We start from the raw sequence: 58,486 nt of genomic DNA on the forward strand, positions 1-58,486 counted from the left end.
ATGGGCTATTTTAAGAATATGTTAAAATTTAGGACTGTTTTTTAATTTCTCTCTCCTAAAAGGACTATTTTGAAAATTTTCTAAATAATTAATCATCACATAACATTCATTAACTAAAGTAAGCTAAAGCAAAAAGAAAAAAAAAAGAAAAAACCTAAAGTCTTCATCTCCACTCACATACATACATAAATACACACCCGCACTAACCTATCACCCCTTCTATCAAACTCCTCTTTGATCGTTGCGTGACATCGATCGGTTCGGTTGTTTTGGAAGAAATGTACGGCTTCCATTCGACATCCGGTTACGCGAATATCCCACCTGAAGAAAACTACAACCTGATTCCGGAGAATAATAATAATCTCGGTTTCCAATCGTCCGTTGATCACTACTGGCCGTTATGCGGATCAGATGATTTGTTATCATCGGTAGCTGCGTCAGTTGTAACTGATTCAGTTACGGACGTTGAAACGGCTCATAAACAGATTATTAATTATATTCTTCCTAAATTCAATCGACAACGTGATGATAAAGCTAATGATGATGATGATGATACGATTCGTGTCTCATCCTTCGTTCTCGAAGCTAATCGACGCTTACATCGATTGCCAAAAGGTTTTCTACATAAACTATTTCGATCGTTTTCTCTAAAGCTAGCTTTTTCTTCGTCACTTTTACTCTTTGGACATATTGATAATTTATTTATTAGTAACGATACTAATAATAAATATTATTTATTGTACAAATTTTCCAAGTCGGTTTTGTTAAAAACGTTTACTTTGTGACGATCAACGCACGCACTCAAATTATCAGTTAATTTTCCTGTGTTTTCGTCTAGTCTCAAGTCGACTTTGACCTAGATGGTTTTAGATCAGTATATATACTATTATGCTTGTAAGTATATATATTTCAGTTTAGTAATTGTAAAATAGCGTTCAATGTTTTATGTCTTAATCAAATTTCCGCTGCTTTGTGTGACAGACTATCTACTAGTATAATACGTACTATCATAATTTGTTGTCTTGATGAATAAGTGAATAACATTTATACAGGTAGGTGCTCCACCAGAGATCGCGTGTTTGCTAGACGATATCCGTCAGGATAACGACATTCGTAGACGAAACGCAACCACCTCTACTTACTTAGGGCTGGATCCCGAGCTCGACGAGTTCATGGTTCGTTTCGATTGATTGATTTCCTTACCAAAAATGCGTTATCAATTAATTGACTACATATGATAAATTATTTGAATTTGTATTTGCGCCAATCGATCTCCTTAACACTTAAGAATGAAATCTTGTTGGAACTGTCCATATCTGGTTCATCCTTTGGAATCATATCACATCCTGAATCTAATGAAATAGGATGAATTGAGATGGTTTTTTGTAAATACGTAATTATCTTGAATAGATTAACTATTTCTTTGTTTTCCGATCGCCTGAAAAAAGAATCAATAGGATTCGGACCTACATGAAGTTGTTACATAAAATAAATTATTTGAACTGGTTGATTTAATATTTGATTGATTTTCATGTAGGAAACCTTTTGCATATTATTATCTAAGTACAAATCTGATCTCTCAAGGCCTTTTGATGAAGCTGCAACGTTCCTCGGCAACGTCGAATCGCAACTCCGTAATCTCAGCATAGGTGCGTACAATATCATCTCCTTTTTTCTGCACTTGTTAGTTTGGCGCACGATTGCATAAGCACCTACACTTTTTGCTCATGAGTTTGACTCGTACGCAGAAGCCAGATATGAGATAACTTTATCTGACTAGGTATATAGTGTTATCTAGAACAGTAGATAATAATATCACATGAAAATTAAAGGCTAGTTTGTAGTAGTTCAATAATATATATGTTATTTCTTAGATATGTTGCTGTGTTTATTCAAGATGGTCATATCGATCGTATAACTAATATTGGAGTAGTTTATTATTATATATGCATAAACATATTTATTTAATTTGTACATAACAAATACAAGTATGATCATAAGATATATGCTAATTAGGGTTTAACTTGAAAGTGTTTTGTGCTTAACTTAATTTGGATTATGTATATAAAGATGTTTCTAACTAATTTATAAACTCAAACTCATGTACTATCTACTTATTGTTTAAAATCTTTGTATGGTTATACAGATTTACAGTTATATATATAGATAATTTTGTTATTTATATTAGTAATATTTACTATGTAATATTATTATTATTATTATTATTATTATTATTATTGTATAAGTAGTACGTTTGTGAGCCTAATCAAACTCGGTGTATGAAGTTGGCTCGATTTTGTTTTTTAAATAACATCTCCGTTTGGATTTAGCTGGATTCAATCTTTTCACGAGCCGATCACATGTTGCTCAAGTGCATCTCGACAAATTTTCACCCATGTTTCTGCCTAACTTTGTGATTATAAATAATGCTAGCAATGTGTTGAACAAGTGTTATATAATTGTTTGTGTTTGGTAGGTTATTATTATTATTATCTGCCGTTTACATCACATCACTACAAGAAATATAGCACATTAGGTTGGAATTACGGACCATTTAGTAGTTAACAGTAACAAAGTATTCTTGATGCTACTGTCTATATTTTGCCTATAATTAACAAGTAATTTTAATGACTTAGCTGGTTTTGTCGATATTTTATTGGATCTCTATTAGAACATGTGTTATACTAGATGTTTGAATATTTTGAATGAGTAATTTATTTTTAAGTTTTACATGTGTTATTTCTTATAACCACGAAAACTTGTTAAGGGAAAATTTACATGAAAGGGTAAAATGAAAAAAATGGAAAGCATTGGTAAAAAAAATGCTTATTTAATAGAAGTTGATTTATCTTAACCAAATCCGAGAAGTACAGGAATCAACTTTCCTAAAGAAGCTTACTTTAAGGTTTAATATGCTGTACTTGTTGTTTCAGGTTTTTGGCCTCTATTCTTTTTCTCAGGAGATCTGATCCGTATATTATTACTTAATTGAACAAAGTACAATTTGCTTTGAGTTCTATCAGCTTTCAGTTTGTTTTTTAAACTTCTCGATTGGTGATTAATTATTTAACTACTAATTAGTTGTTCATAGTAGACAACTTTAAATACTTTTCTACTGTACTATACCAAAATGTAATAATTAATAAAAAACTGATTTAGTAAGCATCTTGGTCAGAAAGAATTCTGGTGTTTGTCAACAAGCTAATTTGGCAGCTTTTGATGTTCTCACAAAATATTTTAGTGCATGCGTTGTTAAAGACACCTGACTTTTATAACAAGACATATGTTAATTTGTATGATTTGTATAGGCCTATTCTAATCATATAGATGATAAAGTGTGTTAGGATACGTCAATCCGTAAATTATACGACTCGTATAGAGTTATACATGTCATATAGACACATATAAAAGTCATATAGCGTTATATGTGTCGTATATTTATTATTTTTATGTTTTATAATTGAAAAATGCATAACTATTAATATAGTTTCATAATAAATTCTAAAAAAGCATACCCTAATTTTTGTTTTTTTATACGATCAGCGGTTACGTCCTCCAGAGTATAGCGAGGCAAGAATCTCATAGAACACACATAGAGTAGGCATGACACCTTTGTATATATATGCGTCTATACAATTTATATAGGCTTCATATAGGCCTATATGCTTCATATAAGCGTTAGGCATTAGAGTAAGTCTGACATCTTTGTATCTATACGTCTCGTATAGGCTCTGATAGGTTGGTGTCTGGATATAACATCTCTATTTTGAAAATATATTTCTGATTTACGTTAAGACACTTTTTTAGTAGATCATAAATGAAAGATTTTTGATGGTTGCTTGGCAACTATAATTATATATATGTTTGCAAGTACATGTTAACTTGTGCTTTACAATTTGTAGAAGCTAATATTCGTTCACTTTTTAAGATTCTTTTATTTCATTTATTCCGTGCAGTTAAGGAATATAATCATATGCGTAGATTGTTTTTGGTCATGTAGCCATGTTGTTAAAAAAGTAATGGTATATATGTTTATTCATATGTCTAATATATGTGTGATGTTTGACACATGAGTAAGATATTTTATTTTTTTTATGCGTTTGAATCTTCTTATTGAGTTGATTTTTAGACGTTCTAATTAAACATAGCACTATATTTAGGTATGTTACACATTTATAGTAGTCTTTTGAGTGTTTTATTTTATTTTTTTCTATAAAATCCTTGAAAATAAAGCTTTAAACTTTAGAAAATTTGTTTGTAATTTATTGTTATTAAATGTCATTTAGGTAAACTCAATTTACCTAGGATATTCAAAGGGACATAAGAATGAATATTGATACAAGTTAAAAGATATGTAATGCACACTTGCTCAAGGAGCTGCAAAATACATTTTATGGTTATTGATTCACTATATTTACTTACCATGTATACAACTTTTGGAAACTGTTTTTGGTCTAACCAGGTCGCTTGGTTTATATGAGAACTATTATTAGGAGTACTTGTGTTATGATTTTACTATAGATAAGCGGTAATTGTGATCCTACTATGAACAAGTAGTAACTGTGATCTATTGATACAGTTACTGTTCATGGCCAGCACAAAACTGGATACCATTTTAAATGCTAACTAGCAATATTTTGACGAAGGGTTGTGTCTTTTCTATTAAACGTTGCAATAGTTCTCCAACTATAAAAAGTCAAACTTTAGCTTATTATGGCACATGTTTTCTTAGACAAATAAAAATAACTATATAAGATAAGATTCTAGAAAAATTATCTACGTTGTTCCAAACCATAAAATCTAATAAATAAGTCTTCGTGTGTGTGTGTATATTGAATATTAATAAGTTTGAAAACAAGATGAACTTTTTAGTAATTAAATCTTTTTTACGCCCTATGTGAAACATGATATTGGGTTAAAGTGAAGGCAAATTATTGAGTTGCATATTATTTAATCGTAGAAAAATAAAAAGATAAATCATCCCCATCCTCACTCCCACGAGCCCTTTCACATCGACCCCTTAATGCCCACCCGCTGCGCTATTGTTGTAGCCCGCCCTTTCACGACGTCTACATCAGATAGCCTAATGCTACACAATTTTCAAATAATATGATGTGACCGATAACCATCATCATCATCATCATCATCGTACTCAGTATATCCCACCAATAGCAAAGCTATGGTAGGGTCTGAGGAGGGTAAGATGTAGACAGCCTTACCTCTACCCCATGGGGATAGAGAGGCTGCTTCCGGTGAGACCCCCGGCTCTATACTAGTTTTGCATCAAGCCTTGGACATAAGGCACATAGCACTCAATCATCGGGACGCTGGCTGATTGGTGCATGTACCCTTATCTTTCGACTATCAACGCCACCACATGATGCCTGATTAACCTTCCATCACTTTTAACGTTATTTTCACAAGATTAGTAAAATAACGTCAAAATTAGTGCAATTTTACTTTTGCCCACCCGAGGGTTCACACATATATACATTATATGCGCGCACCACAAGCAGGGCACAATGTGACCGATAACCATTAAAGGTATTTCACAACTATGTTCATCAAACATGTTCTTCGTTTCATATGCTACAATAGGAAACACTTGATTTCTGGTTTTCAATAAGTCAAGAGTAATGATAGTAGTCACGTAGATAGCCATTGAATGTGTTGTCACTCGTCGTAAGGATATCTCTTATAGACCCTCCCTCTCACCTCGTCACTTTCGCAACATCTCCTCTCTTTTCCACATCTACCGTCCCTTCCGTGGCTTCGAAAACTACCCGTTGCCATTATCCAATTTTGCCAGCTTTTAATTTTATTAAACCCTAGTTTTCTTGAACTTAATTTACTTGATATTTTTATGAGAGTCTCACGGAAATAGTCTCTCTCTATCCTCTAATATTGATATATGGTTTGCTTACATCCTATCTTTTTTATACCTACGAATAACTTTGTTACAGATGAGATTTATCAGGTATTATAGTTGTATTTATAATATCCGATTTTTGGTGGAAAAAAAACAAGCTTTGACTGTTTGACCTTAACTGCAAAACATTTAGAAAAATAAATGAGATGAATAATAATTGTAGTATGGGGTGGTCTGGTAAACTGGAAAGAGAATGTATGGATAGGGATTGGGAAGAGAGGGTGGCAAGTGGACTAGTCTGAGACAATAGATTAGATACGACTGGATTCTCAATTATTTATGATGCATGTAGGGCTCACCTACATAACCTATGAAAGTATACATCACTAGCTACCTACCTAGCCCGTTTACTTGTGGGCGATATAAACTAGTCTAAACCTTATTTAACGTTTGCAAATTGGCTCACGTCTACTTAATTACTGATTTATCATTTACGTCTATGAGAAGAACTCTTGTTCTTAAGGATATATTATTATTAATAATATTCAAAGTGTCTATTTGTTAAGTCTCCATCTTTTACTGACTTTTTTCACATTAGACACATACGATTTTATAAAAAAAAACGTGTAAAAATAATGTTACGTCGATGTCATGCAAGTAGAATTTATTCTACTAGCCATATTAAGAAAGTATTATTATGATTGGTCAATGAAATTAACTAAACGTCTAAACATGCAAACACCATCACCAATTCCACCTACCCATGCCTCCAACACGCCCTCATTAGATTCATTGCGGTGTTTAACACCCAAATGGTCGGGCTGAGGCGGCGAAGGACATCTGTCCATCACACATTATATAGCCTTATCTGGATTAGTTTTTCACTTGACCTATTTCATCCCTAGATCAATTTACAACCATTAAAAAGCAAATATTTCTTACACCCTCCCACAATTTTATTTTAATTAGCTTATATCAACTTTTTTATGTACAGTGTTTGGTGGCCACGTCATAATAATAATTTAGTTGGAGTGAATCTTGACTAACATAGTTCTAGAAGATAATATATGGGCAAAGCAGTCCCCGGATACAACGGGTGGTCTAAAACAACTTTCTCACATGGTCTTCCGTGGTTTCCGCTGCATGTTATTTTCTCTTTTGTTTGCTTTTTGTGTGTTGAGCAATCAATCAATGCACCCCAACCACTACCCCCTATTGTCTGTCACACATACTCCCCCACTCGCACGCTTATGGTTTGGTTTAAAACCGTAAAACTGGTATTCGGTTTGGTTTTATAGTCGGTTTTTGTACTAACTTCCAGTCAGTTTTTGGTTTTAAAAATTTCAAACCCTAACGAATTGTTTTTATACTAACGAATGGCTTCACCACTACTTGTATATATACTACACATTAGGGTGTGCACTTTTTGTCGAATATAGGTAACGTATCAAACTGATATCAAATGAACACCAATGGCACTTATATTCGTTTTTTCATGTTTCCAGTTTTAATACCTTTTAGTTTCGATATTTTTCACTTATTTTGGTATCAACTGGTACCAAACCAACATAATCTGTCAATATTTGGTTTATACCTCCACTCGTTTTGGTTTCGTTATTTTTTGGTATGATGGTGGTCTCATCACTAGTATTAATTCAGGTAAGACCAATTCTTCTCACATACAGACTTATCAATCAACATAACACATCAACCTTTTTAGTTAAGCACATTTTTACCCCAACGCTACCGTACACATCTTTCTCAATATTTGTGTAAGAGGAAATAAAATGGTTTGTGCCGCACTTAGCCTGCACCTAGCTAAGGGCGGCACCCGCAAATTGTTGATGCCTCAATGCCTCACGACATAGGGTGTAAGGATATGATGGCTGCGATGCGGGTGGTCTTAGGGTTTAGTCCCGCTAGTGTTAATTTGTATTAGGGTTTAGTTCTTATTTCTATTTATACTGTTGTACATTCATGACATAAGAGATAAAAAAGACTTGATATCCCTTTTTCCTTTCCTTAATTTTTTTATACATACGCATCTCTAGCGACGTTTTCTGGCAGCAAAACCTTCTAAGTTCGGTTTCACATCTACATGTCTACGGAACCACAACCATTGTATTATCACTTTTCTGAGCCACACATATATCAAAAACTCGCCGTTACACGCGTGCTCTTGTGGGCTACACGTTTCATTGTTCAGTATTTTGGATTTTATAGTTGTGGTGGGAGAATGAGAGTGTGTTGGAATTGAATAGGACATGTGAATAGGACAGGCCTGGTCAGGTGCACTGTTTTGATGTTATTCTACTGGTTTAATTAGTTTACTACAACATACATGAGACTACGACACTTTATGATTACTTTACATAGAACATGCAAAATTTAATGTTAGGACAAACGGTTGGCATTGCATTCAACTTTTCCTTTTCCACTTCCATTAAGCTTTTGCAAAATGCACTACTAGAGTGAGAGTTGTCTTGTGACACGGGGTTTTTAGTGATCATATAATAGGATACTATAGTAACCAGTATTAAATTTTTATTTATAGATTGTAGACTAGGTTTTAATTAGTGATTTTTATTTTATTTTATTTTAGTTGTATTTTGTAAAGAACGTTTTAGAAAAGTTAAAAAAGTTCAAACATTTTTCCTTTATTATGGAGCTTTACATATTGAATTTATACACTTTTTATGTTTAGTAAGGATGTAGATGAAATCGAGCCATGTTTCATATATTGAGTTTGACTACTTTCACGAGTCTAATTCGTATTAATATAATAATTTTTTTTATATAAAGGAAATTACATAGTAAGTATTATTATATATAAACTTATAATAAAATAACTAAATAGTATGTTACCTATGTATAATATGAAGTTCAAATTGTGTGTGTGTATATATATATATTTGTGTATATATATAAAATGTAGTTATACTAATAAATGATAAACTAGATGGGTCTGAAACAAGATCATGCTTGAAAAATATCACAGCTATCGAGTTTTAGACATAAATCTCGGAACATGAATACAAAGAATTAAAGTAACACTTACACTACTAGCGGATAACCACTTTTATATCTTATGATGTGTCATTGTCTCACAAAACACCATTTTTATCGTAGCGAGGCGATATGTTTTTCAGGTATATAAGTAATTATTTGATGATTTTATGTTAAAGCTTTTGAAGTTAATTGCTAATCATCAAGGTAAGTTAAAAGATAATTGAAGAAACACTAATCAACCCCGGCAGACTACGGATAATCTGGGGGTTAAATAGATGTTTCCCACGAGGGTTAGGTCCGGCAAGAAGGTTATTCTTCTGGTGACCTGCAAAACAGACACCGTGAGCTCGTCACTGAGAAGGGGGGGGGGGGTACCTCCTTGTGACCACCCTCCGGCGTGAGAATCAGACTAGATTCCTCTTGAATATAAGTGTATATTAAGAGAAATAGCTAGAGAGAAGATGATGATACCGTTCCAAGGTGTTGGAGTATTTATAGCCGAAGGTAGGTGTCCAAGAAGGTACAGCCGGCTGTATAATATTCATTTTCTACCAACCGTGGGCTACGCACGTGCCGTGCTGGTGGTTGGTGGGTAGGCAGCGGCTGATAGTGACATGGCCGGCTGTGTACTATTCCTTTTCCACCAACTGCAGGCTATGTACTTGCAACGACAAGGGTTGGTGAGTAGGCAGCGGCTGATAGTGACATTAAGTACTAGAGCGTGCTGCTCGTCGTACTGTTGTCAGTGAGCTGTCGCAGCTTTGGTCAGATCTTTTGTCCATACCTTGGCAGGTATAGTACAAAAGATCCTCCAGTAGCGTACGGACTGGCTCATTTGGGCGGGAGTTTTCCCGGCTTTGGGCGGGAGTATTCCCGGCTTGCTCATTCCCTCTTCAGGTGACTACTGAATTATTTGAGAGTTAGTGCCTTGTGCGTGTAGCCTTGCTGTGCGGGTAGCCTTCCCTGATGGCTAGTATCCGTAGCTGCGGGAACAGGCGGAGTACGTCACCATTGGGAGGCTTTTCCTGCGGGAACAGCTTACGTACTGCGCGTAAGGACGTCGCGTCTCTGAGCATGGTTGGTCCAGCGGATCCAGTTGGTCTTTGCGCAGACGTCCCTCTAGGTGAGTCTTGCGAGTTCAACTGCGCAGACGTCCCTCTTCGAGATGAGTCTTGCGGGTCCAACTGCGCAGACGTCCCTGTTTAAGGAGTCTTGCGGGTCCAACCGCGCAGACGTCCCTGTTCAAGGTGAGTCTTGCGGGTCCAACTGGGCTCTGCTGGGACCTACCTCTTCAAGTCCCCCCAGTCCAATGTTCTTCTCATGAATTGTTAATAATTGAGGTGAACTTTTAGACTTAAGCAAGGGGTTTTGAAAAGGGGTTAGTTTTAAGGTTTTCCATGGGGATTCTTCCCGCGGAAGTCCTAATGTCACGTGCAGAAATTCCCGACTTTTCTGCTTGATCTTTGGGTATGATGCGGGTAGGTCTGTAACCTCCTCGCAAGTCAGGAGCGTTGAGTTCCACTTGTGTAGATTCTCCATGAGGTTTTGGTAGTTTTAAACATAGTGATCAATTATGTTAAACAACCAATTCCATCTTGGAGCTTCAAACAATCTAGTTTTCAACGTTCCCGCTATGCGGGGATGTTATTTCCGTTTCCGCAAGCATGGCCTAGAAGATCCTTCTTGGTTTCAATTCCCTGCGAGTGCTAAGTATTGAAGGGTTTTGCCTTAACACTGTACCCGCACTCGTCTTATAGTTACTTTACTTCCAAGGTATTGTTGGCTTCAATTCCCTGCAGGTGCTAAGTATGTGAAGGGTTTTGCCTTGACACTGTACCCGCACCTGTCTTATAGTTACTTGGTTGCCAAGGTAAGGGGGTATAGTCCCGCTTACTTTTGAATCTTTTTGAATTTTTTTTGAAATTCGAAGAGTTGGTGAAAGGATAAGAACAGTCTAACCGTTGAAGGGACGTCAGCGTGGTCTGACGGTTTCTTCTGACAGTTTCAGGACGTGCATGAAGTTATGGTGACGTGACAGTATATGGTCATTCCAGACGCTTTTTCAGGCGCGTGGGCGCGTGGGCGCGAAGTTTACGGCGCGCGTCCTGTCAACAGCTGTTGCCAGCTTGCTTTTTCCACGTGTCATAGTTTCATTGCACCTGCGCTTTTCCGTCTCTCCCGCATTAAATTCATCGCATTCATTGCGATGAGTATATAACGGGAGGAGAGGATGCATCTCAATTCACAGTTTCACTTCATCTTCTAAGCGATTTCCGGCGAATACTCAACTTTTGTCGAGCATTCTCCTGAAATCGTTCTTCTTTCCATCATCCGAAACATGTCTTCCATTCGTGATCCTGAGGCTATTGCCGAGGAGTCCGACGTGTACATCGAGAACCCGACGTCTGACAAGGAAGATAAGAGTACTGCTGGGGAGTGCCAGTGTGCTCTTTCCGTCGACGTTTATCAGTACATCGTCAGGAAGTTCATGCTCGAGCCCTTCGAGCCTGAGTTTCCTGAGCCTCACCAGACGGTGTACAATGCCCCCAAGGGCAAGATAGGGGTGTATGCTGCATTCTTCATCTATGGGAATCTCAGGTTCCCATTGACGAAGTTTGTGTACCGTGTTTTGGAGAGACACGGTGTACACTTAACGGAGGTGCACCCGATGGCGATCGCAAAGGTTCGCCATTTTGAATGGGTGTGCCATATTCTGGGCGTTGAGCCCCGCGTCGACCGCCTGATGACCTTCTACTCCTGGAGGTGCATCCAGGGCTGGTATACCTTGGTCAATCGGATCAAGGGTTTGAAGATCTGCGCTACCGAGCGCATTCTTCGTTCTTGGAAGCGGGAGTTTTTCTATGTCTCCGCTCGCGTCGTCCCCATTGCGATGACGTTCAAGAACGGGAAGGCGCTCCCTAGCCTTCACGCCTCCAATTACCAAGAGGCGGAATGGATCGCCAAGATCTCCCAGATCCAGACTCCGGTTTACCGCTTTGCGGAGTCTGGGATGGTGATGCTTGGGATGAGCCGGGTATGGAAGGATGCTGGGGCAGAGGCGCCACAGATTCCTATCGTCCTCGAATACGGTTTGAACTCTATCCCTTACGGTATGCTTCGTATCTTTTTGCTGATTTAGGGTTTTTCTTCTAACTGCTTTTCTGTTTATTTTCAGAGGGGAACAATTTGCAGTCGCTTCTGCAACCGCGTGAGAGCGGTGCTCCCACTCGGCTGGGTACTCGTGCTCTCGACGAGAACGAGTTGCCCATCTTGGAGCAAACGGCGGATAGGTTCGTGGAGGTCTACCCGCCGGGCCACGAGATTCTGAGCGCCACGCGGCCAGGTAAGGGTTTCATTAACCCTCGCCCTCTTCATGCTCAAACCTCTGCTGGAGTTTCTCTAATTTTGTCTTCGGATGAGGAATCCGCAGACGGTCCTTTCTTCGTGAGGAAGAAAGCTGCCGGCGTGAAGGGCAAGGTGAAGGTTGCCTCCACTGCCGATCAGGGGAACCGGTCTGAGTCGGAGACCGAAAGTGAGGAGGCGGCGAGGAACCCTGGTGGTGGTGAGACAACTGTGTCGGAGGTTGAGACAGCTGCCACCTCCGCGCGACCAAGTTCTACGACGGTGACTGGCGTGAAGAGGCCAGTTCCATCGGGTTCGTCCCCGCCCGTCAGAACCTTCAAGATTAAGAAAACTCGTAAGTACTTTTTATTTATCTTACCCGCAATTGTTTTCGCCATTGTTTTTAATATCTTGTCTTCATGCAGGCGTGGATGTAACCGCATTCCAAAGTGATGCGGGAAGGAGCAGTTCTGGACCCACGACGGTAGGTTTGGTCAACCTACCCGAGGCGATGACCCAGGCAGCTGCGCCTGTTTGCAGCATTGGTTCAGTTGCTCATCCCGTTGAGGCAACTGTTCCAACTGTAACGTCCTCTCCGCCGGCTGTCAGTGCCATATTCACTGCATCCTTCACTGAGCCGGTAGTGATTGTTTCTGCGGGTTCCTCCGCAGCGGAGGCCACGGTTGTGAGTTCACCTCCAGTGAGTTCATCTCCGATGGTCTCTACCACGGCGGCTTCAACCGTGCCTCCGGCACCGGCGACTACCTCGTCCCCGGCCGGTTCAGCAGGTATGTTCAGGGTTGGGGCTTCTAGCCAATCTCTGCCTCCTTCCCATCTGCCTGACCTCTTGGATGGATATCCCTTAGGTTCGGGTGATGGGTTCGGCGGCTACCGGCCTGTTGTTGACCCTACAGGTGCGTAGGGTTATTTTGGCCTTTTTATTATATATATATATATATATATATATATTTATCATCTTTTCCTAACTGCTTTTTGTTTTTGCAGTTTCGGATTCCAATGAGGTGTATGTTCCACGGTGGAACATCCACCGGGGAACAACCCTTCAGACGGCTGTAGACTGCGTCGAGTGGGCGCGTCACGCGGCCCCAAGTGGCGCGTTGGGGGAAGCAATGTCTAGCTACCAGGTGGGTAGGCTGACAAATGAGCTTCGGATTCTCCTTGCCCGGATGCAGCCGCGCGTCGAGTTGCTTTGTTGTGAAAACGACAAGTTAAAGGCGACGCGTAACCAAGAAGTGGCTCAGGCGCGGGCCATCCGGGAGGAGAACAGGAGACTTTCCGCCGTTGCTGCGGAGAAGGAAAAGGCCTTCAAGGCCCTCGAGGTTGAAGTTCAGGCCCATCTCGAGGCTCGTTCCAAGGCTACTCAAGCTGTTAACGAACAGCTTAGGTTGGCTAAGGAAACTGCGCGGAACGCGACTGAGAGGGCCACCAAAGCTGAAGCTGTTGCTGAGCCTCTGCGCGCTGAAAATGAGGAGCTTAAAGCCAAACTAGAGAGGCTCCAGCAGGCTCATAATGCCTTGGCCATGGAAGACGCCAAGAAGCTCCAAGAGATCTTGGATCAGAGGGGTATGCTTGACCACATTGAGCGTAAGCTAAAGGGCGTTGAAGAGGCTGCTGCTAAGGAAGTGTTGCTTGCCAACCTTAACAAAAATGAACGCGCCCGTAACCAAGCTCAAGCTGCCCTCCAGGAGGCTCTGATCACCAAGGAATGGCTTCTACGAGAAGCGTTGTCGCAGGTGCGTAGCTTCATAATATCTTTACGCTTTTCTTTGTACTTAGAAAAGGTTTTGATACTTTGTATTTTTCCTTGTAGGTTGTGCATCGGATCTTCACGAACACATCTTATGACGATGCCATGAGAGCAGCCCTCAACGCTTCCTATGAGGATGGGGAAAAGGCTGGTTTCTTGCTTGGTCTGGGGTTCGAGAAGGGCATCCCGCCTTCCAACTTCCCTCTTTATGACGTAGACACTGAAGCTGCCTATGACCAAGCAGTGAACCAGTATGCTGCCTTCCCGCATCCGGTGGTGGAGAAGGTGAACGAAATTGCTGCTGCTGATGATGGGCTAACCATTCTCAAGACTTTCCTTGAACCGCCACAGCCAACTGATGGTGCGGGTACAAGTGGGTTTGGAGGGAGTGGTCCTGAAGTTTGAACCTTGAGATCCCTTCCCACCGTTAGGACAGATTTATGTTTCTGTAGGCGGGTAGATACCAGGCCATTTTTTTAATGTTTGAATTTTATATGAAATATAAATGTTTGTGTGGGTAGGACCACCAATTTCACTGGATAACTTGCTTTATAAACGTTATATGACTTGCTCATGCATATTATAGCTTAATTTGGCACTTGTTTTGCCGCATAAACAATATATGATTCGCTCGTGCATACTTTAGTTTAACTTAGCAATTTTCCAAGTGTTTTGAATAAGTTAACCGTTCGACGCGCGGTTGTCAATAGGTTAGTGTTCAGTTTCCTCTCATGATTGTGCGGGTAGGACCGTCACTTTCATTTAGTGGGATGACCAATCTTCACCTATAACTGACCTGCGTGAAGGTTTGCCGTTTTTTGTGTTTATGCGGGTTTTGCCGCCGTCCACACGCAACGACTTACTTCCCCACTTATTTAAGCGGTGAATACCGGCATATCAGTCTGGAAAGTTCATAAGTATAAATGTAAGACCATCAGCGTCAATGTGGTAAGGAGAATCATTTCCATTAGAAGTGGCTCTGGGCCTTTTCTTTACAAGTTTGGAATTGATCTACATGCAACCTGTGTAATTGAACTCCCTTCCATGTTCTTGGGATGGGGGTGTCATCGAGCCTTTCGAGCCGATATTCACCTGGTTCGGAATCTCGTTGTTTACGCAGTATGTAGTCTCCAACATTGAAGCTGCAGTTTCATTCGTGTTTTCCCCAACTGGGGTTATACACGCATTAGCCTGCTCAGCATTCATTACGCCACGAGGTGCGTGAGTTTCCCATCTCTGACAAATGCTTCGACGATGTCCTTCAAGTCTAAGCATTCCTCGGTGGTGTGGCCTCTTGTCCTGTGGAAGTCACAGAATTTGCTTTGATCAGCGTTTGGACGCTGTCGGATAATTGGAGCCTCTGGCCATGGGAGCCTCTCGGTGGCGAATATCTCGGTGACGCTTTTGGTGAGTGGCGTCCATCTGGAGTTCCGGTTCGACGACTGCATGTTATCCTTTCCGCCTAACTGAGGGCGAGAGCCGGATGAGGTGTCAAAGTTTACCCTTGACTGCCAAATGCCTAGCTTCCTCTTTTTGTTTAGTCGGGCGGTGAGGACGTTGTTTTCTCTTGTTTTCTGGGTGTAGAGGTTTGTGCTCTGGGGAAGATCTCTACCCAGTTGCTTTTCCGTTTCCGGGAAGCGTTTAGCTGCTGTCATGATGGCATCCCACATGGATGGCATGCCGTCTTTACCCGTTAAGGTGCGGATGAGCTCTGGGTCCTTCGCGCCCTGGATGAAAGCAGCGCGAACAAGATCTTCGCTAATAGTGCCCAGACTTAGCTTCTTTGAATTGAAGCGCGTGATGAAGTCTAGTAAAGACTCATCTTCCTCTCGGATGCAGTTGAGGATCGTCCATTGCTCTTCGGTATACTTTCTTTGTTGACTGAAGTGTTGGCTGAACTTCTGCTGGAAGTCCGCCCAATCGTAGATGTGGTGGACCGGTAGACGGTCAAACCACGCTCTGGCTGCTCCAACCAGCGTCATCTGGAACATATAACACCACGTGGGTTCCGTCCAGTTGCTGACGGTTGCCCCCGCTATGAATCTGTTCAAATGATCGTCTGGGTCGGATATACCATCATAAGTGCCGATGTTGGACATCTGTTTGGCACTTCTCGGGGCGATTGTTTCCGCAATGTCCCTTGCAAACTTGGACGTTCCCGCATTTGCAGCAGTTGGTCTAAAGGTTTTGGAGAAGTCACGTGGGTTTCCCCCCGCGTTCCTTGGTTTGAAGGTTTCTTCGAAATTCCTTCTCGGTTGGAAGTTCGTTTCTTTACGCTTCCCTTTCGCCCTATGGCGAGGGTTTGCGTCGGTGTCGGATTCATCCCGATCATCGTCCGAATACTCGCACTCACTGCTCATGTTGAGCTGTTGTCGAGTGCTTCCAAATTCGTCAGCCTGTTGGATGGAACGTAAGTGTTCGTCCAACTCAGCTTGGAATTCCTTCTGACGTGCTTCCGCCCACGCTTTAACTTGTTCAAGTGTTTGGCGGGGGGCCTCGTCTGTTGTCTTTCTACCTGGGTATCAATGAATCCCAGGGGATGATTGTTTACTGCACTTGCCCCGGCTTGGGTAACCGGGGTATTGTTCGTAAAATTTACTGCACTTGCCCTGGTTTGGGTAACCGGGGTAGTGTTCGTAAAATTTGTGTAGTCGCCGGTGTTCCCCCCAGTAGCTGGGGTCGTGGTTACCGGAGTTTCTTGGTCGCTCGTTGGCCTTGGCAACGGAGTAACCTTAACCATCTTTCCAGAAGTTTTGAAAAAACTGAAAAAAAATTAGTTCTAGCTTTTATGCACGGATGGCGCCAATGAAGAAACACTAATCGACCCCGGCAGACTACGGATAATCTGGGGATTAAATAGATGTTTCCCACGAGGGTTAGGTCCGGCAAGATTAGGTCCGGCAAGATGGTTATTCTTCTGGTGACCTGCAAAACAGACACCGTGAGCTCGTCACTGAGAAGGGGGGGGTACCTCCTTGTGACCACCCTCCGGCGTGAGAATCAGACTAGATTGCTCTTGAATATAAGTGTATATTAAGAGAAATAGCTAGAGAGAAGATGATGATACCGTTCCAAGGTGTTGGAGTATTTATAGCCGAAGGTAGGTGTCCAAGAAGGTACAGCCGGCTGTATAATATTCCTTTTCTACCAACTGTGGGCTACGCACGTGCCGTGCTGGTGGTTGGTGGGTAGGCAGCGGCTGATAGTGACATGGCCGGCTGTGTACTATTCCTTTTCCACCAACTGCAGGCTATGTACATGCCACGACAAGGGTTGGTGAGTAGGCAGCGGCTGATAGTGACATTAAGTACTAGAGCGTGCTGCTCGTCGTACTGTTGTCAGTGAGCTGTCGCAGCTTTGGTCAGATCTTTTGTCCATACCTTGGCAGGTATAGTACAAAAGATCCTCCAGTAGCGTACGGACTGGCTCATTTGGGCGGGAGTTTTCCCGGCTTTGGGCGGGAGTATTCCCGGCTTGCTCATTCCCTCTTCATGTGACTACTGAATTATTTGAGAGTTAGTGCCTTGTGCGTGTAGCCTTGCTGTGCGGGTAGCCTTCCCTGATGGCTAGTATCCGTAGCTGCGGGAACAGGCGGAGTACGTCACCATTGAGAGGCTTTTCCTGCGGGAACAGCTTACGTACTGCGCGTAAGGACGTCGCGTCTCTGAGCATGGTTGGTCCAGCGGATCCAGTTGGTCTTTGCGCAGACGTCCCTCTAGGTGAGTCTTGCGAGTTCAACTGCGCAGACGTCCCTCTTCGAGATGAGTCTTGCGGGTCCAACTGCGCAGACGTCCCTGTTTAAGGAGTCTTGCGGGTCCAACCGCGCAGACGTCCCTGTTCAAGGTGAGTCTTGCGGGTCCAACTGGGCTCTGCTGGGACCTACCTCTTCAATAATGGTCTAGTCTCTCTTTTATGGGCATTATACAATACACGCCCCTTCTCTCCGATCACATCACTCTATCAAACAAATCAACATATACGCTAACATTCGCTGCTATAATGTATGTCATATTGCCATCACATTTAATGTTCCATGTATATGAGCATATACCGTCGTGCATTCGATGTCCCATGTGCTCGCTAAATACATCAAATCAACGTCATAGGGAATTGAATAGTAAAATACGAGTTGTAACTTTATGATTATGATACTCGTAATATATGTACAAAAGTAACATGTAGAAAGTGATGGAGATGGATGGATGGAATTATATAGTTTGTACTTTAGGAGAAAGGGAAATTAATCAACATATACGATAACATTCGTTGCCTTATTAAAATGTATGCAATCATATTTAATGCTCTATGTATATGAGCATATACCGCCGTACATTCACTGTCACATGTGCTCGTTAAATATATCAAAAAAATCAACGTACAGAGGGAATAGAATAGTAAAATACGAGTTGTTACTCAATGATTATGATACTCTTAATATATGTACAAAAGTAACATGTAGAAAGTGATGGATTTGTATGGTTTGTACTTTAGGAGAAAGGTGAAATTAGTGTTGTTCGTGTGTCAACGTTAGAATAAAGATAGGGGTTCATGAATGTTATATATTGGTGGTGACTGACACTTTTATCTGTTGATATTGGTGGGGTATCTATGTATCACCATCACCATCACCATCACCATCACCATCACCATCACCATCACCATCACTTTAGCCTTTCGTACATACTGACATTGAAACGACCAAACCAAGACTTGTCCTTACCCCAACACAAACATTATCATATCATCGTCTTAATTTCCCACCATATTCACCATCACAATCCTAAAAACATTTCAATTTAGGTGCTTAGTTTAGCAAATATTCGAAACAAAAAATCTTTGTTGAGATTTTATGAGTACAAACATACCATATATATGCAAAGTTACATAACCAGCTTTAAATAAGTAACTATCATAATCGTATGAACACTTGTATCATTTTATTTTTTTCAATGTAATACATGATATGGTTATGTAACCGTTACCGCTCCTCTTTTTAACTCACATCGGTTTATTTACGTATAATGTCTTGATCAAAGATACATGGCTTTAGCATGTGCGAGTGAGATAAAGTGTACAATAAACGTTACATAATAATTAAGTTAGGGTGTTATCTATATACTATTACAAAACAGATTATCGTGACCATCATTTTGTGTCGAAAATTAATCGTGAATGGTCATTTGCGACTGAAAATGAGTAACAGACCCACGTAGCATAGGTTTATAAATATATATTTGTGACTATTTCGTCGAAATACTCATTTGTCATTATTGTTAAAAATATCGAACTAATTATTGATGCGCCATTAAATTGGCATTTTTGTTCAGATGAAGGTGGCATATCATCAGATGAAGAAGTTAGTAGAGGTGAGACGGATATGAACCAGGAACTGAAGGATATGTTGTTGCGTAAATTTGGAGGTCGTATAAGTTCCTTAAAGAACGAATTTACTAAGAAGAAGAAGAAAGGAAAGCTCCCAAAGGAGGCAAGGCAAACATTACTTGATTGGTGGAGTTCACATTATAAATGGCCTTATCCTGCTGTAAGTATTTACATATAGTCTCTACTTGTATTTATCGCATTGTCTCTACATGGTCTTACATGACAATATACATTTGTCACTTATAGATTCTTCCTATTTCAATACATTGAATGGACTGAAACTTTGAGCAATTTGCAAAATTTATAACCATTTATTAAATATTTTATATAAATTTATAGCTTAATTTGTTACCCTAATTTTATTTTATAGTGCTAAATCTTTATTATTTATTAATGATGCTTTTTCCCATAATCCCACTAAATAATAATTAGCAGTTACCTGTTAAACAATACTTATGAAGTTAAGATACACTGAATTAGCAAAACCTAAAGTTAATTAGTAGCTCAAACTAAAATAGGCATGTTCATATGACACATCTTAGATTATAATAATTGAAATGATAGGGATAATTAGGAACAAACCCCAACCTGAATCTCAAAACATTCACGGGTATGGGAGTTTATGGTGTTAAGTGATATCTGTCCTGATTACTAGAAACATACATCTCCGTTTAACTGAACCCTATATGTAAATATACTTTTTTCTACTTTATTTGTCTTTGGGTAATGGAATCACCAGTTCGCTAAATTTTAATTTTTATTGTTCTGGTTTTCTTAGATAATAAAAATAAGTTTTTTTTTTAAATTGTCAAGTCATAAAGACAAGTACGAATATAGAATTCCCCAATGGCCAACTTTTAACAAACTAACGGGCATATATATACTTGACATGTAATAACTCGCATGGAATGGATCACTGTTTTGCAATCGGGATGAGACTAGAATTACCAATTCCAGTCCTATTGACTTCTACTTAAATCTAACCAGCTTAATTGCATTAGATAGACTATGATCTATGATGAAATAATCGATAAATGAATATGCAGGAAGGTGATAAGATATCGCTAGCGGAAATAACTGGATTAGATCCAAAGCAAATCAACAACTGGTTTATAAATCAACGGAAGCGGCACTGGAAACCATCAGAAAGCATGCAGTTAGCCATGATGGGTGGTCTATCTGTTCCTCACCAGTATATTTATGATGATTAAACAACACATATATGTATACATATATATACATATACATATACATATACATTACATGCATTCATGCATGCATGTATATTCTCAACTAAACAACTTATATTCATAAACTACAATAATTTAATCATTATATGCCAAACTACTGCCTTTAACCTATACTTAATTAACTGTGCTAGAATGACTTGTTATCTTGTTAAAATCTAATGAACTCATTTTCAAATTGTGTGAACTTGTTAATGTGGATAATCTTTATACATATAACATCTGAAGTCACCCCGTTTTACTTTTACGTAAATGAACTTCTTGTATTGTACATATGTATGGATATATAAGTATATAAATTTACAAGGATCATTAGTGTTACCTAGGGGAGAATTGATAATGGGAAACTGTAGCAACCGAAAGTGAATCATCATCGTCATGATACGGTCGTATCTTTTCTTCTAACTCCTTTATGTCATCATCACCGATAAACGGAGGATTAGAGGGTGTAGGTAAGGATTCATCATCTTTTGCTAGCATTTTTAGTACCATTGATATTGATGGTCTTAATGATGGAGCTTGTTGGGTGCACAAGAGTCCAACATGTACCACTTTCATGGCTTGTTTTTTAAAATTGAGGTTAGGGGATGTTTGGAACATTAGGTTCGGATCAAGGATTTCTTCCACCTTGTTGAAAATGCCTCCATACCTGTTTTTATAACAAATAATTACAGAAGGTTAAAATAAAAATAAAAAAATAAAAAATTGCATTTTGTGGATAGCTTGTTTTGGAGAAATTTGAAAATTTGGGTTATGTTTTATTTTTAACAGGTCAAATTTGAAACGGGTTAAGTGGGTACAAGTCACCCAAAACGTATTCTAAGCACTTACTAGCTTCTCTAACAATTTGTATCATTTTAAAGATATTACATAGTTTTTTTTAATCATATTTGACATGCTAATTATTTGTAAAGTTTGAGAAAGACGGGACTAAAATGTGTTTGCGGTTCGGCTCAACCAACCCGCTATGAAAAATACCCTTGCACCTCCAATCTTGAAAAAACAAAATTAAAAGTTGCAACATGTAATAATGGTTGAGTTTATTGTTTTGCACCTCAAGGACCCTTTTGACCAGAACCTAGTTTGACCAATTACCGACCCGACCCACCCGTATTGCAAGGATAAAGGCAACAAATATGAACCACCAAAATTCCTTTGAAAACCACAATCAAACAAATGAAGTTTGACACTTCCAATTGATGCTAAGTTTTCTGAGTATTCTGAGTTTTTACTTATGTTGTTCTGTATTCCAGTAACTACCTCCAACAACAATATACCATAGCTGTAGACGTCCGCCTTTTCGGTTAGCTGACCAAGGGCTAAATATTCTGGAGCCATATATCCACTGAAATTTAAAAGAATGTAAATTGTATGAAATGACATTATGTTTACAGTATGATACCTTTATGTTTGGCTGATACTGATTAATTAAAATATGAATAATATATTCTAATGCCACGATATTAGAGGAATCAAAATTCCGAGTACTTACAGTGTTCCTGCAATGGCAGTGCTGATGTGGCTCTAATCATCTTGAAAAGATCTCGCCAAACCAAAATCAGCTATTTTGGGACGAAACCTCAAGTCTAATAAGATATTAGAAGCTTTAATATCCCTGTGAATAATCCGGTTTTTGGTATTTTCATGAAGGTAGACAAGACCTTCAGCTGTGCCAATAATAATTTCAAATCTCTTTTCTCAATTTAGTTCCTTACTTTTTATTGCATCTGTAATAAAATAAAAGCTCGATTTTAATAACTTCATGAATACAGAGTTCTTGATGAAAAGGTATGGTTTGAAGCATGATTAAGCAGTAGGCATACACAAGGCAAAATGAGCATGACAAGTAGATCGGGTAGCATATAAAAACAAGCAGTGGTTAAAACGGGTTACTTTGGATGCCCGTCAAAAGGGGTCGGGTTAGGTTGATAAACAAACACGTTTTGTATTATAAAATTTTGTGAAATAAACATGATTTGAAAAATTACATGTTTTCTAGAGTATAATATTTTGAATAAAATGATTTAAGAGGTATTATGCATTAAAAATACGTAAACTAAGCATTTAAATGGTTTACATAATTTACATTTTTACCCCTATTCAACATGAATGGAGGTAAAACATAACCCAAATCGATCCAATCATGGACTGAAAAATGCCACCTTAAAACTTGTTTTGATTTTTATATTTAACTTGTTGTGTCTTTACCAAATATGAAGCGATCGAGGCTCATGTTAGGTAGATACTCATATACGAGAAAACTTTCTGGGCTCCGAACAACTGCATCCTAACAACCTGACTAAGTTTTTATGTTCAAGACTGTTAATCATGTTAACTTCATTATAAAAATCTTCTGCTCTGAATTTGTTGTTGAAAAAAAGCCTCTTCGCAGCAATCTCTCTTCCATCCGGAAGAACTCCCTATATATTGTCGATAAATTGTTTAAAATTAGTGCTTGACGGCCGAAAATGATATAAGATACATAATGTGTCATAAGATACTTCCTATGATGAGGTTTCAGTATGTTATATGTTAAAATATATAATTATTATTTTAATTTTTACTCAAGGGCAGTCTCATCATTCGGAATGTTTTTCATCGGTACTGATATAAACTATATTAATATTATCCCTAAAGAGTTTAATAAAAAAAACTGATAATGTATAATGTGTCACAGGGTACTTACTACCTTGTATATGGACCCGAATCCTCCTTCACCAAGCTTATTAGAATCATCCCAAGAGCTTGTTGCTTTCTCAATAGTAGAGTACTTGAAGTTCAAGCTACTATCACTAAGAATCTTTGTCAGCTTCTTAGTGTCATATGAACCTGAATATAATCATTAATGCAAAAAAAAAGGGATATTATGCAATACTACATTTCATTATCTAGTAAAACTGTAAAGTGACAATTTTGACCCATTTGCGTACGAATTGTCATTCAGGTTATGTATTACTTGATCAAACGGGAAGAAAAAATAACTGAAACGGAAATGGATTGAATTATCAAACTGGTCAAAAGTCACCCAAACTGTATTTTTATGGAATACTAGTATAATTTTGGTAAGCATATTTGACATACCAATTACATTTTATTAAATTATAATTTTGGACAAAAAGTGTTTTGGGTCAACCCACCGACCCGGTTCGACTCTTACCAAAAACTTACTACTTTTGACCCAAACCGGTCACCCAGCCCGCCTGATTAGCCCATTTTCCACCTAGGATTAAAGCATGGCTAGTTTTAACTATTAATCACAAAAGCTAGTCAAGATCATCAAAGCATGGTATGCACCTGTTCTCTTCTTTTGTACCCATCTCTGCCTTCGTATATACAAAACAATCAACAATGCAACTGCAAGAATCACAATGGAACTAACAACTGCTGTTATAACAACTATCATCCTCCCTGAAAAACCTATCAACATAATTTCATAGATAATCACAAACATAAGAGATATTGGTACAAAAAGTCCGCAAAACAAACCGAACGATACAAAATGACCATCTTTTACCGACTCAAATGTGTAAAACAAGTACATTGACTAATGACTAAAACATGACAAAAGTGGAAATAATTTAGTAAAGTCTGCAAAACAAACCAAACGACGGTCACCAGTTTACATAATGACCATGATAGCACGTCGTTAGAACTTTAATAACAAAATTTTAAAACAAAAACTATTCTAGTTCCATGATGGGACACTAGTGAACACACATTGTTATTCTATGACATTTTCCTATTTTTAAACCGTTAAAAAGAACTCATTGATACCTCTGTTTTTCCTTCGGCTCGGCTCAGGACTGAGAAAATCAGTATCAGAATACCTCATAAAACATCCAGTCATCAACGCACGCCCTTCGGACCAAGGCAAGCATTGTAAAACAGATACAGATGCAGCCTCCAAACAAATCCTACAAGTATTCGCATTCAACGTCTTCCAACAATTTGCCAACACATAAGCCGACTCATTAACCGTCCCAGAAACCATCACTTCTTCTCTAGCAAAATAGTCAACATTAGTCAACGCATCCCGAACACCAGTTAACACAGCCTGCTTTACTGAATCTCGAAACACTCTATTCTTCCTTGTGGTATTCCCACAAATAAACTTGCCCGTGGGTCCCACATACTCATCATAAAAGCTATAGTTTTGAAATCTCATAAAACAACCATCTTGATAAACAAAAGCACCGGTATAAAGAAAGCAATGCGAAGTATAATAATGCGCTGCGTCATAGCACAAGAAGCAGTCGGTTGTGGAAAGATCACCGTAGCATTGAGCAAGTCCATAAGCAGCGTCTGGACCCGAGCCGGGTACTTGCGGTTGCAAACAATGAAGATTGCATTTGGTTGCCAAGTTTTTCAGTTGTTTGGATAAAGTTTGAGCTGTACTCTGTTGGATTGTTTTCTTTCTGATTATTACATGATATTTTAATGATTTGGTTTCTAGGAGCACCCTCTAAATCATCTATCATAAGTAGAATTATGATAATATTCATAAAAACATATGATGTCTCTGTTGATCTCTTCCTCATCATTTAAGTAGCTTGATTATGTTAATATCCTGTCTGGAATCAGGATCACCTTCTCTTCATATGCAAACTTAAATCATTGCTTTTTCTGGTAGTAGAAGCAAATTATATAAAATAAATTTAATTTGCTCACATTAATCGCAACGTTAATAGATTCGCAAATTCAACCTACAAATCAGGGGTGTGCATGAACAAAAAAAAAACCGTAAGAAAAAACAGATGGTTTGGTTTTCTGTTTTGGTAAAGAACTAACTTTTGATTCGGTTTTGATTTTGCATGTACTTAAAACTGAAAAAACCGAACCAAGTTTATAGATTTCTAATTTTTATTTTAAATTTTAAGTTATTTAACTAACAAGAAAGTTAAAGCCCAAAGTCATTACTTTTGGCCAACTTATTTTTTCGGCTCAAAATATTCATGTCCAAATGGGAAAACCGAAATAAAGAAAAATCCAAATCCAAGGTTTCAAAAAACGGAATTTCCGGTTCTTGGTACGGTTTAGCCCAAAACCGACCCGACCTATGTACACTCCTACTACAAATAATTAATTACAACTAACACATAGTCGTAAACAGGGTTGTCTCAATCTTTTAGGGGGCCTAAAACGCAAAATAAAATTATGGAATTTTCATAAGAAAAATTGTTTAGATCATGTGACTCTTGAGTCATCTATGCATATGGATAATTATTAAACTCTATCGTGAAACAATCTCAAAACCAAAATTATTAACATATACAGTAATTTATTACTTATATAGTTTGAGGGCCTAGAGAAGTGATCGCCCAAAAGCCATTGCTTTATTTCACTCCTCTTTAGCCACCTCTAGTGGTAAATCGATAAGACGGTTTTGCTCATCAACAATATATTCCGCCTTATTTTCAAAACAAATTTAGCAGAAACAAATATGACAAAACATGAATGATTGCAACGAACACAAGTCGATTCAAGTAAACGATCAGCAAAATCATGGAAAGAAGGATACAAATCCTTACCATTTGTTGCATGATAATTTGGAGCCAGCAGTTAATAAGTTTTGGATGAGAGAATGATGGGCAGATATGATATTTGATTTAAACTGGAAGGCAGCCTAGCATGCATGTGCGATGATAGTTGAAGTGTCCACTCAAAGGTTGCTGATGCTGACGGTACTCACCTTGTGTGGGACCCACCAACACGTTTGTTTTCCAAAACTGTAACGTTTTTCATGCAAAACCGTAACGAACGATACTACTTTTAATCATGTGTTGTTGTCATGTTCTTTAACCTGTTGTGCTATCTTTATTATTATTTTCTAGAAACTAGAAATTTCACTTTCTTAATTATATATATTTTGTTTATCATGGTTATGTAATCATATCATTAACCCGATCATGTTCATGACAAATATTTACTGATGACGGGGTAGCTCAAGGAATTAATAAAATGGTTTTCACACATTAACGCTAAAAATGTTAGAAGGTTAAAAGCGTCGTTTCCCGCCCAATTTATGTAAACAAGTACATGAACAATAAGCACGTGCAACAGTACAACGTCAAATCAATGTAAAACCCCTCAAGAGACTGTGAACTTCACAGCCTTAACCAAAACCCCTCAAGAGATCCTTGCCACCGAAGAAGTAAAACACAACTTTTGACATCCTCGACCCTTGCCCAAAAGTAAGAAAAGTGAAAGCTCCACCCAGTTCTGTGAGTTCCACGAAGAGAAAGGTCACCACACAAACGATCGTTTAAACTCAAGAGAAGAATTGAGGAAGCTGTTAAGTCAGGAGAATTGGCTCATTTGGTGAAAGGGGTCAAAGACAAGATGGCCGAAAGAAAAAACAAAGAAGTGAATATGGCGAATATAGACCAAGGTGTTCCCCACAAACGACAACGCTTGGAGGCTTGGGAGCTTCAATGCGTCTGCTTCCTACCACCTCCAGGTGACTTACTCTCAAACCCTTTGGTGGTAGCAGCGAACGTGGGAACACTAAATACAAGCAAAGCCTACATCGACACAGGGGCGGCCACCGAGATCATGTATGAAAGATTCTTCAACCGGCTAAGTAAGGAAGAGCGTTCAAGGCTTCACCCTTCGGGTTGTCTATAAAAGGTATCGCCGATATACCCTTGATTTAATAATTGTAAAATTAAATTGTTGGTACGTGAAAAGACTCTATGTTAAATACGGAAATAATCATTAAATAGTCATTTAATTGTAATACTTGTAAAATTAAATTGTTAGTATGTGAAAAGGAGATTTCCATTTGTTAAACATCATGATTACTCAAACTCTCCCATAATCCATATCTATATATATGCATGTAAGGGTTATCATATATTCATGCAAGAATTCATTCTCTAAGCAATTGTTTTCTTCTAATCAACTCTTTCTTTTGAACAATATGCGTTCCAAGGAAAACCACTAACGAAGTCGAAAACCACACGAGTTTGAGTGTCATTACATAGGGAAAGAAACTAATTAGTAAACCCATTAACTGATCAACAAGGACTGTCAAATCGCTTCCACAGGAACTGTTAGTTGACGTTCTTGCTCGGGTTGCATCGGCTTCGTTTACGGATCTTTTTAATGCTAAACTAAGGTATGCTTGCACTAAGTTTACGTAATGTTTTCTTTATGAAAAAATTAATTTAAATCTTCTTTTGTGTTTGTTCATATAAAGAAATACAAACGTATCAAAACCACTTTCTTTATTTTTTTTAAGTTAACTTTATTACCATAGCTAATTTGATCGATCTGTTCTAATCGAGTTCGTTTTTGCTATATAGTTGCAAGGAATTTATGGATTCAACAACAGACGACTATATCTTTCAATGCATCTCCATTGACAAATTTCCAATAACGTAATGGTTGCCACCGAGTAAAAGAGCGCATTCTTTCTTAACCGACTGCTTCAACAAAGGAAACACTGAATGATTATTTAGACAAGGAATGGTAAGAATAACTTATACATAAATGTGTTACATTTTTTTTAATCTAAAAGTCTATTATATCATTCAAGAGTTTAACTAACCACAACAATGTTTATTTCTATAGGTTGATTATTTCAAGGAAGTTGATATCGAATCTGGATTAGAGTATTTGAAAAGAGCTGTTGACAAGGGACACCGGGAGGCAATATATGTGTACGGCATGATTCTTCTTTCAAGTGGGGATCAATCGAGCCAATGCGGGTTGCATCTTCTGAATTCCATGAATTGCTCAAGATCATACTCTTGGAATATGCGCGATTGTAGAAATAAAGTTCGTTCAATACTCAATCAGATGTGGATTAACAATCCGGTTACTCTAGAAAAAGTCACCACCAAATGCCAAAAACAAGATCATGTCATCCGTTTCAAAAGAAGGGGTTGGAATTTAGATGAAGATGAAGAAATTGCAAGTTGTGATACGTGTTTATGGTATCAGGAGCTTATTTACTTTTGTAAGGCAATGAATGTTAACGTTTGAATGTTTCGGCAACATAAACATTAATAACCTGTAGTTTGAAATTGCAAATGTGTAATAACCTAGAGTTTAAATCAATATAAATCTATTACTATCTTCTGTTTGTAGTTTGAATTTTCAATCGGTGACAATCTGGTTTGGAATTAATTAATCACATTTTTTAAAAATAACTAATATTATTATTGCAAAAGATATGTTCCAAAATTAGTTATCTTAGTATGTAACTTCGGTTTGTAAAAAGAAAATTATATAATGCCTTACTAAATTATAGATATGGCGATCTAAGCCTGGGTTGTTGGTTCCCACTTAGGTTTCAACTTTCATTTTTCAAAAAGAAATTATTAAACGGGTTAACAGGTTAACCCATTTTTTAACCCGACACAACCATATTTTTATTCATGTCAACCCATATTTTTGGGTCAACCCGACCTAACCCAACCCATATTTTGACGCATTTAAATTTGTGTCAGGTCGTGTCGACCCATTTAAATTTGTGTTGTGTTCGGGTTGTGTTTCGGGTCAAGCAGGAATCCCACCTTAGGTTTCATTAAGAAACCAAAAAGTGGCAAAAAAATTTCGAGTCAGGCAGGAATCCCATTTAAATTTGTGTCGTGTTCGGGTTGTGTTTCGACCCATTTAATATGGTCAGATTCGGTGAATAGCCCCATACTTAGTTTTTTTGAGCTGACGGTGAACCTACCCCTTTGATCGTAGTGGCAAAATTTCGAACGGGCCACGGGAAAGCTGTAGGGACATTTCATTGATCCGATTCTTTCGTAGAGTCATAAAATATTCGATGGAGGTAGCCATGACCGAAAATATGGTCAGATTCGGTGAATAGACCGAAAAACTTCTCTATTGACACGAAAGCAATCACCGTCTTCAACACCAGCTACGTCCTTATCATCTTCAACATTCTCATAGCAGTATTGAAGAGACTTGCGCCATTTAAAACCAAATCAAGTCGGTGTTAAGACGAACATATCGAAGCTAATCAATTCATATGAAGTCGATTTTTTACTCGTTTCCAAATACAAAAAAAAAATATTTTTCACATAATTTGTAGGTTGTATAAAAAACATTCATTCACGAAATCAAAAGAAGAAAACTAAAATGAAGTGAAATGTTTACATCATCCCATTTGTTTTATATATTAAATAAATAAATGGGTGCATTTACGAAACTACCCTTAATTGCAAGGCACTTAACGGAAGAACTTAACTGGGTCATAGTCAAAGGACAAAAATTGATAAGGTTTTCAATCATAAAGGATGTTTAATGGAATTATTTTCGCTAAAGGATATCCAGTGAAAAATCATGTAAACATAAATAACGAGTTTTGCCATTTTGTCTAATATATATATATGCAAATTTTTTTAATAACATATTTAATTAATTGTGGTGTTATATAATTATGATAACCGATCTACATCTGACATCATGTAGATGCTATATAATTAGATCCGTTGTTGTATGCAATTAAATGGTGTCATAAATTGTGCTGCAAAGCAGTTTCAACTTTCAAGTGTAAATCTATAGAGTTTACTTCCAAACAATAAATATGCTACTTTTCTTATACTCTAGCCCGCGGTTAGTTAATGGAGTTGGTGGAGTTATTTCAAAACTCCACTGACTTGTTTCTTTATTTTTTTTAAGGAAATGGAGGTAACCGACACTCGATTATGCTCGGCTAAGCGAGCTTTTTCACGAGCCGATCTCGAGTATCTCGTTTAGTTATTAAACCCGAGCTCCAGCTCTGTATGAAAGCCCTAAAATGCATTTTGGGGGTCGACCTAAAATTTTACAGCATTTTAGGGGCTTTCATAAAAAACTTGAGCTCGGGTTTAATAACTAAACGAGCCACTCAAACCACGTTAGTCCATTGCTCGGGTTTAATAACAACATAGACCACTGCTCTTCTATGGGTATACTCCATGGAGTTTACTGCAGACATGGTTTACACTTTAGACCACTGCAGGTGTCCATTAACAGTTTTATATAACCGGTTTAATAACTAAACGAGCTACTCGAGATCGGCTCGTGAAAAAGCCCAATCGGTTACCTCTTTTTCCTTAAAAAAATCTATGGCTGGGGTCGACGTTCCTACTTTTTGGTTCACATTTCTAACCTCAGATGGAATCTAAGACTGGGATGTTGGTTCCCACTTGGGTTTCAACCACGATCCACAAAGTGGGATCTTATACTCTAGCCCGCGGTTAGTTAACGGACTTTGTGGAGTTATTTCAAAACTCCACTGACTCGTTTCTTTATTTTTTTTAAGGAAATGGAGGTGACTGACACTCGATTATGCTCGGCTAAGCGAGCTTTTTCACGAGCCGATCTCGAGTATCTCGTTTAGTTATTAAACCCGAGCTCCAGCTCTGTAGTCAAGTAACGAATAGCAAAAAATGAAATAGATTAAAAGCATTCAAAGTGTACATTGGTGCATGATCATTTTAATAAAAAAATATTATACAACTTTCTTAATCATACTTGGCACACTAATTATTTACATAAATAAATAAGTATAAATTTAGAACAAAAATAGGACTTAGCATCCTAACCCATTTAGGTGTGTACTGAAAGAATACATGTTCCCACCCATTTTACTAACTCTAACCAATGCTAGTTAAATACAAAAAAAACAAAGTATTACCTCATGATATGGGAAATCTGAATCAAGCATTAATCTCGCAACTTGACTCTTTTAGGCCATTTTCTAGAGTCAGGATCAACACATCTAAAAGCCACAAGAAGTGTGCGTTCTATAGCATGTGTGGAGCACTTCAGGTCAACAACTTCCTCTGCACTTCTATTTCCCACCTTCATTTTCAGCCACTCAACAAGATTGACCTGGCAGAATTTTTAAAAGAACTGAAAATTGTACCACTCTTTTACATGGAAATGACAATTTTGACCCATTTACCAACACATGAGTCAGTTTATAATTTGTTTTATCTATAGGGGGTCAAACCATCAGATAACATAATGCTTATAAAAAGTATATTCTTATAGAAATAATATACCTTTTGTAATAATATGATGTTAGTTATTGTACCTAATTAGCAGAATGACTGAAATCCATCGGATCCCTTCCATATACTGCTTCTAGAAAGAGCATACCGAAACTATAAATATCACGTTTTTCGTGTCACATGCTAGTATTTGCATATTTTGAGCCATATAACTGTTACAACATAAAGAAGTTCATACATTATTCAACCAACTATATTTTTAACTCATTATAAAGAATGATAAATATGTTTTAACAAGAAGTTGAAACCTTAACCAAATGTCCCGGTAACTCTTATATTTGTGACTTTCTCATAATCTAAAATCTTGGTCACACCAAAGATATAAAGTTTGTTATTGAAACCGTGGGCTATTAAAATATTTCTAGAGTTTATGTCTCGATGCACAACCTTTGATTCTATAGCTTCATTCAAGTAAGCAAGCCTGCATTCAGATTCTCAAAATAAAAGTCAAATATTCAATTATGGATAAAAGGGTCATGTTGCACACATTTTAGTTGGTTAAGTTGATTGAATAATATAAAAAAGATTCAATAAAAATGAATCAGTTATGCTTTTAGACATTAAATCATGTTTCTAACTTAATACTCCAAGCAGCAATCAACTGAAAGTTACAGAAAGTGCATGAAATGCACAAAAACCCTAAAATACTTACAGGAGCGATGATTTTGTACTGAAGAGGGGGCAAACGCTTGTAAGAATCAAACAAAATGGTCCCATCCCTGTGCAACTGCATATTCATACAATAATATAGATGATAATCTACGTTAACTCAATCTTGAATCTATAGAATCACAAATTTTGTGTAATAAGATGTAATTAATCAATAAAACATTTAACCGATACTGAAACAAATAAACGAATTAATGAATCAACGATGTTAATAAATTGAATATAGATTTTTTTTTTTTTGAATGGCAAATTTCATTAAATTGAATATAGATCATTACCTCAATTACCGACGATGATGAGAGGTCGTTACCAGAACAGATAAGGTAAACAAATCAATTGCAGGAAGTAATTGGTAACAGACGATGATGAGAGGTCATTACCTCAACTGAATTTGATTGTTATAGATGTTGGTGATTGTTAAAAGCTATTTGTAACAGACGTTGTTAATGCTTGTAACGGAAGTGCTTTGAATGCGCTGGAGATGGGAGACTTGTCGGAGAACTGCCGCACACTTAATGAGAGCTTTTAAAATTCCGGCGTCTTAAGAGAGAGAACAAGAGAAGTTGAAAGGTTGTCTAATGTAGTATAGATAAGAAAATATATTTATATATTATTAAATGATAGTTATTACTGAGTAATTTTTTTACTAAACATTAGTAGTAAATTATTATAAAACATACTAACGAAACGCCTAGAGTTATGCATGGTCTAACACCACGATATTATTGTTTGGCTGTTTAAAATAATACCTAACTATTATTAGGCTGTTTAAAATATTAGGCTGAGGGGTGTGGGGGGCGCGAGAGGGGGCGTGAGTGGGGGCGCCATCCAATAATATTGTGACGTGTGGCAGAGAGAGAAACTTGATAAGATGGGTATTGGTAGTGGTGATAGCGCCCCGGGGCATGGTGTGGAGGGGCGCGAGAGGGGGCGCGAGCGGTTTATTTTTTTATTTTTTTATAAATGTATTAAAAAAACGTATTATTAAAAAAACAAGTAATTATTTAAACAAACACACATTAATTAAAAAAACACATTAATATATAAAAAAAATTAACGTACTAAAAAATTAAAAAAACACATTAATTAAAAAAAATTAAAAAAACACATTAACATTATTCTTATTCTTCGGCTTCGTCTTCTTCGATCAAAAGAACGTCTCCCTAACCTTTGTCCAAAAGACCTTGCTCTTTTGGTAGTCGGCTGCAAAATTATGTAAATAAATTTGTAAGCCATTTAACTTTTTTATTTAACTTTTTATTTACATCGGTTGTTCCGGTGCCGACCATAAATCGTCGTAAGGGTAATCTGAATCTAGGTTTGGGTACCAATTTCCAGACATGTTTTTAAAAAAAGGTTTCGAAGATAGGGTGATTTTGGGTTTTGGGTGTGGTGTGTGATATTCGTTTTGGTTGTAGTATGTGAGAATGGTTGTGTTTGATATGTATTGTGATATATGTATTGTGATATATATAGATGATTTTGTTAAAAAAAAAAAAATATTTTTATTCATTATTAAAGCCTTCCAACGGCTCTTTCCCATTTCCCACAGCCACTCACGCGCGCGAGCCTCCTGGCGCCTGCCTCGTTTTCCGCTCTCGCGCCCCTCTCGCGCCCCTCTCGCGCCCCGGTGGTGTGGCTCTCGCGCCCCGGGGCGCTATCGAAGTCCCTCACGCGCCCTGACTAGCGCTCCGCACCCCTCAGCCTTACATGAATACCTAAAATATTCTCAAGCTCCCGGTAACTGTCATAGTGGAGCAGCGATGGTGACAAGCATCCTCGGTGGTGGTCGAGTAAACAGGACTCGTGGCAGCGGCAGGATTGTTCGGGTTCGTAAACAGAAGCCAACAAAACTAACTATACGCGAGTAAGGTATAAACGCATACCCGCCTATTTGAAATTAAATAATAATTTCATTAAACAAAACTATAACCGCGTCGACTGATTGAGCTCTAACCCGACCCGCCAAACTAAACACTAATTGAACAAATATTTATTTATCAGATCTAGAAAATAACCAATATAGATAAGCATGTTGTCCGGTAACGAAGATAGTGACAACCGGGTGGTTCACACGTCAAGAAACCTTAATGGAATGAACATTCATATTCCGCATATAGGTAGTGTTTGGTATAAGAGAATGAAAGATGTAATGGAATGAGTTATTACAAGAGAATGAAAAAAACCATGTTTGGTTATCATGTGGTAATGGAAAGAACCATTCCATAGTGAATGAAATTCCTTTCAAATATAGGATTTTCATTCTTTTGATAATAGGTGTTTTTTTCATTCCTTCATGAAATGGAATCCATCACTCATATTATTATTATTATTATATTATTATAACTATTAATATTAATAATATAATATAAATAACGTATTATTATTATATTATATTATATTATAGTATTGTTTTGTATAATAAAATATAACTATTATTATATTACAATTATTATTGTACTATAAATATTATTATTATTTGACGAGTCAACGCTTCACGTGATTCTACATTTTACGATTATTTTTATTCAGTTTAGGGGGTGTTTGGGATTCCTTATTTTAGCTCCTTATAACTTATTACTTATGGATTATAAGTTATAAGATGTTTGGGAAAGTTAGGTTTTGTGAGTGTATAAGGTATAAGTTACAATTTTGTAAGTTATAACTTATGCCTTAAATAAGTTATAAGGAGGTAAAATAAGGAATCCCAAACACCCCCTTAATGATCTTGCTGAAATGCACAGATCCTAAAAAAATGAGTTAATATGAATATAATAATAATAATAAAAGGACGATCATTCTATTCCTACATGGTAATCAAACATGATAATCAAATAGTAATGATCCATTTTATTCCTTTATCCATTCCATTCATATATTCATTCCATTCCTTCATTCATTTCATTATGTCATACAAAACAGACCCATAATTGACACTATTTGATAAGAAGCCAAAGAAATTGTAAGTGATACTATTAGTTACAAAATGGGTACCCGCGCTATTATTTACCAGGCAGACTCTTCATTTTCCCGAAAGTTATATCTAATGCTCAAATTAGAAAATGATAGGTGGGATCTAATTAATAGAGCATGTAATGAATAAATAATAGTTGTTTGGTAAAGTTTTGGTTAAATAAGGTGAACATCTAAAAAGATAAATAACATAATGCTAGTGCGTCTGAGTTATAAAAACACATGATGCATGTTGCTGGAATAATAAACGACTCGGAAAGACCGATCGAATTACAATATGTAGTAATTACTATGGTAAACGTGCTTAATTAGAGGCTAAATGTGAACATACTTGTTATGCTTACCTATTAGTACCGTCTCGACTAGTTGCTTTATAGTTTTTACTTGTTACTATTATTAATGACGGGATTATAAACGTTAAAGTAGCTAGAATATTTTATCCTACTAGATGAAAAGGAAATATGTGTGCCATAGGACTAGGTTATAAAAACAATAACAGTAAAACAATTTTGCAACATTGTTTCAGTTAAACCAAAAAACTTATATTTTACCAATTGAATTACAACGGAATTATTTTAGATAATAAAAATACGTAAATTTTTACTTTTAAATAAATTTCTTTTTAAGAGAATGTTTTATTTAAATAAAACATAACTATGTAACCCTTAACTGAAAGGTTAACCAGTCTTAGAACTGAACATTGTTTTAAACTACGGCTTTTGAACTAAAAACTTAGGGATTGTTATAACATAAAATAATATATATGAGAAGCAAGAAATATAGAAAACCGAACAATATGCGCTAACACAATATTTATGTTTTAAATCATAAAATAGACGTTTGAAAATACAAACATATAAAGTAATGTTTTCTTACATAAAAATAACTTGAAATATTTTACTACATTAAATGTTTTATTAACTTACATTGCCGTTTTGCAGTAAACGTCAATTAAATGCAATTTACGGTATATGTGTAATGTATATTAATTTATGCATGTATGTGTATATGTATGGGTGTATGTATGTATATAGAGGTATGTATGTATATAGGTATATTAGTTGTATGTGTGTATGTATGTATGTATGTATATGTATATTAATTGATGTATGTATGTATGTACGTATATAGAGGTATGTATGTATGTGTGTGTATATTTATGTATATGTATATTGTATTTATGCTTGTATATGTATATTAATTGTATGTATGTATATGTATATTGCATGTAAGTATTTATGTATGCATGTATGTATGTATGTGTGTATGTATGTATGTAGTATGTATGTAGGTTAGGGTACGTAGGATAGGGTATGGTGGGGTTAAAATAAGTTGATCTGATGGTGGATATGTATGTATATATATATATGTATGTGTATATGTGTGTATGTATGTATGTGTATATGTATTTATGTATGTATATTGTATGAATGTATATATGTGTATATGTATGTATGTATCTATGTATATTAATTGTATGTATGCATGTGTTTATGTATGTATGTATATATGTATGTATATGTAAATTGTATGTATGTACATATATACGTATGTATGTATGTATTATTATAGTTTTTAAACAAACTGGTTAATAGACCGGTGTAATTGGTGACAAAAAGAATGATTATCCCTTTTATTTTTTACAATTTTGAAGTCGGGGGAGGACTCATGGGCAATTTGGTTGCTACACCATATTGGTTTATGAGGATTTTTAAATGTTGGCAATAATTGGTTTTCGTCACCAAAGGATAGTTACAATAATGGCTATAAAACTTTATGTATGCATGTTGCTTTATTCATTAACAAATTTCGTGGGATTATCTTGTTATATATATGTTTCCTTGTTTTTTTTTTGTCTATCTTGTTTAGTTATTTAGAGATGTAGAATAATTAGAGCCGGAACTACAAGGAAAATGTAGGCCAGGATCATTTATTCAATTAGGATCATAAGAACGAACAGTATGAATATGCACACATTATGTGCATGGACTCTCGACAGGAACAAAAACACGAAAACACACAACACACTTATACACACGCTAATATTAACACACTGTATTCTGACAAATGTGTAGATGATTACAAATATATATAGGGTGCGAAAGGTTACAAACCAACTGACACAACCCTTAGGGCTTAGTTAAATATTAACTTTCAAACAATAACTACCCTTTAACTAACTTAACTACCAATATTTGGGATAATTACAATTTTACAATAACACAATTAACAACACAAAACTTAGGATAAATCTTGTATTAGTTAACTTGTGTTACCTCGGGTAGAAACTACTGCGAGAAACTGTAGCAACTGAACTAGAGTCCTCACCATTACAGTTATCCAACAACTTTTGTCTAATGTTGCTAAGTTCCAAAGTGAATTCGTTTACAAACGGGGGGTTGGAAGGGGTGGGTAACGGGCCATCATTTTTTGCTAACATTTTTAGTGCTGCTGACATGGTTGGTCTTAAAGATGGATCTTCTTGAGTGCACAAAAGAGCTACATTTACCACTTTAATGACATCTTTTTGGAAATTTATGTTGGGGTAAATGTGCATCATTAGATTTGGGTCGAATATTTCCTCCACTGTTCCTTGCTTGAAATGCTTCCATGCCTGCACATCCACAAATAACCCAGTAGAAATGCTTTTAAAAGATGCTTGCATTTGTTTAATTACTCACTCGGAGTTGATCACAAAATTTGTGATTGATTGTATGCATATAGGGGTTACATATGCCGATGTATATAGAGTTAATGTCTAGACGTAAAAAAACACAATGTGTTTAATAATCGATCCCACAAGGTGGGAAATGGGTGGGTTGAGTAACATGCCAAAGTAAGTAACTTTATAAATGGGTCGAAACAGGACAGCGTGAGTTGATCCGAACACTTTTTGTAGCAGTATGAGATGAAGTGCATAACTTACTGTAGACGGTAAGCTTTCGGTATATTCTTTGTCTGTACTTTTGTTGCTTTCTATTCCAGTGACTACCTCTAGAATTAGAATACCAAAGCTATAGACGTCTGCCTTTTCGGTTAACTGACCATGGGCGATGTATTCTGGAGCCATATACCCGCTGATAATATCAAAATTAAAAAGAAAAAGTTAGTAGATTATATAAGTAAATTTATAATTTAAATATCTTTTGCATGATTATTTTATATGAAAAGGGGATACTTACAGTGTTTCTGCAATGACGGTGCTGATGTGGCTTTTATAATCTTGAAAAGACCTGGCCAACCCAAAATCAGCTATTTTGGGACGAAGCCTTGAGTCTAATAAGATGTTAGGAGCTTTTATATCCCTGTGAATAATCCGGTGGTTGGTATTCTCATGAAGGTAAACCAGGCCTTCTGCTATACCAATAATAATCTTAACCCTCTTCTCCCAATCTATTTCTCTTCCTTTTATTTTATCTGCAAAAATTCATAAGTACATCTCAATTAATCACATTAATGATTTCAGAGTGTATGGAATGTGTTGATTTTTGGTTATGCGGTATCTCAAAGGCTCAAGCACTAGGCAAATGGGTTAAACTAGCCAAACGGGTCAAAAATCATGCTCACTAATACATAATCCATTATCATCGTCAGTGGGGTTGGATAATGGGTTTGTACGTTTTGGTTTATAGAGGTTATTTTAGTTATGGGTTAGGGCGGGTGACCCATTTGAGACAAAACATAACTCAAATACACAGAGTTCATAACTAAATGAATTGTAAGTGTATTAATATTTTTACAACTTACCAAAAATGAAGAGGTCAAGGCTTTTGTTGGGCAAATATTCGTATATAAGAATGCTTTCGGGTCCTGAATAGCTGCATCCTAATAACCTAACCAGATTTTTGTGTTCAACACTGCTAATCATATTAACTTCATTATAGAAATCTGCTATTCTGAATTTGTTGTTGAAGAAAAGCCTCTTCACAGCTATTTCCCGTCCATCTTTTAAAACCCCCTGATAGATATTTCATTGTTACAATTACTTATATAAAAACTAAACCAATATTGCCCAAAAAAAGTATCAGAAGACTTCATAGACAATCTTAAAGGCAGGTAAAAATTTTGACCCATTTGATTTGGTTAAACTATTATCTCTAATGGGTCAAACGGGTCGAAAGTCAACTGAAATGTGCCTTTAATGCATAAAATGTCCTAAATAAGTAACTAAAAGTTAGATTAGATCATATTTGACCCTCTAATCAGATATAAAAAAAGGACAAAAGTAATAAACTCATAATAATGTCTTGTTATTGGTAAATTTTTTTCACAGTTTTGTTGATTGAATGACCCAAATGAAACAATTTAAAGTTCTTGACTTTTTTTAAAGCATTTGTAAAAGACTTCACAACAATAGAATAATATTCAAAGTTAAGTGTTTTTTGTACATACATAAACATTTGAATGACTTTAGTTAAGAAACTTTGTTACTATTAGATGAGATATTCGTTATAAAAATTCCAAACTTTTGGCTATTCCTTTTGAACTTAACTGTTACCCCCACCTCCAACACACACACACACACTTGATGACGTGCTTGTAGTATAAGTAACAACCTTGTACACTGTCCCGAATCCTCCTTGCCCAAGCTTATTAGACTCATCCCAGTATTCTGTAGCTTTTTCGACAGTGGAGTATTTGAAGTTCAAGCTACTGTCATTCAGAACCTTTGCCAGTTTCCCAGCATCATAAGATCCTGGTAATTGCAAGCAATAATTAATTTGTTTCACATATAAGAACATGGTTTTTTGTTATTACAAATTTTGTAGAACAGAAACAACTTGTACCTTTTCTCTTGCGTTGTATATATCTGTTTTTCCTGATGTATAAAATAATCATCAAAGCAACTGTAATAACTACCAAAGCACTAACAACCGAAGCCGCCAAAGCTATTATCCTCACTGCCAAAAACAAAACCAACATTACAGAAGCTCTATATGATTTTAGTATAATTGTGGTTACCTTTGTTGCTAGAGCTCCTTTTGAGGGCTACAGGATTGAGATAATTGGTATCCGAGTACCTCAAGAAACACCCAGTGTTCAACACGCGACCCTCAGACCAAGGTAAACATTTCTTTATCGACACCGATGCATTCTCCAAACACGCCCTACAAGAACTCGGGCTCAAAGTCTTCCAACATTCTGCCAATACATAAACCCTTGAATCATCACTGCCCGACATTTCTTCCCTAGCAAAGTAGTCATTGTTTCTTAATGCACCCGACACAGCATTGGCTAGAACTCGACTTGTTGACTCTTGAAACAATGAACTCTTTCTTGTTGTATTCCCACAAACCGTAGTGTCATTTGAGCTCGTGTACTCTTCAAAGAAGTTATAAGTTTGGAGTCGTAAAAAGCAACCGTCAAGATAAATGCGGCCCCCATTGCGGGGGTAGCAAACGGGAAAAGAAGTACGAATTTGGGCATAGCATAAGATGCAGTCTTGTGAAGAGAGATCACCGTAGCATTCGGCTAGAGCGTAGTTTTTGTTGGGACCCGTGCCCACGGCTGCTGTTACGTTATGTGAAGTTTGAATTTGGGTGCCAATTATGTCCGTTATATGGACAAAATATTGGACGAATTTTTCTCGGTTCTCAGTTAAGGTGTCATCACAATGAAATTTGATTATTTCCGATCTAGCATTCCCATAAGATTTAGATACTAGTATGAGCAACACAATCAAAACTATAGCGGTATGTGTGGATTTCATCTTCTATTATATCACACCGTTGAAAAGTTGTTCAAGACGGATATAGAATCACTATACATGTAGTAATTACCTGAAAACCTACTAAAATAAAAGTACAAATAAGATAAAGCATAAGAAGCATTCAGGATGTGATACGTGCATCATGGCGAGTTTTAGGGCGATGATGTTTTTATGTATTAGAATACACATGGTTTTATATGCACAATTCCTCATAAACTAAATAAGACGTACCGTTGTAACTAGTTTAGATGCAACAATAGTTTCAGATACAATTTTGTAATCATAGTTCCTTTCAATATTGATGTTTAAAATATATAACAATACTATGATTAAATTAAGAATAATTTTAGATTATATGATACAATTAAACAAAAAAATAATTGAATTTATGAAAGTTATAATTTATTAAAAACTTTATAAAGCTATAAGTCAGTTTATATATATGTGGTAACAGATATGAGTCATGAGAGGTCAATATTGTTCTGTTGGTGGTTTTCAAAGAAGTTTCCTAGTCAACAAGGCAAAACTAGAAACACAACTCAAGTGGCCTTCTTCTAGTACAATATTGTATTTTTGTAATTATAACGAACAACCATATTCTTCTGGTATATTGATGAATTTGTTAATAGAAAAAGGAATAAGATAAAACAGTGAGAGGTAATATGAACCTGCTAACCAAATACGAGCGCTGAGAGATCGATTTGTAATTTAAGGATTAATAAGACTATTAGAGATGATTGAGTACCCGTTATGAGGCCACTCCTACATAGTTTGTCATTTGTTATCTCGAATATGAATGATCAAATTTCTAGGTATTTTTGAAATAAAGGTTCTCGTTTCTTAGAATTTAAAAGAACTGAATAATGTATGAGGATCAAGTTTTTTTAGGATTTGAATATGCATCATTTGATGCATTCGTGTATATAAGATTATAATCTACCTAGTACAAGTAAAAAACTATCGAAAACAAAAAAGACTTCAAAACACTTCTCTAGGTCCAAATTAGTTGATCTAAAAACAACCATTATATACGGATTAAAAATAAAGTATAAAACTTTAAACTCAATGGTATGTTATTATGTTAAGTACTTAAGCACATAGTTCATTGTTGATCATCATTCAAAACTATATAACTTTTACTAAGGGGACGTGCGCGATTGTAGAAATAAAGTCCGTTCAATACTCAATCAGATGTGGATTAATAATCCGGTTACTCTAGAAAAAGTCACCACCAAATGCCAAAAACAAGATCATGTCATCCGTTTCGAAAGAAGGGGTTGGAATTTAGATGAAGATGAAGAAATTGCAAGTTGTGATACGTGTTTATGGTATCAGGAGCTTATTTACTTTTGTAAGGCAATGAATGTTAACGTTTGAATGTTTCGGCAACATAAACATTAATAACCTATGTAGTTTGAAATTGCAAATGTGTAATAACCTAGAGTTTAAATCGATATAAATCTATTACTATCTTCTGTTTTTAGTTTGAATTTTCAATCGGTGACAATCTGGTTTGGAATTAATTAATCACATTTTTTAAAAATAACTAATATTATTATTGCAAAAGATATGCTCCAAAATTAGTTATCTTAGTATGTAACTTCGGTTTGTAAAAAGAAAATTATATAATGCCTTACTAAATTATAGATACGGCGATCTAAGCCTGGGTTGTTGGTTCCCACTTAGGTTTCAACTTTCATTTTTCAAAAAGAAATTATTAAACGGGTTAACAGGTTAACCCATTTTTTAACCCGACACAACCATATTTTTATTCATGTCAACCCATATTTTTGGGTCAACCCGACCTAACCCAACCCATATTTTGACCCATTTAAATTTGTGTCGGGTCGTGTCGACCCATTTAATTTTGTGTTGTGTTCGGGTTGTGTTTCGGGTCAAGCAGGAATCCCACCTTAGGTTTCATTAAGAAACCAAAAAGTGGCAAAAAATTTTCGAGTCAGGCAGGAATCCCATTTAAATTTGTGTCGTGTTCGGGTTGTGTTTCGACCCATTTAATATGGTCAGATTCAGTGAATAGCCCCATACTTAGTTTTTTCGAGCTGACGGTGAACCTACCCCTTTGATCGTAGTGGCAAAATTTCGAACGGGCCACGGGAAAGCTGTAGGGACATTTCATTGATCCGATTCTTTCGTAGAGTCATAAAATATTCGATGGAGGTAGCCATGACCGAAAATATGGTCAGATTCGGTGAATAGACCGAAAAACTTCTCTTATTGACACGAAAGCAATCACCGTCTTCAACACCAGCTACGTCCTTATCATCTTCAACATTCTCATAGCAGTATTGAAGAGACTTGCGCCATTTAAAACCAAATCAAGTCGGTGTTAAGACGAACATATCGAAGCTAATCAATTCATATGAAGTCGATTTTTTACTCGTTTCCAAATACAAAAAAAAAATATTTTTCACATAATTTGTAGGTTGTATAAAAAACATTCATTCACGAAATCAAAAGAAGAAAACTAAAATGAAGTGAAATGTTTACATCATCCCATTTGTTTTATATATTAAATAAATAAATGGGTGCATTTACGAAACTACCCTTAATTGCAAGGCACTTAACGGAAGAACTTAACTGGGTTATAGTCAAAGGACAAAAATTGATAAGGTTTTCAACCATAAAGGATGTTTAATGGAATTATTTTCGCTAAAGGATATCCAGTGAAAAATCATGTAAACATAAATAACAAGTTTTGCCATTTTGTCTAATATATATATGCAAATTTTTTTAATAACATATTTAATTAATTGTGATGTTATATAATTATGATAACCGATCTACATCTGACATCATGTAGATGCTATATAATTAGATCCGTTGTTGTATGCAATTAAATGGTGTCATAAATTGTGCTGCAAAGCAGTTTCAACTTTCAAGTGTAAATCTATAGATTTTACTTCCAAACAATAAATATGCTACTTTTCTTATACTCTAGCCCGCGGTTAGTTAATGGAGTTGGTGGAGTTATTTCAAAACTCCACTGACTTGTTTCTTTATTTTTTTTAAGGAAATGGAGGTAACCGACACTCGATTATCCTCGGCTAAGCGAGCTTTCTCACGAGCCGATCTCGAGTATCTCATTTAGTTATTAAACCCGAGCTCCAGCTCTGTATGAAAGCCCTAAAATGCATTTTGGGGGTCGACCTAAAATTTTACAGCATTTTAGGGGCTTTCATAAAAAACTTGAGCTCGGGTTTAATAACTAAACGAGCCACTCAAACCACGTTAGTCCATTGCTCGGGTTTAATAACAACATAGACCACTGCTCTTCTATGGGTATACTCCATGGAGTTTACTGCAGACATGGTTTACACTTTAGACCACTGCAGGTGTCCATTAACAGTTTTATATAACCGGTTTAATAACTAAACGAGCTACTCGAGATCGGCTCGTGAAAAAGCCCAATCGGTTACCTCTTTTTCCTTTAAAAAATCTATGGCTGGGGTCGACGTTCCCACTTTTTGGTTCACATTTCTAACCTCAGATGGAATCTAAGACTGGGATGTTGGTTCCCACTTGGGTTTCAACCACGATCCACAAAGTGGGATCTTATACTCTAGCCCGCGGTTAGTTAACGGACTTTGTGGAGTTATTTCAAAACTCCACTGACTCGTTTCTTTATTTTTTTTAAGGAAATGGAGGTGACTGACACTCGATTATGCTCGGCTAAGCGAGCTTTTTCACGAGCCGATCTCGAGTATCTCGTTTAGTTATTAAACCCGAGCTCCAGCTCTGTATGAAAGCCCTAAAATGCATTTTGGGGGTCGACCTAAAATTTTACAGCATTTTAGGGGCTTTCATAAAAAACTTGAGCTCGGGTTTAATAACTAAACGAGCCACTCAAACCACGTTAGTCCATTGCTCGGGTTTAATAACAACATAGACCACTGCTCTTCTATGGGTATACTCCATGGAGTTTACTGCCGACATGGTTTACACTTTAGACCACTGCAGGTGTCCATTAACAGTTTTATATAACCGGTTTAATAACTAAACGAGCTACTCGAGATCGGCTCGTGAAAAAGCCCAATCGGTTACCTCTTTTTCCTTAAAAAAATCTATGGCTGGGGTCGACGTTCCTACTTTTTGGTTCACATTTCTAACCTCAGATGGAATCTAAGACTGGGATGTTGGTTCCCACTTGGGTTTCAACCACGATCCACAAAGTGGGATCTTATACTCTAGCCCGCGGTTAGTTAACGGACTTTGTGGAGTTATTTCAAAACTCCACTGACTCGTTTCTTTATTTTTTTTAAGGAAATGGAGGTGACTGACACTCGATTATGCTCGGCTAAGCGAGCTTTTTCACGAGCCGATCTCGAGTATCTCGTTTAGTTATTAAACCCGAGCTCCAGCTCTGTAGTCAAGTAACGAATAGCAAAAAATGAAATAGATTAAAAGCATTCAAAGTGTACATTGGTGCATGATCATTTTAATAAAAAAATATTATACAACTTTCTTAATCATACTTGGCACACTAATTATTTACATAAATAAATAAGTATAAATTTAGAACAAAAATAGGACTTAGCATCCTAACCCATTTAGGTGTGTACTGAAAGAATACATGTTCCCACCCATTTTACTAACTCTAACCAATGCTAGTTAAATACAAAAAAAACAAAGTATTACCTCATGATATGGGAAATCTGAATCAAGCATTAATCTCGCAACTTGACTCTTTTAGGCCATTTTCTAGAGTCAGGATCAACACATCTAAAAGCCACAAGAAGTGTGCGTTCTATAGCATGTGTGGAGCACTTCAGGTCAACAACTTCCTCTGCACTTCTATTTCCCACCTTCATTTTCAGCCACTCAACAAGATTGACCTGGCAGAATTTTTAAAAGAACTGAAAATTGTACCACTCTTTTACATGGAAATGACAATTTTGACCCATTTACCAACACATGAGTCAGTTTATAATTTGTTTTATCTATAGGGGGTCAAACCATCAGATAACATAATGCTTATAAAAAGTATATTCTTATAGAAATAATATACCTTTTGTAATAATATGATGTTAGTTATTGTACCTAATTAGCAGAATGACTGAAATCCATCGGATCCCTTCCATATACTGCTTCTAGAAAGAGCATACCGAAACTATAAATATCACGTTTTTCGTGTCACATGCTAGTATTTGCATATTTTGAGCCATATAACTGTTACAACATAAAGAAGTTCATACATTATTCAACCAACTATATTTTTAACTCATTATAAAGAATGATAAATATGTTTTAACAAGAAGTTGAAACCTTAACCAAATGTCCCGGTAACTCTTATATTTGTGACTTTCTCATAATCTAAAATCTTGGTCACACCAAAGATATAAAGTTTGTTATTGAAACCGTGGGCTATTAAAATATTTCTAGAGTTTATGTCTCGATGCACAACCTTTGATTCTATAGCTTCATTCAAGTAAGCAAGCCTGCATTCAGATTCTCAAAATAAAAGTCAAATATTCAATTATGGATAAAAGGGTCATGTTGCACACATTTTAGTTGGTTAAGTTGATTGAATAATATAAAAAAGATTCAATAAAAATGAATCAGTTATGCTTTTAGACATTAAATCATGTTTCTAACTTAATACTCCAAGCAGCAATCAACTGAAAGTTACAGAAAGTGCATGAAATGCACAAAAACCCTAAAATACTTACAGGAGCGATGATTTTGTACTGAAGAGGGGGCAAACGCTTGTAAGAATCAAACAAAATGGTCCCATCCCTGTGCAACTGCATATTCATACAATAATATAGATGATAATCTACGTTAACTCAATCTTGAATCTATAGAATCACAAATTTTGTGTAATAAGATGTAATTAATCAATAAAACATTTAACCGATACTGAAACAAATAAACGAATTAATGAATCAACGATGTTAATAAATTGAATATAGATTTTTTTTTTTTTGAATGGCAAATTTCATTAAATTGAATATAGATCATTACCTCAATTACCGACGATGATGAGAGGTCGTTACCAGAACAGATAAGGTAAACAAATCAATTGCAGGAAGTAATTGGTAACAGACGATGATGAGAGGTCATTACCTCAACTGAATTTGATTGTTATAGATGTTGGTGATTGTTAAAAGCTATTTGTAACAGACGTTGTTAATGCTTGTAACGGAAGTGCTTTGAATGCGCTGGAGATGGGAGACTTGTCGGAGAACTGCCGCACACTTAATGAGAGCTTTTAAAATTCCGGCGTCTTAAGAGAGAGAACAAGAGAAGTTGAAAGGTTGTCTAATGTAGTATAGATAAGAAAATATATTTATATATTATTAAATGATAGTTATTACTGAGTAATTTTTTTACTAAACATTAGTAGTAAATTATTATAAAACATACTAACGAAACGCCTAGAGTTATGCATGGTCTAACACCACGATATTATTGTTTGGCTGTTTAAAATAATACCTAACTATTATTAGGCTGTTTAAAATATTACATGAATACCTAAAATATTCTCAAGCTCCCGGTAACTGTCATAGTGGAGCAGCGATGGTGACAAGCATCCTCGGTGGTGGTCGAGTAAACAGGACTCGTGGCAGCGGCAGGATTGTTCGGGTTCGTAAACAGAAGCCAACTACGATAAACCGCCAACTAAACTAACTATACGCGAGTAAGGTATAAACGCACACCCGCCTATTTGAAATTAAATAATAATTTCATTAAACAAAACTATAACCGCGTCGACTGATTGAGCTCTAACCCGACCCGCCAAACTAAACAATAATTGAACAAATATTTATTTATCAGATCTAGAAAATAACCAATATAGATAAGCATGTTGTCCGGTAACGAAGATAGTGACAACCGGGTGGTTCACACGTCAAGAAACCTTAATGGAATGAACATTCATATTCCGCATATAGGTAGTGTTTGGTATAAGAGAATGAAAGATGTAATGGAATGAGTTATTACAAGAGAATGAAAAAAACCATGTTTGGTTTTCATGTGGTAATGGAAAGAACCATTCCATAGTGAATGAAATTCCTTCCAAATATAGGATTTTCATTCTTTTGATAATATGTGTTTTTTTTCATTCCTTCATGAAATGGAATCCATCACTCATTATATTATTATTATTATAACTATTAATATTAATATTAATAATATAATATAAATAACGTATTATTATTATATTATATTATAGTATTGTTTTGTATAATAAAATATAACTATTATTATATTACAATTATTATTGTACTATAAATATTATTATTATTTGACGAGTCAACGCTTCACGTGATTCAACATTTTACGATTATTTTTATTCAGTTTAGGGGGTGTTTGGGATTCCTTATTTTAGCTCCTTATAACTTATTACTTATGGATTATAAGTTATAAGATGTTTGGAAAAGTTAGGTTTTGTGAGTGTATAAGGTATAAGTTACAATTTTGTAAGTTATAACTTATGTCTTAAATAAGTTATAAGGAGGTAAAATAAGGAATCCCAAACACCCCCTTAATGATCTTGCTGAAATGCACAGATCCTAAAAAAATGAGTTAATATGAATATAATAATAATAATAATAAAAGGACGATCATTCCATTCCTACATGGTAATCAAACATGATAATCAAATAGTAATGATCCATTTTATTCCTTTGTCCATTCCATTCCTATATTCATTCCATTCCTTCATTCATTTCATTATGTCATACCAAACAGACCCATAATTGACACTATTTGATAAGAAGCCAAAGAAATTGTAAGTGATACTATTAGTTACAAAATGGGTACCCGCTATTATTTACTAGGCAGACTCTTCATTTTCCCGAAAGTTATATCTAATGCTCAAATTAGAAAATGATAGGTGGGATCTAATTAATAGAGCATGTAATGAATAAATATAGTTGTTTGGTAAAGTTTTGGTTAAATAAGGTGAACATCTAAAAAGATAAATAACATAATGCTAGTGCGTCTGAGTTATAAAAACACATGATGCATGTTGCTGGAATAATAAACGACTCGGAAAGACCGATCGAATTACAATATGTAGTAATTACTATGGTAAACGTGCTTAATTAGAGGCTAAATGTGAACATACTTGTTATGCTTACCTATTAGTACCGTCTCGACTAGTTGCTTTATAGTTTTTACTTGTTACTATTATTAATGACGGGATTATAAACGTTAAAGTAGCTAGAATATTTTATCCTACTAGATGAAAAGGAAATATGTGTGCCATAGGACTAGGTTATAAAAACAATAACAGTAAAACAATTTTGCAACATTGTTTCAGTTAAACCAAAAAACTTATATTTTATCAATTGAATTACAACGGAATTATTTTAGATAATAAAAATACGTAAATTTTTACTTTTAAATAAATTTCTTTTTAAGAGAATGTTTTATTTAAATAAAACATAACTATGTAACCCTTAACTGAAAGGTTAACCAGTCTTAGAACTGAACATTGTTTTAAACTACGGCTTTTGAACTAAAAACTTATAAGGGATTGTTATAACATAAAATAATATATATGAGAAGCAAGACATATAGAAAACCGAACAATATGCGCTAACACAATATTTATGTTTTAAATCATAAAATAGACGTTTGAAAATACAAACATATAAAGTAATGTTTTCTTACATAAAAATAACTTGAAATATTTTACTACATTAAATGTTTTATTAACTTACATTGCCGTTTTGCAGTAAACGTCAATTAAATGCAATTTACGGTATATGTGTAATGTATATTAATTTATGCATGTATGTGTATATGTATGTGTGTATGTATGTATATAGAGGTATGTATGTATATAGGTATATTAGTTGTATGTGTGTATGTATGTATGTATGTATATGTATATTAATTGATGTATGTATGTATGTACGTATATAGAGGTATGTATGTATGTGTGTGTATATTTATGTATATGTATATTGTATTTATGCTTGTATATGTATATTAATTGTATGTATGTATGTATGTATATGTATATGCATGTATGTATGTATATGTATATTGCATGTAAGTATGTATGTATGCATGTATGTATGTATGTGTGTATGTATGTATGTAGTATGTATGTAGGTTAGGGTACGTAGGATAGGGTAGGGTGGGGTTAAAATAAGTTGATCTGATGGTGGATATGTATGTATATATATATATGTATGTGTATGTATGTATGTATGTGTATATGTGTGTATGTATGTATGTATGTGTATATGTATTTATGTATGTATATTGTATGAATGTATATATGTGTATATGTATGTATGTATATGTGTATATGTATGTATGTATCTATGTATATTAATTGTATGTATGCATGTGTTTATGTATGTATGTATATATGTATGTATGTATGTATATGTAAATTGTATGTATGTACATATATACGTATGTATGTATGTATTATTATAGTTTTTAAACAAACTGGTTAACAGACCGGTGTAATTGGTGACAAAAAGAATGATTATCCCTTTTATTTTTTACAATTTTGAAGTCGGGGGAGGACTCATGGGCAATTTGGTTGCTACACCATATTGGTTTATGAGGATTTTTAAATGTTGGCAATAATTGGTTTTCGTCACCAAAGGATAGTTACAATAATGGCTATAAAACTTTATGTATGCATGTTGCTTTATTCATTAACAAATTTCGTGGGATTATCTTGTTATATATATGTTTCCTTGTTTTTTTTTTTGTCTATCTTGTTTAGTTATTTAGAGATGTAGAATAATTAGAGCCGGAACTACAAGGAAAATGTAGGCCAGGATCATTTATTCAATTAGGATCATAAGAACGAACAGTATGAATATGCACACATTATGTGCATGGACTCTCGACAGGAACAAAAACACGAAAACACACAACACACTTATACACACGCTAATATTAACACACTGTATTCTGACAAATGTGTAGATGATTACAAATATATATAGGGTGCGAAAGGTTACAAACCAATTGACAAAACCCTTAGGGCTTAGTTAAATATTAACTTTCAAACAATAACTACCCTTTAACTAACTTAACTACCAATATTTGGGATAATTACAATTTTACAATAACACAATTAACAACACAAAACTTAGGATAAATCTTGTATTAGTTAACTTGTGTTACCTCGGGTAGAAACTACTGCGAGAAACTGTAGCAACTGAACTAGAGTCCTCACCATTACAGTTATCCAACAACTTTTGTCTAATGTTGTTAAGTTCCAAAGTGAATTCGTTTACAAACGGGGGATTGGAAGGGGTGGGTAACGGGCCATCATTTTTTGCTAACATTTTTAGTGCTGCTGACATGGTTGGTCTTAAAGATGGATCTTCTTGAGTGCACAAAAGAGCTACATTTACCACTTTAATGACATCTTTTTGGAAATTTATGTTGGGGTAAATGTGCATCATTAGATTTGGGTCGAATATTTCCTCCACTGTTCCTTGCTTGAAATGCTTCCATGCCTGCACATCCACAAATAACCCAGTAGAAATGCTTTTAAAAGATGCTTGCATTTGTTTAATTACTCACTCGGAGTTGATCACAAAATTTGTGATTGATTGTATGCATATAGGGGTTACATATGCCGATGTATATAGAGTTAATGTCTAGACGTAAAAAAACACAATGTGTTTAATAATCGATCCCACAAGGTGGGAAATGGGTGGGCTGAGTAACATGCCAAAGTAAGTAACTTTATAAATGGGTCGAAACAGGACAGCGTGAGTTGATCCGAACACTTTTTGTAGCAGTATGAGATGAAGTGCATATACTTACTGTAGACGGTAAGCTTTCGGTATATTCTTTGTCTGTACTTTTGTTGCTTTCTATTCCAGTGACTACCTCTAGAATTAGAATACCAAAGCTATAGACGTCTGCCTTTTCGGTTAACTGACCATGGGCGATGTATTCTGGAGCCATATACCCGCTGATAATATCAAAATTAAAAAGAAAAAGTTAGTAGATTATATAAGTAAATTTATAATTTAAATATCTTTTGCATGATTATTTTATATGAAAAGGGGATACTTACAGTGTTCCTGCAATGACGGTGCTGATGTGGCTTTTATCATCTTGAAAAGACCTGGCCAACCCAAAATCAGCTATTTTGGGACGAAGCCTTGAGTCTAATAAGATGTTAGGAGCTTTTATATCCCTGTGAATAATCCGGTGGTTGGTATTCTCATGAAGGTAAACCAGGCCTTCTGCTATACCAATAATAATCTTAACCCTCTTCTCCCAATCTATTTCTCTTCCTTTTATTTTATCTGCAAAAATTCATAAGTACATCTCAATTAATCACATTAATGATTTCAGAGTGTATGGAATGTGTTGATTTGGTTATGCGGTATCTCAAAGGCTCAAGCACTAGGCAAATGGGTTAAACTAGCCAAACGGGTCAAAAATCATGCTCACTAATACATAATCCATTATCATCGTCAGTGGGGTTGGATAATGGGTTTGTACGTTTTGGTTTATAGAGGTTATTTTAGTTATGGGTTAGGGCGGGTGACCCATTTGAGACAAAACATAACTCAAATACACAGAGTTCATAACTAAATGAATTGTAAGTGTATTAATATTTTTACAACTTACCAAAAATGAAGAGGTCAAGGCTTTTGTTGGGCAAATATTCGTATATAAGAATGCTTTCGGGTCCTGAATAGCTGCATCCTAATAACCTAACCAGATTTTTGTGTTCAACACTGCTAATCATATTAACTTCATTATAGAAATCTGCTATTCTGAATTTGTTGTTGAAGAAAAGCCTCTTCACAGCTATTTCCCGTCCATCTTTTAAAACCCCCTGATAGATATTTCATTGTTACAATTACTTATATAAAAACTAAACCAATATTGCCCAAAAAAAGTATCAGAAGACTTCATAGACAATCTTAAAGGCAGGTAAAAATTTTGACCCATTTGATTTGGTTAAACTATTATCTCTAATGGGTCAAACGGGTCGAAAGTCAACTGAAATGTGCCTTTAATGCATAAAATGTCCTAAATAAGTAACTAAAAGTTAGATTAGATCATATTTGACCCTCTAATCAGATATAAAAAAAGGACAAAAGTAATAAACTCATAATAATGTCTTGTTATTGGTAAATTTTTTTCACAGTTTTGTTGATTGAATGACCCAAATGAAACAATTTAAAGTTCTTGACTTTTTTTAAAGCATTTGTAAAAGACTTCACAACAATAGAATAATATTCAAAGTTAAGTGTTTTTTGTACATACATAAACATTTGAATGACTTTAGTTAAGAAACTTTGTTACTATTAGATGAGATATTCGTTATAAAAATTCCAAACTTTTGGCTATTCCTTTTGAACTTAACTGTTACCCCCACCTCCAACACACACACACACACTTGATGACGTGCTTGTAGTATAAGTAACAACCTTGTACACTGTCCCGAATCCTCCTTGCCCAAGCTTATTAGACTCATCCCAGTATTCTGTAGCTTTTTCGACAGTGGAGTATTTGAAGTTCAAGCTACTGTCATTCAGAACCTTTGCCAGTTTCCCAGCATCATAAGATCCTGGTAATTGCAAGCAATAATTAATTTGTTTCACATATAAGAACATGGTTTTTTGTTATTACAAATTTTGTAGAACAGAAACAACTTGTACCTTTTCTCTTGCGTTGTATATATCTGTTTTTCCTGATGTATAAAATAATCATCAAAGCAACTGTAATAACTACCAAAGCACTAACAACCGAAGCCGCCAAAGCTATTATCCTCACTGCCAAAAACAAAACCAACATTACAGAAGCTCTATATGATTTTAGTATAATTGTGGTTACCTTTGTTGCTAGAGCTCCTTTTGAGCGCTACAGGATTGAGATAATTGGTATCCGAGTACCTCAAGAAACACCCAGTGTTCAACACGCGACCCTCAGACCAAGGTAAACATTTCTTTATCGACACCGATGCATTCTCCAAACACGCCCTACAAGAACTCGGGCTTATCTTATCTTCTCTAGCAATCTCTTAATATACATTTATATTCAAGAGCAATCTAGTCTGATTCTCACGCCGGAGGGTGGTCACAAGGAGGTACCCCCCCTTCTCAGTGACGAGCTCACGGTGTCTGTTTTGCAGGTCATCAGAAGAACCATCTTTGCCGGACCTAACCCCTCGTGGGAAACATCTATTAAACCCCAGATTATCCGTAATCTGCCCGGGGTCAATTAGTGTTTCTTCATTGGCGCCATCCGTGCATAAAAGCTAGAACTAATTTTCTCAGTTTTTTCAAAACTTCTGGAAAGATGGTTAACGTTACTCTGGTCCCCAGGCCAGGGAGTAACCAAGAAACCCCGGTAACCACAACCCCAGCTACTGGGGGGAACACCGGTGAATACACACGTTTTACGAACACTACCCCGGTTACCCAAGCCGGGGCAAGTGCAGTAAATTTTACAAACACTACCCCGGTCACTCGAGCCGGGGCAAGTGCAGTAAACAATCATCCCCTAGGATTCATTGATACCCAGGCGGAAAGACGACAGACGAGGTTCCCCCACAAAACACTTGATCAAGTTAAAGCGTGGGCGGAAGTATGTCAAAAGGAATTCCAAGCTGAGTTGGATGAACGCTTACGTTCACTCCAACAGGCTGACGAATTCGGAAGCACTCAACAGCTCAACATGAGCAATGAGTGCGAGTACTTGGACGATGATTCGAAGGAATCCGACACCGACGCAAACCCTCGCCATAGGGCGAAAGGGAAGCGTAAGGAAACAGACTTCCAACCGAGAAGGAATTTTGGAGAAACTTTCAAACCAAAAAACGCTGGTAGAAACCCACGTGACTTCTCCAAAGCTTTTAGACCAACTGTTGCAAATGCGGGAACGTCCAAGTTTGCAAGGGACATTGCGGAAGCAATCGCCCCGAAGAGTGCCAAGCAGATGCCCAACATCGGCACTTATGATGGTATATCCGACCCAGACGATCATTTGAACAGATTCATAGCGGGGGCAACCGTCAGCAACTGGACGGAACCCACGTGGTGTTATATGTTCCAGATGACGCTGGTTGGAGCAGCCAGAGCGTGGTTCGACCGTTTACCAGTCCACCACATCTACGATTGGACAGACTTCCAACAGAAGTTCAGCCAACACTTCAGTCAACAAAGGAAGTACACTGAAGAACAATGGACAATCCTCAACTGCATCCGAGAGGAAGATGAGTCTTTACTAGACTTCATCACGCGCTTCAATTCAAAGAAGCTAAGTCTGGGCAGTATTAGCGAAGATCTTGTTCGCGCTGCTTTCATCCAGGGCGCGAAGGACCCAGAGCTCATCCGCACCTTAACGGGTAAAGATGGCATGCCATCCACATGGGATGCCATCATGACAGCAGCTAAACACTTCGCGGAAACGGAAAAGCAACTAGGTAGAGATCTTCCCCAGAGCACAAACCTCTACACCCAGAAAACAAGAGAAAACAATGTCCTTACCGCCCGACTAAACAAAAAGAGGAAGCTAGGTATTTGGCAGTCAAGGGTAAACTTTGACACCTCATCCGGCTCGCACCCTCGGTTAGGCGGAAAGGATAACATGCAGTCGTCGAACCGGAACTCCAGATGGACGCCATTCACCAAAAGCGTCACCGAGATATTCGACACCGAGAGACTCCCATGGCCAAAGGCTCCAATAATCCGAGAGCGTCACAACGCTGATCAGAGCAAATTCTGTGACTTCCACAGGACAAGAGGCCACAACACCGAGGAATGCGTAGACTTGAAGGACATCGTCGAAGCATTTGTCAGAGATGGGACGCTCACGCACCTCGTGGCATAATGAACGCTGAGCAGGCTAATGCGTGTAGAACCCCAGTTGGGGAAAACACAAATAAAACTGCAACTTCAATGTCGGAGACTACATACTGCGTAAACAACGAGATTCCGAACCAAGTGCATATCGGCTCGAAAGGCTCGATGACACTCCCAAGAACATGGAAGGGAGCTCAATTACACAGTCTGCATGTAGATCAATTCCAAACTTGTAAAGAAAAGGCCCAGAGCCACTTTTAATGGAAATGATTCTCCTTATCACATTGACGCTGATAATCTTACATTTATACTTATGAACTTTCCACACTGATATGCCGGTCTTCACCGCATACATAAGTGGGGAAGTAAGTCGTTGCGTGTGGAAGGCGGCAAAACCCGCATAAACACAAAAAACGGCAAACCTTCACGCAGGTCAGTCATAGGTGAAATTCGGTCATCCCACTAAATGAAAGTGCCGGTCCTACCCGCACAATCATCATAGAGGAAACTGAACGTTAACCTATTGACAACCGCGCGTCGAACGGTTAACTTATCCAAAACGCTGATATGCCGGTATTCACCGCATAAATAAGTGTGAAAAGAAGTCGTTGCGTGTGGAAGGCGGCAAAACCCGCATAAACACAAAAAACGGCAAGAATTTCTAAGGAAAAGATGAGGAAAACCTTCACGCAGGTCAGTCATAGGTAAAGTTTGGTCATCCTACTAAATGCAAGTGACGGTCTTACCCGCACAATCATGATAGAGGAAACTGAACATTAACCTATTGACAACCGCGCGTCGAATGGTTAACTTATTCAGAACACTTAGAAAATCTCTTAAGGAAAAAATGAGGAAAACCTCCACGCAGGTCAGATATAGGTAAAGTTTAGCCATCCTACTAAGTGAAAGTGACGGTCTTACCCGCACAATCACGAAAGAGGAAGCAAAACTTTAACCTATTATCTGCCACGTTGAAAGGTTAACTTATCCAAAGTACTTAAGAAATTGCTAAGTTAAACTAAAGTATGCACAAGCGAATCATATATTGTTTATGCGGCAAAACAAGTGTCAAATTAAACTATATTATGCATGAGCAAGTCGTATAACGTTTATAAAGCAAGAGTGACGGTCCTACCCGCACAAAAGATTTATATTCCATAAAAATTCAACTGTTACAAGAATGGCCGGGTATCTACCCGCCTACAAGAATATAAATGTATACAAAGACGTAAATCTATCCTAACAGTGGGAAAGGATTTAAAAGATCAAGCTTCAGGGCCACTCCCTCCAAACCCACTTGTACCCGCACCATCAGTTGGCTGTGGCGGTTCAAGGAAGGTCTTGAGAATGGTTAGCCCATCATCAGCAGCAGCAACTTCGTTCACCTTCTCCACCACCGGGTGCGGGAAGGCGGCATACTGGTTCACTGCTTGGTCATACGCAGCTTCAGTATCCACATCATATAAAGGGAAGTTGGAAGGCGGGATGCCCTTCTCAACGAACCCTAGACCAAGCAGGAAGCCAGCCTTTTCCCCATCCTCATGAGAAGCGTTGAGGGCTGCGCTCATGGCATCGTCATATGATGTGTCCGTGAAGACCCGATGCACAACCTACAAAACAAAAATACAAGTATCAAAACCTTTTCTAAGTACAAAGAAAAGCGTAAAGACATTATGAAGCTAAGCTTACCTGCGACAACGCTTCTCGTAGAAGCCATTCCTTGGTAACCAGAGCCTCCTGGAGGGCAGCTTGAGCTTGGTTACGGGCGCGTTCGGCTTCACTTTTGTTAAGGTTGGCAAGCAACACTTCCTTAGCAGCAGCCTCTTCAACGCCCTTTAGCTTACGCTCAGTATGGTCAAGCATACCCCTCTGGTCCAAGATTTCTTGAAGCTTCTTGGCGTCTTCCATAGCCAAAGCATCATGAGCCTGCTGAAGCCTCTCTAGTTTGGCTTTGAGCTCCTCATTTTCGGCGCGCAGAGGTTCAGCAACGGCTTCAGCCTTGGTTGCCCTCTCAGTCGCGTTTCGCGCAGTTTCCTTAGCCAACCGAAGCTGTTCGTTAACAGCTTGGGCAGCCTTGGAACGGGCCTCGAGCCGGGCCTGCACTTCAACCTCGAGGGCCTTGAAGGCCTTCTCCTTCTCCGCAGCAACAGCGGAGAGTCTCCTGTTCTCCTCCCGGATAGCCCGCGCCTGAGCTACTTCTTGGATACGAGCCGTCTTTAACTTGTCGTTTTCACGACAAAGCAGCTCGACGCGCGGCTGCATCCGGGCAAGGAGAATTCGAAGCTCGTTTGTCAGCCTACCCTCCTGGTAGCTTGACATAGCTTCTCCCAGTGCACCACTGTGGGCGGCGTGGCGCGCCCACTCGACGCAGTCCACAGCCGTCTGAAGGGTGGTTCCCCGGCGGATGTTCCACCGCGGAACAAACACCTCATTCGAATCCGACACTGCAAAAACAAAAAGCAGTTAGGAAAAGATAAAAAAAAAAAAACATAACAGGCCAAAATAACCCTACGCACCTGTAGGGTCGACGACAGGCCTGTAGCCGCCAAACCCATCACCCGAACCTAACGGATATCCATCCAAGAGGTCAGGCGGATGGGAAGGAGGCAGAGATTGGCTAGACGCCCCAACCCCAAACATACCTGCTGAACCGGCCGGGGGCGAGGTGGTCGCCGGTGCCGGAGGCGCGGTTGAAGCCGCCGTCGTAGGAACCAACGGAGGT

The 58,486-nt window shown here is 37.0% G+C and overlaps 3 protein-coding genes, 2 long non-coding RNA genes and 3 pseudogenes across 8 annotated transcripts; 2 read left to right on the plus strand and 6 right to left on the minus strand.

The window, feature by feature from the left end:
- Positions 1-254: 254 nt before the first annotated feature.
- Positions 255-21,401, plus strand: LOC143531766 (homeobox protein knotted-1-like 6; annotated as a pseudogene). Its single transcript, XR_013135080.1, has 5 exons — positions 255-615; positions 1,053-1,175; positions 1,538-1,649; positions 19,316-19,530; positions 20,417-21,401. The product of XR_013135080.1 is annotated as a homeobox protein knotted-1-like 6 (transcript).
- Positions 20,936-23,539, minus strand: LOC143531767 (cysteine-rich receptor-like protein kinase 2). The gene is made up of 5 exons (XM_077026997.1): positions 23,536-23,539; positions 23,307-23,446; positions 22,913-23,037; positions 21,672-21,962; positions 20,936-21,266 (listed from the first exon to the last, which is right to left on the minus strand). Exons 1-5 carry the CDS (start codon positions 23,537-23,539, stop codon positions 20,936-20,938), a joined length of 891 nt encoding a protein of 296 aa, XP_076883112.1.
- Positions 23,540-23,650: 111 nt separating this feature from the next.
- LOC143531702 (cysteine-rich receptor-like protein kinase 2) lies at positions 23,651-25,805 on the minus strand (annotated as a pseudogene). The gene is made up of 2 exons (XR_013135066.1): positions 24,392-25,805; positions 23,651-24,034 (listed from the first exon to the last, which is right to left on the minus strand). The product of XR_013135066.1 is annotated as a cysteine-rich receptor-like protein kinase 2 (transcript).
- Positions 25,806-27,048: 1,243 nt separating this feature from the next.
- On the plus strand, positions 27,049-28,603 carry LOC143531768 (putative F-box protein At1g67623; annotated as a pseudogene).
- Positions 28,604-31,914: 3,311 nt separating this feature from the next.
- On the minus strand, positions 31,915-32,765 carry LOC143531703 (uncharacterized). The gene is made up of 3 exons (XR_013135067.1): positions 32,583-32,765; positions 32,284-32,362; positions 31,915-32,056 (listed from the first exon to the last, which is right to left on the minus strand). It is a non-coding gene; the product is annotated as an uncharacterized LOC143531703 (long non-coding RNA).
- A 4,605-nt stretch (positions 32,766-37,370) lies between these two features.
- Positions 37,371-41,676, minus strand: LOC143531704 (cysteine-rich receptor-like protein kinase 2). Its single transcript, XM_077026947.1, has 7 exons — positions 40,240-41,676; positions 40,065-40,178; positions 39,834-39,973; positions 39,025-39,235; positions 38,460-38,694; positions 38,204-38,354; positions 37,371-37,891 (listed from the first exon to the last, which is right to left on the minus strand). Exons 1-7 carry the CDS (start codon positions 40,985-40,987, stop codon positions 37,550-37,552), a joined length of 1,941 nt encoding a protein of 646 aa, XP_076883062.1. The 5' UTR covers positions 40,988-41,676; the 3' UTR covers positions 37,371-37,549.
- A 4,625-nt stretch (positions 41,677-46,301) lies between these two features.
- Positions 46,302-47,152, minus strand: LOC143531705 (uncharacterized). The gene is made up of 3 exons (XR_013135068.1): positions 46,970-47,152; positions 46,671-46,749; positions 46,302-46,443 (listed from the first exon to the last, which is right to left on the minus strand). It is a non-coding gene; the product is annotated as an uncharacterized LOC143531705 (long non-coding RNA).
- Positions 47,153-50,974: 3,822 nt separating this feature from the next.
- On the minus strand, positions 50,975-53,901 carry LOC143531706 (cysteine-rich receptor-like protein kinase 2). 2 transcript variants are annotated; one of them, XM_077026949.1, is made up of 7 exons: positions 53,795-53,901; positions 53,620-53,733; positions 53,389-53,528; positions 52,580-52,790; positions 52,017-52,251; positions 51,761-51,911; positions 50,975-51,447 (listed from the first exon to the last, which is right to left on the minus strand). In XM_077026949.1, exons 2-7 carry the CDS (start codon positions 53,669-53,671, stop codon positions 51,106-51,108), a joined length of 1,131 nt encoding a protein of 376 aa, XP_076883064.1. In that variant the 5' UTR covers positions 53,672-53,733; positions 53,795-53,901; the 3' UTR covers positions 50,975-51,105. The 2 variants fall into 2 exon arrangements, with proteins under 2 accessions (XP_076883064.1, XP_076883063.1); XM_077026948.1 differs by having other exon boundaries at positions 53,620-53,876.
- Positions 53,902-58,486: the final 4,585 nt, after the last annotated feature.

Source organism: Bidens hawaiensis, unplaced genomic scaffold (assembly GCF_021521415.1).
Source record: "Bidens hawaiensis isolate Kalapana, Puna unplaced genomic scaffold, B.hawaiensis_p1.1 tig00009224_1, whole genome shotgun sequence".
Taxonomy (NCBI): Eukaryota; Viridiplantae; Streptophyta; class Magnoliopsida; order Asterales; family Asteraceae; genus Bidens; species Bidens hawaiensis.

Bases quoted from the DNA above. Each gene is read 5' to 3' on its own strand.
- LOC143531704 (XM_077026947.1), bottom strand. From the start codon at position 40,987: ATGAAATCCACACATACCGCTATAGTTTTGATTGTGTTGCTCATACTA. The intron at 39,974-40,064 runs GTACAAGTTGTT...TGCAATTACCAG, and splicing joins TATACAACGCAAGAGAAAAG to GATCTTATGATGCTGGGAAA. The intron at 39,236-39,833 runs GTTGTTACTTAT...AATATCTATCAG, and splicing joins GATTCGGGACAGTGTACAAG to GGGGTTTTAAAAGATGGACG.
- LOC143531706 (XM_077026948.1), bottom strand. From the start codon at position 53,755: ATGTTGGTTTTGTTTTTGGCAGTGAGGATAATAGCTTTGGCGGCTTCG. The intron at 52,252-52,579 runs GTAAGTTGTAAA...GAATTTTTGCAG, and splicing joins CCTTGACCTCTTCATTTTTG to ATAAAATAAAAGGAAGAGAA. The intron at 51,448-51,760 runs GTAAGTATATGC...GTGGATGTGCAG, and splicing joins CCGAAAGCTTACCGTCTACA to GCATGGAAGCATTTCAAGCA.
- LOC143531767 (XM_077026997.1), bottom strand. The intron at 23,038-23,306 runs GTAGTAAGTACC...GACAATATATAG, and splicing joins GATTCGGGTCCATATACAAG to GGAGTTCTTCCGGATGGAAG. The intron at 21,963-22,912 runs GTTGTTAGGATG...TTTAAATTTCAG, and splicing joins GAACATAAAAACTTAGTCAG to TGGATATATGGCTCCAGAAT.